General features: G+C 35.8%; 1 protein-coding gene across 1 annotated transcript; it reads right to left on the bottom strand.

The window, feature by feature from the left end:
* Nucleotides 1–1,101: 1,101 nt before the first annotated feature.
* On the bottom strand, nt 1,102–52,995 carry LOC128994979 (decorin-like). Its single transcript, XM_054419841.1, has 6 exons — nt 52,895–52,995; nt 10,567–10,721; nt 5,499–5,642; nt 4,237–4,431; nt 3,524–3,722; nt 1,102–3,025 (listed from the first exon to the last, which is right to left on the bottom strand). The coding sequence occupies exons 1-6, from the start codon at nt 52,911–52,913 to the stop codon at nt 2,772–2,774; spliced, it is 966 nt and encodes a 321-aa protein (XP_054275816.1). The 5' UTR covers nt 52,914–52,995; the 3' UTR covers nt 1,102–2,771.
* Between the last annotated feature and the right edge of the window lie 423 nt (nt 52,996–53,418).

The following is a 53,418-nucleotide window of genomic DNA, read 5'->3' as shown; positions in this document are numbered from 1 at the left end:
AAAAAGTAAACATTTATCAGGATTTAAATTCCTAGTTAATTACTTTCCATTGGCTCATTTTCAAAATTCTATAACATTTTGCCACACAAACGATTTTAAATACTGTATCACACATCTGCGTAAAAATCCTAAGGTTTAACTCCGCTCATATTTTTTTTACCACTGCAGGGGTAAAAACGTATCATGAGTCATATATACAAAAAAGAAAAAAGGAAACAAGAATGTAGGCTGGAAAAGAAATTACTCTTTGTAATGTCATCAGTAAAAGAAAACAAATGTTTATTTTTAACTAATGAATATAAAAACTATATTAAAAATACAAACTTGCAAGGATTCAAAACCAAGACCCTATTTTCTCCTCTTCAGTAAGACAATTTGATACAACTGAACTCTTCAAAATCTAAAGAAAATTCAGCTGTGTAAACTGATTTAAACTGAATTACGGAACTAACCAAATAGAGTCAAACCATTGGTACAGTTATTAAATAATTAAAACACAAGATACTATTTATCACAAGAATAACCCATTTTCTCAAAAATTAGTTTTGAGTTACATAGCTCATTTGTTTTGCTTGAGTGGAATTAAATAATATCCATGATAAAGGAAGAAAGTTTACGATAGTGCTATAACAAATTATATAAACGACTAGTAGCAGAAAACCTCTAAGATTTACTTTGCGACTGTTTAACCAACTGAATTGTACCCAAACCTTTTACAATTATTTACACTAAAGCCGTGTTTACACAAGGCCAGTAGCCATTTTACCTCAGGCAACCTGTCTGCCTACCTACTGGCCTCACGTAAACGCGGCTTTACAGACATTTAATAAACAGCAGGAAAGAGATAGTCTATAAATAGAGAGCTATTCTACAAGAAGTAAATAAATGCACAGCCATTTACCCCACGCAAGGCAAACTATCACATGTTTTTTAAACATACAAACTGCTACCTTGTTCACAACAAGCTCCTGACACGTTCTAAGTTGTTAGTATCCAACATACAAGTGAAACAACGATAAATACAACAATATATATATACACTTACCCATTTATTAATAACAACATTTGTTCGAGGTTATCACCAAGAATAAATAGACTATGACGAGAGAAAAGTTAATTATTATTGTACCAGAACACTACCTAAAATAGATGTAAAAAATAAATGCATTGATTAAGTACAAGGTTGAAAACAGTCTAAACTCAGTAAGTACAGTGGTTTTAATAATAGATGTTAATTTATTTTAAAATTAACAGTATAGAATAAGCAGGGGAATGGGGAATGGAAAATAATGTATTTTTAATGTTATATTTCATCACTTACGATTTCTAAGTGGTCTTATCGACTTGAAAACAATCAATACTTACGTTTCATTATGGTATCAAAGTAAGAATGACTTGATGGTTTCAAATTATTTCAAAATCAATAGTTTGCAAATTTTAAGTAACTGCTTGTGTTGGGAGTTTAACTAAGTTACTTTTATAATAGAAGATTTAAATTTTGCTACATCTCCTACTGGCTCAAGATTGAGCATCTTAGAAAATTGGCAAAATAAATACATTGTAATTTTTATTAAGTTTTACATTTGTTTGGAAGAGTTTTTTTGGAGGAAAAATCACTTGTCTAAGGAATACAATGAAGAAGGAATGGATACACAACTAACTTACCCAAAAAAATAGTTCCAATCAGATTAAAGCACACAGGAAGTAGACAACACAATTACCGTAACTTGATATCCCGCTGCTATCTACAATAATTCTATAATAATCCGTTCTCCTACTCTCTTTTGAAATAAGTCTCCTTGTAGGTGCGAAATATTGAGTTAGTCGTGTTGTGTTGTGAACTTCCAGTGTGCTTTAAACCAGTGGAACTCTTTTCTTGCGTAATTTACTTGTGTACCACATTCCTTCTACTGTATTTGTTTGGAAGAGCAATTTAAATTACTTCTTTAAAATAATTAAGAGATACTTTTACTAGACTAGGGTGGCCACAAACCTCCCTGAAAAAATTCAGGGCTTTCTCAGTTGTGATTTAGGTCTACATTTTACTTGGGGTCTGCAGGTTTATGATATTTTTGAGGTCAGGTTGAGTCATGCCAAGCCGAAGCAGTTGAGCGCGGACAGAAAAGCAAAGAGAAAAGCAAACACAGAAAGCGTTTGCGAAGATGTGAGATAGAATATTTACAATTTTTCCGCGATCGTGGGAGACACGATGATGTCGCTGTGACGCAGATGTATACAATTTTGTAGTCACCTCATAAGATGTTCACGATTTTACCATGACCACTGAAAACTTTCACAATTTTGCCGTGACCACAGACTAAAATCAGGTTTCCCTTCAAAGATATTACAAAACTCTCACATAATTCCCAGTTTTCCCAGAATTCCCAGTCTGTGGCAACCATGTCTGTCAAATACTCTTTATCCTATTCCTTCCATTGTTACAAACTTCAAAACCTTTCATAAGATAGAATGGAAGAAGCAGTAATCTGGAAAACTACCTTCAAACCATTCCAAACAAACTTTTGATACCATACTTGTTCACAAAGAACAACACTCGATGAACTTCCCAACTAAACCTCGAGTAACAAGTAAACCTGCTTATCAAAACCTAAAACTCATCTACAAATTAACACATCTAAAACATTTTGGATGAAATCAGTTATCACTGATATTCAAAGTTTTACTTTGGCATCTCCTTAAAACTTGAAACTCTGGGGATGAGATAAAATCGCTTACGCTAAGAAATGTCGTTGCTGTCGTGGAAAAATAGATCACGTTATCAGCGTGTCCACAGATTTAGCGTTCTTGGTCTTTTCTGATCGTTTCTGGTCCTGTACAGAGTTCTTTTTCCTTCTGCTCTTGCGCCACCAGCACACAACGATGACAAAGGCAGCCACTAGAGCCCCTATCAACACACCTATCAGCAAATAACGAGTGGTTGATGCCGGGGTGGCCACCAGGCAAGTCTTGAATATCTTCATCTCCTCTGTCATATCCACATTGCAAGCCGCAGCGTCTGGGTCGTCTGAAAAATGTGAAACTGTTAACTAAGAATCATTCAAGCTGGTACAGATTGGTACAGTCAAGTGTGAATCTTTTTTTATCATATCAAATCACAAGAGAGTGGGATGATAAGGACACAAAACTGTATTGCAGAATGGTCTTAACAAAACTTAAACTCAAGAAAGCTGTATTTAAAGTACAGAAACCACCAGAGTTTAAATTACTAAATGACTGATCTTAGGCGGGTTTTTATTACTGTGACGAGCAACATGGAACTAAGTCCACCCAACCACTGACATTTCATACCTCAACCCCTCCCTGAGGACTATTTGCGAGGGCAAACCTCGTACTGTTTTCTCCTTCTAGTAATGACCAAAACAGTGCGTGTTTCTGTCATTTCCACCAAAGTGCGGCCCTGGAGAGTTAATAGGTGACTTGTGTTTTTCCTGAGATAATCATAAGCAATCCCCTACTGACTGGAACATTTACGACTACATCACTGTCTAAATGATAGTCTCACCGAGAGCCGTGCAGTTGAAGCCAGGCAGAGCGATGTACCGCTGAGAGGTCCAGGTAAGCAAGCGGTGACATTGGCACTGAGTGGTGACGCCTGGCAGGTGGTACAAGGTAGGCGGCAAGTACAGCTTCTCCAGGCGGCACAGTGGCGCTAGGTCTGCAGGCGTCACTGACTCCAATGGGTTACTGGTCAGGTTCAACTCCTATAGGTCAAGGAAATGCAATAAAATCATATTCAAACTCAGATAAAACTCTATACATTGAATGGCTATCTTTGAAGTAAAATTAAACCATTATTTTGTGTTTAACCAAAGTGGCTTTTTATGTTTTTGAAAGAAAACAGTCCAGACCCTTTTTGTTACTAGGTTTAACATACACGTTTTGATGTTTAGCATCATTAATTGACAGCCCAATAACGAGTGGCGTCTGTGTCCAGAATTGATCTTGTTTGGAATCAAAATCAGCATCCTTCAGATTTAAAGGCTAATCTTAAATTTGCTGGTTCAATTCCAGACTCACCCATTCGTCATCCGGCTATCAAAAAATTATAACAGATGGTTATCGTTAGATTGTAAGACCAGACTTTGGACAGTTTCCTTACTACACTTGGAAATCATAACACTCATTGAATAGCATAACACACAAAACAAAATACAATTTTTGCATAAAACATTGAATAACAGAATCAATTCTATACAAAGTTGAATATGTACTAACCTTGAGGTTGGGCAGGGTCCCGAGGGAAGGGAAATGACGCAGTTCACAGCCGGCCATGTTGAGGTACGCCAGGTTGAAGGCAGCCGTCAGAGATATGTTCTGCAGCACGATGTTGTCTGCCAGGTAAAGCTTGCGTAACGGCAGCGGTAGGTCTGTGGGGAGAGTGTGGACTGCGTTCAGACTCAAGTCTAGCACCTGCGGATCACTGTCATTAGTATACAGTCTTGACGGTTACAGACAATAAACACTTAACTATAATGGGGGATCACAGCACATAGTTTAGGACACTAGGTGTGACAAAAATGTGCTCAACTGTTTTCAGTAAATTAGCAAAATATGTCAGGGTATTTTGGGGGAGAAAGTAGTTGAAAAATTCACACACAAACTCTAACTGGGAAATTAGAGAAAACGTAAAATAGTGAAAAATAAAAGTAAAGAGCCTATAAAAAGCATTTTCAGTTCATTTAGGAGTTACCTCAATTTAGAGGTCTGTGCATGAATGAAATGTACCAAGCACAGCAGAGGATAAGCTTGTAAGGCCGGGGCCACACTTGTAATTTTCAACCAGCGAGACTGTTTTTTCCGTTTTCACGTGCGACGCACGTGAAACAGATTGCACGTGGCCACACTCGTCTTACGAGATAGGTTTTTCGGGCAAACCAGCGAGACTGATAGAGCATGCCACACTGGCAATAAAAATCGTCCGTGTCCGTGATACGCACTCCCCCCCTTCCACGCTCTCTTTACAGGTTAAAACTAGAAACGTCCGTGGAAAAAGTTCAGCGAGATAAGATGAGTGTGTTCACTCCCATAAGCCGCAATGCCCCGCGACTAGTTTTACGTGCAACGCCCGTGGAGTGTTAGTAGAGAATACACGTGCAATTCCGTTTGTCAGTCTCGCTGGTAAAACCAGTGAGACTGACAAACGCGTTCACGGACGTTTTTAGTCTAGTGTGGCCTGCCCCATATACCGTAATGTATCTCTCAAACCCACGGGTAACGCCCGTGGAAAATATTCAGCGAGATAAGATGAGTGTGGCCCCGGCCTAAGGAATAATCTTAATAAGCTTGTACTGCTAAACTTTAGGTAACATGACTGGAGTTGTGTCTTGGTTACCAAATCCATTGGGCTACCAACTCATTCAATAGATCAAAAGCCGTACACCAAGATTGATGATTTTGTCAAATGTTTGTTAGCTGCAATATGGAGTTTATAGGAGGAAAAAAATGTTCTTAAACAATTTAAATCTCAAACTCTTTACCTCAAGGTCTGTAAGTTCACTGAAGGCTCCAGGTTCAATCTTGGTGATGAGGTTGTCCCCGAGGTAGAGAAGTTTCAGAGATGTATAATCCCGCAGACTGGAGTTGGTAATCTTGCGTATCCGATTCTTTGCTGCGTACAAAATCTGGAAAGTGTAAGAATATGTAAGCAATGATTCTTTGAAACTAAAATAATTTTAAAATGTTACAGCTTTGGGAGGCAACGGGGGGGGGGGGGGGGGGGTACGCGGAATCGGCTAACTTTGGAACTTGCTAACCCCATGTTAAACGCCCTATCTTCAAATTTGGTCGATGAGAGGAACTCACTATTGTTCGGTTTCGGAATTGGCTAACTTCGGAACCCGCTAACCCGATCTAGAGCCGGGTTAGCGAATTCCGTCCTCGTACGGAAGTCGCCAACTCGGACCCTCGGCGGAACTCGCTAACTCCCAATCAGAAGCCTCGCGGGCCGTCCAGTGGGAGCCAAGAACAAAGATTTTTAGCCAGTGTTGCCGAAAGTGTAGTACCTATATCGGTACCATAATGTTGTATCCTACGAATAATTAGGATTAAGAGCAACGTAGTCGATAAAATAAATATATTCAGAAGTATGTTTAATATTATTCTTATGATTATTAGGGTAGAAAATGCATTATAGTCTTACCAAAGACTAACCAACACAAGTAAACTTTACATCTCATTGTAAACTTTGAAGCTCGTTGTTTGTGTCTAGTTCATGTCCGGTGACACTGATCGCTAGTGTCGACGAAATTGTTTTTCTATTATTTTATAGTTACTTTATGATTTGTTCTTAAATGTTTGGTTATATATATAACTAGGGGACGTGTTATTAGTTGTGATTAGAACGTTTTATTTGGTTAAACAAGGTTTTAAATGACTGAAAACAATAAACAATTGCAAACAAAACACGGCCTCTAAAGACAGTGCACCGGGCAGATCTAACAATAAGACTGTCTTCAGCTGATCCATAAGGATGAGAAATGTACTACAGTAATATAAGGGGGTATGTTTTATATGTGGGTTTCTTACTTAAAATAGTTGCACATTGGGATGCAAAAAGATAATACTGTATATTTATTTTGTATCTTTTACATGTTATGAAATATCTATTTTCGTAGTCCGCCATTTGTTTCTTTTATTAAAATATATACCATTTTGTGAACTTCTGCAAATAAAATTATTAAGTTCGTAATTTATATACTGGGCTTGTTACCTTGAATCATAAAATTGAATCATAAATCATGATAAAATTTACACGTTAAACGTCGTTACAGAAATACATTGTAGTGGTAATGTATTTTTAAAAAGAGCTATTGAATTTTAATAAATTTTGATCAATACATTATGATTATAAATAGTTATTTGTGCAACTAGTGAGAAAAGTGAGCAATTGACTCACTCAAGAGAAATCCTTACTCGCGAGCCGTAGGCGAGTGAGGAATGGTTTCTCGAGTGAGGCAATCCCACAGTGAGGCATCCGCTTGAGAAACGTTATTAAAAAGTATTTCAATGCTATTTCGAATTAAAATAACTAATAACGTTACTAATGATTTATAAAAATTAATCATGTTTTCCGATCATATCCTTAGGACATCCTTTGGAGATCCGTAGGATATCCCCGTGGGGCATAGTAACTATCAAACTCTACATTTTTACCATTTTATAATAATAACAACAATAATACACCTGCTTACAATAATAATAATAATGCAAATATTTTCTTTTTAATTTAAATTAAAACTTATTTAAGAAAATTTATTGGTTGAAAATTTAAGGGGAAATATTAATTAATCATGTAACAATTATAATCTATATTCTTAATACAGTATCCTCTACAACTCCCAGAAAAACAATTTAACTACTTGATGCCTAAACAGAATCATAGTATCAAAAATATTTAAGTATTGCGACCATTTCAGCTGTCGGCTCCTCTTTAACCGCTTGAAAACTAGTAATATCAACAATCACAAATAGCTCAGGAGGTAAGGTAAGAGTTTCATAAGTCAGAGGTACCCGGTTCAAAACTCGTCTGGGCAAAAATATTTTTGTTTCTATTTTTTCCAAAAATTTGTTTTTATGAGCTATTTAATTAAAATACTTAAGTGGTAAAAGTGCTTTTTGGACGAAATATTTATTATTTAGTGTTTTTGTGTATAATATCCTGGTGGGATATCCCAGGGATCAGGATTTGGGCGGACATAGGGAGTTCCCAGGGAGTTCCCCAGGATATCCCGAGGACATTGCGGGATATACAGAGGATATCCCCCATATCCCACTGGGATATCCCCAGGACATTCCAAGGATATTCTTGTGTTGTGTGGGATAGTACTTTGAACTCGAGTTGCACATTATACTTTTGCTACAGTTACCATAAAACAAATAAATTTGTGAAGAAACATAACCTATTTTTACACAGAAGTGAACTTTTAATATAACATTTAATGTGAAGTGACAAATACAACAGTACAACAGCTGACCAGCTGATTTACAGCCAGTGCTGCCAACGTATTTAGCGCGCATACGACATTGCCTGCATGTTACGCACTCACTATTTCGCGCCTTCACGTTGCAAATCTGGAGTGAGACAAAGTAATTAGAGTGAGACAATGTTAACATTGTCTCACTGATGAGCGAATTGGCCACTTTGCTTTCTCAAATGAGTGAGAGAACATGTACATTGTTAGGTAACTGTAGGAAAAGTGGTAGGCCTAATGTATTCATGGATTGCATTACAAATTTGTCTATGCATAAATGCAACTTGTAAATTTCTGTTATCGAATTAGGCTATTAGTTAGAACTCTGGTCATCCTCTTAATTTTGTTTAATTAATATTAATTGTACGTCTTTCATTAGGCCTACTATTTAAAAGTCTTGAGATTTTATGGTTCTAAATGGACCCAGTCGTTCTTGTTTGTTATCATTTTTATGAATGGTGGCCATAGCTAAAATTACCTGATCTTATCCAAAAACAAAGCTATTGTCTATTGAGTAGCTCAGTACCGGGGAACGGGGAATTGAGCAATGGCTTGGTATAGTTTATTTCGGTTGTGAAAGCAATATAAAGGAAACCCAACACTCAAATCAGGAAAATCCGTCAAGTCGTTGATTAAGAATCGTGAATTAAAATAAACCTGTCACGATTTATTATATGAATATTATATCTTCTCCTATTATTTACTAGTGATGCTTAGGTGTACAATCTAAAAACTGTTTTAAAACATGTAACATTATTACTAAAAAATTCAACACATTTTAGAATTAGGCAACTATTTACTAGCAGGCCTACAATGCTTTGGTTTAAACTAGGAATAGATTTCTAAAGGCCTCTACAGCTATTCTATAAATTGATATGAAACTTAGTCCATGTCATATTTGTACGCGTTGGACGATTCAACGACGAACATATAATTTTAAATCTATGAATTAGTTATGAAAGTTACGATGGTTGATGACTGTATTAATCAATACTTTTGGTTTATTACGACATTACGATTAAATTTGTTTTTCGTGTTTGAGAACTTGCGTGTATTTTAGCTTAATTTCGTAGAGGTTTAATTATTTAGTACCTATTAAACTGAATTTTCAATATTTTTCATATTCCATTATTTTTTTTATACTGATGGCATTTATATTTAAGATCGAAATCATAAACATTTAATTAATTGGCCATTGTACAGTTAAATAAAAAAAACACTTTTAGATGTTTTTTTATTGTCTTTGAATTACTTTGGGCTAGTTATCTGTTAAAAGTAGAATTGATAACAAATAACAATAACATTTACTTTACTGTATCTTCATTGACACTGACATTTTGAAATACGGCAGTGTACGATTATTTCGTAGTACAAGGTTGGCAACGCTCCGTGCAGTGGGCGCGGCCGGGTTAGCGACTTCCAGAGTTAGCAAATTCCGCCGCGAGAGAAAATCGAGTTAGCGGGTTCCGGAGTTAGCCAATTCCTGACTGAGACGGTTAGCCAGTTACAGAGTTAGCCAGTTCCGACACACGACCGAGTAAGCGAGTTCCTGAGTTAGCCAATTCCTACGTCTCCAACGGGGCAAAAAAAGATCAGCCTGGAAATCAGAAGTTAGAAGGGGAAGTGGCTGGACCACACTTTTCGGAAGTCGGATGAGGCAATTGAAAAGAAGGCCTCTGAACGGAATCCCCAAGGGACAAGAAAGCGGGGAAGACCCTGTGACACCTGGAGAAGAAGGCGAGGGAAGCCTTGAGTGTCGGAAAGACCTGGAGTCAGCTGAGGGATCTGGCGCAGGAAGGAGCGACAGGAAATAAGTCAAGTAAGTCAACTAACATAATCCTATAGTCTGATCCAATGATGAGCGATCACAAAATTTCTTTCTCTACATATTGAGATGAAAATTCACATGGTTATGTGGAAAGCTGAGACGATGTAGTGTTCACCTAACAATCAAAAGGGGTTGATTGGATCCTGAAAAAAATCAACAGATTTTTTATGGTTTAAAACTGGACTTAGCTGTCCCACAGAGGAAACATTCAATGGTAGACTTAAGTGGTGTACAGCTCTAGTACTGGTGTCTAGGGCAATGACCTTCCTCCGAACCTCTCGCCATCACGTACTACAACGCTCATCGTGGAGGAAACCCTGTGACCTGTTATAGGAATTTTCCACACAGTTCAGGCTCTTCCCAAGTATATTTCCGCCCCAACATACTGAACAACAGCTGAAAGCGCACAGTTGTCCCATAAGCTTACTTCTCCTACCTTACTTCTCTGTAGCTGTCCCTGATCATTGGGCTTATAAATAGTTCTGGCTCAAGAACCAGCAGATCTTAGCTGGTATCAAACATGTCATCTCATTAAAAACTCATCCTTCCTCTATATTTGCTTTAAAATATGCACCCTAGTGTGTTGGCAATTTAATATAATTTAATCTCCAACATTTCTTGCATATTTTAGAAATTTTATGATACAGTAGTTTAAAAACAATCAAATATTAAAGTTGTCTAATTTATTTTCATAACAGCAATTATATACATACAAAGAAGTGTTGGAGTAAATCAAACGTTATTTACCTCAATGTCTTTATTCAGGTTCTGAGGTATTTCCTCAAAGTTCTGGTTGAAGCAGTTTGCTCCCAGCATCTTGAACTCCCGAGTGTAGGTACATTTGCCGTCCCCGACCACTGCCACTGGGCCTTGCAGTGCTATCACTGCTGCCAACAATACACCTGCAAACAGAAAATACCCTGTCAATTACAGAGTGTAAGTTATGTATAGGCAATTAATTTGGGATGTTGAAGTAGACATAACTCTACAAACACCTGCTTTTGCTAATTTTTTATCCATTTAGAATATAGTTTGAATGACCCACTTTTAGAGTGTGCTAATGAAAAATGATATTTTCCCCTTAATTTTGATGTGTTTTATTGTAAGTTGTACAACTGTCAGTTAGGCTTGGTTAGAGTTAGTAGGTAGTGTAAGTGACAGAGATGTGTATTTGCCATTATCACACTCTGCCGGGGTCTCAATTCTTTGTACATTTTATTTCTAAAACTGGTAGCAACTTAAATAAAGGGATGGAAAATGTAGTTCTACCAACAGTCAAAGACAGAATCAACTGGTAAAGCATAGTGTTAAGGATTTAAAAATAGGTACTCACTTATTTTAAAGTGAAGTATAAGAAAAATTGACATATCATATTGTCAAGAACATGTTTAGATTGAAAACCTAATTGGTAATCGCTAATCGGCAAGTAATTGAATTGATAGAAACCCACAACATTAATACAATCAAATAAACATAACCAAACAACAAATAACACGACCCGATAAACATGTAAAACAAACATGTTTTATTTGTTGAATTGTTTGAAATGTTGCTTTTTGACAGTTTGGTTTAATTGGTTATCAGCTGATTTATTAAAGAAACTTCACTGCATTATGGGATCTTTGAAGGATAAGGCAAAATTAATTATAAGGTTGGATTAGACTGCACACTGCACCTTAAAAATACGAGTCAAAAATTATTTGTTTACTTGATGGCATTTTAAAAATAGCTGGGAAATTCTATTGAACAAATTGTAATAAACCTGACTGATGAACAATTTGGTATTGTGGATTCTTTAGAAGGTAGATACCAAACACTTACAGTAACAGTTACGAAAATACATAATACATCTACAAAAAGTAGTCAATTCTTTAAAAAATAAAGTAGATAAATATCATATTTGATTGAAATTAACAATATTAATATACAGAAATAAGTAAAATTTTATTTAAAATATTTATCAGGTTGCAGGGTTGCAGTCAGGCTAGGATTATACTAGGACGCTAGCGTCCGAGAGGCTGGCGTCCGGGACGCTAGCGTCCCACTTCGAGCCGATAAATTACGTGATTTGTGTTGGGACGCTAGCCTCTCGGACTGCCATTTTATTTCAATGTTTAGTCACTTTTTGTAACATTAAATAGCATTAGGTTTAAGGGGGCAATGTACCCAAAAATACTTTTTCTTTATAAGTGGCCTAAAAAATTTTATTTATTGATTAAAATGTATCCTAGTGTAAAAATAAAAAGAAAATATGGTATGAGCCCCCCCCCCCTTTCTCTTTCGGGCGAAGGGGGGGGGATAAAATAACATACGTTTACGTTTTACAGCATAACTCCTTTTGTATAGCACGTATTCCAATTTTTTAAACTTTGTTTCAAAGCTAATAAATAGCCTTACAAACTGTAGCATGGCTTTTGATATGCTTTTAAAAATAGATATGGGACATTTTATTTTAACTTTTTGACGAAATTCCCTTTATTAAAAAAAATATATATATGTAAGGAATATGGTTAACAATATGTAAATTTCCATGCTACTGTTTGTGCACAATATATTAAAGAACATATGTACAAAATTTGACTTCTCTAGCTAAAAAAATAAAAAAGTTATGCTGTAAAACGTGAAGGAAAACACTAAAAAAGAAATATGCGGGAAATAACAAAAACACTTTGCTTCCAATAGGCGCCTGAAGCAGAAAAACCAGCTGCGGATGCTTATGATATTTAGTCTAAAAAACTATTTTCAATATTAAAAATACAAAAATAATGCTTGAAACTAGTTCTTAAATAGTTAAAGAAAAAAAATTAAAAAAAAAATTTCTAATGAAGTTTTTTGGTTACATTGCTTCCAAAATAGGCGCCTAAAGCAGAAAAGCCAGCTGTGCGCGCTTATGAAATTTAATCCAAAAAACACATTTTGAATATTAAAAAACCAAAACCAATGCTTGATTCTTGTTCCTAAATTATTTAAGAAACAAAAAAATAAATAAAATACTTTTTTTTTATTCAAATTTTTGGGTAAATTGCCCCCTTAACGAGTACCAAGGTTTTATGCTTTAAGGGGGCTAATAAAGAGTGTTTTTTAGTAAAATACTGTATTATTAGCTTAGTATAAAACAAATTGGCCAAGTTTAATCGAAATATATCCATACACAAGCAAATTCCAACACTTAACAACATTTTCTATAAGAATAACATGGCAATTTTAATATACTCTTTTTTTAATTTTCTCCATAACTAATAACAGTACAAAAACACTTAAATATAGGTACTAAATTATTTGTTTTTAAGCTCATTAAAATTATCTAGAGAGAAATTGTGAATTTTTTAGTTTTATGGGTCAAAAATGACAAACCCCCCTTTTTAGAACATAAACCCCGTTTCCAAGGTATGTTCATGCTGGTTCGCGAACTCATTCAAATTTATCCCACCCTTCACCTTAAAACCAATTTTTTTCAAAATAGAACAAAAGTTACTCCAGTTATCGCGTTTACAGACATATATATATATAATATTCAAATCTATACGAACGGATGGTGTTTTTGGCCTCTGGCGACATCAAAATGAAAAAGTAAATCGGTCCCGGGCCTACGTTTTACCATGCCACCTACGGTAATCATTTCGAGCTTTCGGTGGCTTTTTTTAGCATCCGACGCTAGCATCCATAGTATAATCGCCCCCATTTGATTTAATGCCCCGCTAGCGTCCCGGACGCTGGCCTCTCGGACGCCAGCGTCCTAGTATAATCCTAGCCTTATGTGGTGCTCTCAAATTTCATAAAGAAGTAATTGTGCAAAAGCGCCTGCAATACAGTCACTGCTGCTTGCATTACACTAATGTGCGTGAACTGTCTAACCTCTCATTCAGGCGTCGTTGTTCTGAGCAAAATGCCAAGAACTAGTGCTTCCTGTTTCAAAAGTAAATCGGCGTTAATTTATTTCCAGAAATTGTTGTATTTGGAAAGATAATAACTCAAATTAAATGTCATGATTTGATTATCAATAAAAAATATTTCTTGTATTCGTTTTAAAAAGTGCATAGGACTAATTGCTTAAGACTAGTGCTTAATATTTATCTCTGGAAAACCAAGATAAATACATATTTCATACAATAATTAACCTAGTAGTATTTAATGTATTGAAAACATGGAGATTCACCAAAGAGGTAAAGTTGAGTGTGGTTGAAAAGTCTTAGGATCAACTTTAGTCTAGATTAGAAAGGGTGGAGAATTAAAATAAACCAGCATTTTTTTCTCGCACAGACTGAGTTATTGTGGCAGTTGGCAGTGGATGTAAGCTGTAGATAAATGTGAACAAAACATGTGACATGAGATAAGATCGTTCAATAATAGAGAGTGTATCCTTGGGAAACCCATAAGAAGAAAACAGCTTGCGAGAATAAGGTGGACGAGATAAGTGTTTCAATAGTTTGGGCCGAAGAATGGTCCTCGAACCTTAATCGGATTACTATTTAATAATATTAATATTCCAATGACGTATACAATGAGGCAAAGTAAGGTTAATGTTTTCATTGGCATCAACCAGTCCCCCCTCTCCCCGTCAGGTGGTATTGCACCAGACGACATAGACATACCGTGGAAGGCAGAACGTGGTGAGGGCCTGAAACCGGTTTGTTTGGAGGCGGCTCTGTTCAAAATGATTTGTGATTACTCCGGACAATGTAGGGACTATCGTTCGTATAAAAATATCTACCCTATAACAGAAAAGAAGGGAACTATATACTCTGTAAAATAAATACATTCCCTTAAATAAGACGTACAAACGTAATATATTAAGGCTACAAAATTAGTCGTGTATTCAGTTCATCGATGGATTTTATGAGTTCCTAAAAAGTGCACAGATGACTTTGCACAGATGACTTTAAATAGAGTTTGTCTCATGAGCTTACTAGCAGGGCTCCTGTACCCTTTTTTTAAAGTTCCTGATATTTCTGAATCACGTGGTTTATCTTGTAAGAATCTTAAAAGTGAAAGTAAAATCATTGCTATAGTAGATTCTTATAGATAACTTAGATATTCAGTGTGTTTTCATAATGCTACTTGATCGAATGCTGTTAGCCAAACCCTAGAGAGAGTACTGACCAATCCCTAGGGAGAGGGAGGGCCATGAGACAAGATCTATCATACAGAGTCTAAGACTGACTTCACATTTTAAATCACGATTAGATGTCTACTTGCACTATTCCACAAACAGAGGTGTATACTTTCCCAGCTGTGACTATAGCCTGTATGACGGAACCAGTCTTCTGACGCTTCGTCTACCTTGGGACCTGCCGATGGTTTGGCCCGGGACAGTCCCAGGTAGACGATCAGAAGACAGGTTCCGTCATACAGGCTATATGCAAAGTTAATAGTCATAACTATATACAAATGGTAAACATAGACATTAAGTCATCCATAAGTTTTATAGAGATGAGTTATAGGTATGGAACAAACTTTAACCGTTCATCGCTAAAATGATTCCATTTGTGGAGCGGTCATCTACACGTCCACAGATGCATGGCAGCTCAACACTTTGCAGTGTTAGTGTTAACAATGGTGTTATCTCGGTCGGTTTGTTTGGACCAACGGTTTTAGCCGTATCGTGCATCGCATCTTGTTTGTTTGTGTTGGTTGTTTACCTGTTTCTCTGACCAGTAGAAGCAGTGGAGAGCAAACATTCCTGTATCATATTGAGTCTAGCAATAACCGACCTGATGGACGACATGTCGAGAAGGAAGATTTTAAATGTTTTACAGTGGATAGAACCTTTTACTCCATACATCTTGGATAGAACTGTGCATTCCATTCCAAAGTTGCTTGTAGGTAGTCAGTTTTCGAATAAAACGTTCATTTAATTTAGCTACTGACAGAATGTGCTAATAAGCTAATTTCAATAAATTGCTGTAAACAAGCAAAACTAAAAAGTAATCTTATTGCAAACTATAACATATTGTGTATCTTGGAACCTTTGATAGCACAAACAGCTAAAAAATAAATACAATTTGAAAAGTAGCACACTAAGTGAATCATTCAACAGTGATAGGTTAGTTTTGCGACATTTAGTAGTGGTTTACACTTCATTAAACTATCGTAATGAGCTCCACTAAAAGCTAGTCCCATCTTTGTAAAGATTATATCGGTCGACTGCCTTTTTTGTACGCTACAATGTCCTTTACAACTGTCCGAAATCTTGTCCTACAGTCTTGTCACAATCGAACTACTGGATTATAGATTTTGGCCCGCCCTAAGGGACCCGGGCTAGTACAGGTCAAAATGTCGCAATTAACCTAACCCCCATTTAACAAAGCTCTTTTGAATAAAAAAATCTTTAGATGGTTCATATAGTTGAGATTTCTTCTTTAGTGTCCAAAGGTCAATAGTTAATATTTTTAGTTTGATTATCAAGGTGTTTTAACGTTTGTTCAAGGTAGCATCTACTTGAATAAATAAGTCAGTGTCAAACAATGGGAATACGGCAGAAGAGGTAAGTTAGTCGGTGTTAACGCTGTGAAAAATGAATTAGTTCAATTCAAAAGTGTCTATCTGTTGCAATTTTAGTAAATGTATACCAGCCAATTGTAAATGAGTTAATCTTATTCAAGTTCGTGGACTCTAAAATAAACTTGCGTAAAAAGCTTTTGCATCTTCTTATTTTAAATCAAAATCAATTTAACCAGTTTTAGAGGAAAGCATTGGCAATAACAATGGTACAGCTCAATGTCAATGTCAAAGCGATAAACATGTTTGTGTGAAGCACACACTGTAGGAACAGTAGAATTCCATTGATAGTCCAAAATCCTAACTTAGTATTCCTTGACCTTTGCGCCCTACGTCTACATTTAGAAACGGTCCAACCCTCTGTGAGAAGGAAGTTGAAATGTATTCAAACCTATGAATGGACCCTCGCGGTCTACATATGTAGCACATGGCAACTCAGTCACGGATTACATCATCCGAACATATGGACCTGTGTTGGTCGGACTTTGATGACAAATACGTCCAGCTGATCGACAGAGATGGGGTTTGTTCGACAAAAGTTTATAAACTGCCCATATGGAACCGTAATCATAGTTCATGAGTTATTTTAGATCAACAGTTGCACGATATTTCAAATGGTTTGTTTGATTTTCATGACAAATAAGTCCGGCAGATAGACAAAGATGGGTTTGTTGCGTCAAAAGTTTATATTACAATATATTTTCGAAACATAAATATTGCAAATAATTATTTAACCATGATATACAGTAATTGGATTTCATAGTATTTCTAGTTTGTTTTAAGATGACAAATCCGTCCAGGAGGTCAACTATAAGATAGCTTTTCTTGTGTCAAAAACTCATATGCACTACACATATAAAACTCTTAGTTCGTTCTGAAAAAAGGTTTTTGGACCGAGGTTTCATAATTTAGTGATTGTACAATGAAGTAGGTTTCTTTATAAGTGTTTCTAGTCCGAGATTGGAGACAAATGTGTCTAACAGATTGTCAAAGATGGCTTTTGTCCACACAAAACTTATAAACCGTCAATATGGGTCCACTAACATTGTATTGGAAGTAAACATCATTACTCAGATATGTACAAAAGTGATTCTAGTCTGTCAACTATGTATAGGCGGTGAAGCTGTAGACAAGCCAGTCTTTGTTGGGAGTCTTATCTCCCAGCAGTGATTTCTGACTGGTTGGTTTGTCGCACAAACATCTTCGTTATTACTAAAGAAATGTCTCATCAGGCCCGCTTTTAGTTGTTTTGCGTAGTGTGCGATGCTTTTATATTTTATGACTAAAGATTATTTTCACTGTGACGATCGTACACATTGTACAACAGTAATGAGAATCTTTAGCTGTAAACATTTTCATGTTTTCTTGCTGGGCAACGATTCCAAATCACTTTAAAATTCAGAAAGCAATCTCCCAAACCACTGCTCTAAGGGAAAGCCATGTAAATAATATATTATAAGCGGACAGCGTTAATACCTTGCCTTTAAGAGTGGACAGCGATGGTTAAAACGCTTTGTACAGATCCTCAAGATAGAAACTTTAAAAGATTTTCAAAAGTAGAAGGTTCAACGAAAAATTTGATTGATCCTCAAAGTGGTAATGTAAAGCTATTTAGAAAATAATTAAATCGTCTCACTGATCGAAATAAAAGCAAATGTTATGTTTGTTTGTTACTATCAAACCAAAGACAAACCGATCGCAATGAAACTATGGAGTGTTATTCATACAACTTGGATTGTTTCTGCTTTTTACCCATCTTAAAAATATACCTTAAATTATAGATAAAACATACTTAAATACACTGACTTTAAGATCTGATGTGGAGTTTTCGAGGTACATATTTGTTCTATGAGGTAATAAACTCCACGAACTTTAAATTCACATTATTTTGTTGTATTTTGTTTGTCTAGATTTATATAAATTTTAAAATTGTAAACAGCGTACAACTAAATCTGTCTCTGTTTATTCTCTCTTATTTATTCTCTGAAGATCCCATTGACTGAACTAAGTTAAACTTTAAACTACTTTATATTATATAACCACTGGAGTTACTACAGTATAACTGTTTTAAGTAGCTTGAAGCAGCTTCAAAACTAACTTTTCATACACTGTGGTCAGACACTTATGCATGTAAAGCTAATAGTTTAGAAAACATACACTAACTCGATCAATTATAACAATTATTGTTGCCAATACTGAAAATATTTCTGATTACAGTATAAATAATTTTTAATGAGTTTACTATGCCAGAAATATTATAATTTAATTACGAATGATAACATACAAATTTGAAAGATTTTTATGCAGGGTCACTTAAATAACGTCGAGCTTTTAAAAGAAGGCATGCACTATTTACAATACTGTATTACGAATCAATATACGCCTTTGAACCCAATTACAAACCTCATGAACCGTTTTAATACAAATTTGACGTTAAATCATTCATATAACAACGACACAAGTTATAACGAGGTTAGAGCTTTTTAAAAACATTGTAACATGTATTGAAAGTATTCTTTGAGAATAACAAAACCACATATTGTTAGAATCATGAACCCCTATAAAAGCATTATAAAATTAAAACATACAACAATCGGTACCTGATGTACAGCGAACATCCATGATACAAAAAAGTCCACTTCTCACTAGAGTAAAACTATCAGAATGCAGACAGGGTTCAAGGCCATATCGATGTGATAAAATGTGACAGTAAAATATCAAGTAAGACACTGACCTTGATAGTGATACTGAAAATATTATGTAAACAGCTGATGTATTTTGGAAGGAATTTACACATCTTGAACATTAAATGGGTAGGTAATTTAAAGGAAGAGGCGAATTTAGGAGGGGACGCAGCGAAGATGGAGAATTGTTATATGATTATCAAACGCACCTGAAAGTTTCATTAAAATTGCAAGCAAATCTGACAAAATATTTGGTTATGTAAGAACAATACTTTTTCTACGTTTAATTATTGCCTTTGGTCTTTACAACCTTTTTTTCTTTAACACTGAAGTGCAAAATATTTTAGACAGGTGTTCATATACGTTACACGTGTTGTGTAGTATTTTATTTACTATTTATAAGCTAATTTCATTTCCAAATCATAACATTTACAAGGAAAAACAGCAGGATTGCAGGCGAGGTACTGTTAATAGTACGGATCCAACAAAATTGTACAAACAATTCCAATCGTAGAACCTTTTCGTGATTGTGTTAGCCTTTCTCGTTCCCATATGAAATTAGCTAATGGCGAAGTGAGTATGATGTTTAAACCATTGTTGAGGCGAAACGTATAGTTTTACGACTATTTACACACGTCATCATTGCAAATTTTATTGTTGTTATTTCACTAGTGCATTCTTGGTATACTGTATTCCTGTCGTTCGAGAACTACCTCATGCATAATACTTATGTAAATCTTTAAAAGGCCCTCGAAAATTCTTTTTTTATTACGATGATTCAAAAGACAGTATAGTGAGCATTACTGAACACAACAAATCATTACTCAATTCAACACTGAACACTGCAAATTTTTCCATAAAGGAAACCAGTTTTAAAACATACCTTTAAAAACTAGGGCAATCTTCATCGGAAAATAGTCCAAAATGTTAACCGTCTTGCTAGGCTTGTAGTTGGGGAAGTATTCGCTTTACAGCTTAGCCAACTATTCGCTTATTGAATACAAAGAAGGGAACTTTCGCCAAGAAGCTGTGGCACACCTGCTCAGACCCACAACAATGTTAAGCATCTTCTCCATCTTACACATTCACATGTTTAATCAAACATTTTCAGCAGTATGTGTTCGCAATGTGATACACTCAAATATTATTTTTTAATTCCGAGCAATGTTAGGAAATTTTTATCGATTTCAAGACCCGGTATTCGAAAAATGGAACTCAATTATGTGAAACAGATTTATTGAGATGACTAGGAACTAAAAGGAGAGTTTTACTACGTATATTTATCATTCCAGGTAAAGTGGAATTACTAAATTTAAAAAATACTAAATTTTTCTCCTGATAATAGCCTAGTATTTTTCTGTTAGAATAAAAATACAATTCCACAAAATAATACAGACATGAATATTTTCTCCAAAGGAACATCCTGTGCGTAAATACAATGGATTATGTTATTAAAAATCGCAGCGTTCACACAAATGACTAAAACAACAATCTAGTTTGTGCAAACAAGTTTACAACAATTTTGAACGAAAGAATTGTAAAATTTCTGTAAAAATTATGGCCAGTTAAGAACAAAATATTGTACAATTTATCAAAATTTAATTTATAAAATTAGCATCGGTGCTATCCATAATACATTATAACATCATTATAATATGTATATACAAAATCAAAACCCTTTTTCCTATTGTACAGTAAATAATTGTTTACAAACATGCATTCAAATTTTGTTCTGATTAAAACTAAGTTAATGATGCAACTGTGTTGATGGAGCTTTAAAACAAAAACAAAGCTCTCGAAGAAAGAGACCGTCGTAGATTTTAAGTGCTGTGTTTTGATAGGTGCTCCACCCAAGCTGTCAAATAAATGATCGATTAAAATGTCGTCAAGTCACCAGCACTCTTGACTTGATATTTTATACTTCAGAAAAATGGTTACATATTGATAAGAGATTTTATGCACTTACCAACGAATTTCAAGATAAAGAACAATTTCTAGCAATTTTACCATGGATGTAGTTCCCTGATTACTATTACGAATTATTCAACAGGTTCAGCAATATACTAATATTGCATCATCGTCCAATACCAATACAAGCAATTCCATCTAATCAAACTTGATATCAAACTGGTTTTCGACATTATGCAACTCCCCAGCGACGAATGACGAGTAAATCAACAATACGCTAATTTCAGTCCGACTGTGATGCAATCAAAAGATACACATTACATAAGTGTGGCCAAGAAGTTTTCCAAGTTTTAACCTTTTTAGACCGAGGGATTATATTGACTAGTTATGGTTATTTTTATTGTAATACCTCGTACTCTAATACAAAACCTTTACAAAATCATTTTGTAGACGAACATAATCCCAGATATTAAAGTTCATCAAAGAAATTTAATTTCAATATTGTACTACAACGATCTTGTTGCTAATCAATAAACATTGCTCTGTAATCGACCAATAACGTATCACCATAAATAAACACAAACATGAATAACACAGCTGATCAAACAGTTTTAATCAGCTGATTTTCGCTATCTTGCATTGTTGACCGATCGCCCAGTGACAAGTGTATCAATAATGGACAGATTTAAATGCAACGTCCTAACTACGTCATCTAAACATACTCGTAATTTTCGGAGTACAAACACACTGTTTAAAAAATGAGTTTTACAGCATGTACTGAGTAAATTTACTAAAACCCCTTTTAAAAACAAATTGTAGAAAGGTCTGCACCTTTTCACTTTCAATTGAAGTTACAAGCTTAAGAGGTTTCGTATTTACTCAAACGTGCATTAATAGTGAGGCAGGGTGGAAACTTTTGGTGCAAGGAAAGCGTTTTATATTAATGTCGTCATTACCAAAACACTGACTCAAAGGTTGATGTCAACAGCTGTGGAAGACTTAAACATCGTCTTATCTCTGTTTATGAATGTGTCAACCTCAATTACAAGATGTTACATGCCTCAGACGATAAGAATTCTGGGAAATTATTACATGGTTGGCCAACCGGAACTCGACATAGTAATAGTCCTTACACATGGTTTTTCTTGGGTAACAGTATTACAAATGTATATTTATCGATATTTTTACAAGTGAGGATTATTCTTTAGTGACTTGGTCGTCATTAATCATGAAGTTTATATTTCGTTTACGTCGGAAATAACAAAAGTCAACCTAAACTGAAAGAGACTGTAACTAATTAAATTAACTCCACGAATATTTTATGGAAATTTCTAAAACTGTGCGTTTAATCCAATAACCTAATCATGACATCCGAAATGTATCTATTACGTACATGTTTGTGATGATGTGATATAAACAGAACCAGTAACACAACCCATTTGCCACTGTACATTCAGTTAGTGATGTTTTTTACATGAAGTACAAGACCAGGGTTTGTAATCGTTCCCTCACAAACGTAAAAAATAACAATGTCGTTAAAACACCCGCAATAAATTGAAACCCTTTGTACAGCATTCACGATTAACCTACGTTGTTCACAATCAACATTTGCAATAATAATACGTCGTACACCTTAACAAAATATTAAAATAACCAATGCCTTAATCTCGTATCAATTGAAGGGTATTAACATATGCTATTATGAAACTACAAAATTTTTTAAGATCAATGAAGAATTAAATTAAACTATAAACTTTTACATAATTCCTAAACGTCCTACCACTGATCATTTGGAGGTTAACTAAGCGTATAATATTTAACAGCATTATATCCATCAATAATTAGGGTACAATAATTAGGGCATTATATCCACAATACAAACTATTCTAACAAAACTAACATTTCCAAACATCTACCCTAATCAGTTGTTCAAAAGGTTTTGCACACCAGTTCCATATGAAAAGACTTTCAACACCACAAAAATGCCCCAATATTACGATTGCTTCAGAAGCCCCGAAAAGCAGGGATTTGTTCACCCTTTTGTGAAGTTGCTTTCAGCCGGTTAGTCCCCATAATAGATTCGCCGACTGAAACATAACACTTATCCCGTCATGTCACTTGGTAGGGCGTCTCTAGTCCCTAGTCCCCTATGATCGATATTGGTAGCCCACATGCACAATACATCGGCAAACACAATTAAAGCTGCAGAAAATCAACTTGTTACAATATTATAAGTTGCAAAAGGTATTTTTATAGCTCCCGAATCACGAGATACTGACCACTAGATACCACTAGCAAAACGCATAAAATGGCCATTTCTTTGTACATATATTATGGACAGTTCGATATTCAATTCTCCTGTTAAGTTATGGAACAAACCAACCATAATCTGTGGTTGTAAGAAAATAAAGTAGATTAATTAAATTACCAACAGAATGTGCTAATGCCAATTGCTGATTTCTGTTAAATACGCTAATTGTAACCAAAGTAATCTGAAAGTACAAGTTACTGGAAATTTTAGCACTCTAAAGTCACAGTAAAAAAATATTGGAAGGAAATATAGTTTGTAAACTGTAGCAGACTATTTGAGTGGCTCATTTTATTATTCGTCGTAAATCAAATAATTGTTACAGATGATCTATGTATTATCACGGTATTATTATTAGTACGGTATGTCTACTTGAATTTTTTATGACCCCCGAAGGGTCCAGCACGGTGATCACTTTAGTCAAACTCCTCAAACTCCTAAAGTAATGTTACACTTTTATTTTTTCATTACTACTTTATTCATGACACAGGTTAGTTTAGGTTAGGTTTGGTAAGGTAAGGTTAGGTTATGATTATGTATTAACTAAGAAATTTGAACATATAAACACCGCGCGGAGTTGGACATGGGCCGCGAGGGACTCGAAGTGACCACCTCGCGGAGTTGGGATCTTAAGCCCTCCAAAAGTCAATGATAAAAGTTGAATCTTTTGGAATAATCGTCCAGTAAATTGTTGCAGAACTTTACGTCCAACTTTGACAAACAAATAAACCCGACCACAACAGGTCTTAATAAGTTGACCTTGAATGTTCACTTCTAGAATGGCCGTAAGTCTTAACGACCGTAAACCACTAAGATGAGACTTTACCTAGATAAGGAAACCAATTAGAGCTCGCCACGTGCATGTTTACTTCATTGGTGAAAAGTCACAACAAAACATTTAGGCCAAGTATAATTGGCGTTTGGTACCACATACAATTAAACGTAGACCTAAAAAACATCTGCTATAAATTTGTAGAAACACTGATCTTGTCGTTACAAAGCTAAATTTCTCTAATCCAAGTTAGTATGTAACGCTTTACCTGAGCTAAATTCGGAAATCCTACATATAATTAATAGTTCCAACGCAGCTAAACTTAGTAAATCTGGCAATTCTTTCCGTTGGGCCGAAATTGGTAAACATATATACTGTTTTTATCTAACCTGTCATCAGATTAAAATCAGTGCTATTAGATTGGGCTGAAATTGGTAAACATAGTTTAAGAAAAATTGGATTATTATGACGTAAACAGATGACATCTTTTGTCATCTGTTTAAGTTATATAAATATAAGTTATATAAAAAAAATTGTAAATTTCAGCCCAATCTAATAACACTGATTTTATCTGGCGACAGGGTTCTTGTTTCATAATAAACTACATTAATAGTCAATGCTACAAGCTAATATTATTAGTAAATCAGATGATCGCCCGATGCAAATCTAATGGAAATTTCAAGTTACAAGGTACATGTTGTAACTTGTAGTTAGTTATGAAACAGGTCCCAGGTTAACTAGATAAAAGTGAAGTGGGTTTTTGTTAGACGTGCAATATGATGCAATTTGATGTATTGCGCCTACAAAACTTTTACAAATAGTCAACGTATTTTCATGTGTAATCAGGAAATTGTACATGTCAATTCATCAGATGTTTTTCTTATATAATCTAGCCTAACAATGTTATTCTCCCAAAAAAGTGTTAATTGTCAAAACTAACTCAATTATCACGTCGCAATTGAAAAAATAGTCTACATCACAAATATTAGAAGAAAAACTGTACCTATGGATCATAGGGCCTAAACATAAAAAATTGAGATCACTGGTTCAAATGGCTATTCTAATATCCGTAACAGCTGTTTTAGTTGTTTTGACAATTGCATTTAAAAAAATAACAAAACATGTTTACTTTTGGGGCCAGTGACGTCATGTTTTCTATTTATGTTCCATACCGTTTCTGTTCTAATATTCATGGGTTATCAAACAGTCGTATGATCATCGCTTGTCCTCAAGTCATGAATATTTAAAAGAAGATAGGAAGTGACTAATTTGTACTTTGAATATTCAAGTAGTGTCATTGTTAGACAAATTGTTTAGTGGGAACGGGTTGGGGAAATGGAATGTAAAGAAAATTTTAATATTGTTCCTAGGCACATTTCAGTTCCTTTCACCCAATAAACAAATACACTATTGTGCAAAATGGTAGTTTGTTTATGAAATTATATAAAATGAATAAAATTCAACAACCCAAATGTAAATTTTATTTGGTAAAAACTTAGTAATTTGAACTTAACAAGTACGTTTACTCTTTCAGATATTTTATACGACAGAAGCTGGTACTTTTTACAGCAGTTTTATTTGTTAGAGGTTCGATAAAAGTTCTGTTTTATTCCAAACTTAAATACAACTTTAAATATTGATGGACAAAACAGAGAATCCATTTCCGTTCATGTTTCCCAGGTCTGATGTGCAATTCATTCAAACTGTTATGATGCAACTTTTAAGTTATTTCCACGTAAAAAATAGTTAAACCACTACAACTTAAATATACAACGATGGAATACCATACTTCAGCTTATTATCCATAGCCAACGCTGTTAATCAACGAACTCAGATTTTGTTGGAAAATACGAAATCTCGTACAAATATTCGAGAGATGATGCCACATATGATAAGGTATCTCGAGTCTCTTGTTCTCGATCAATTACAATGCAATTAGTAGATAAGCGAGGTGTCACCCAAATTGGCTTAAGATTGGTTTGTTATCAGTGAAGAGCCCTCGTCACCTTCCTATCTTAACACTTATAATTTGATCATCCAACCTGTCTCGTCTTTCATAATAGGTTTGTGGATGCTTAGATGGGATACTAGAACTAGGCTACAATAATCAGTTATATAAACTGGGACTCGACCTTATAATGTTCCTTAAGTAATATACACTATACAGCAGGGACCTTGATAATAAGTCACTCTTTAATTACGAGCGACATTTCCAAATCTCTTTGAATTCATTTTGCCCCTAAATGTTATTGCAAACCTCGATAAGAAGTCAACCTTGATAGCGAGTCTAATTTATCCCCACAAAAAACTTGATATCGAGATTCTACTTTAACGCCAAGGAAGAGACGAAGTTCGCAAGGACCAGTGTTTTGTGAATATTATATTATTGGCTAAGATGATTATCATTAATTTAAGACAGCTACGCACATATAGGTGCGTATTTTAAGCTGAAAATAAAAGCAAGGCGAGGTTAGAATGGAAAATACTATCTGTGTAGCTTTGTTACTGACTAAATTTACCTGTCTCTATAGTCAGGGCCATCTAAAAGCTAACAGTATTACAGATCAGGGGCATCTGAGTCCAGATTTTAACCCCCACAAGCTATTTATTATTTTCGATATCTAACCGGCGACAATTTAATGCTACGCAAACACTTTAACCACTCAGCTATTCCTTTCACCAGAACTATTCCTTAAACACCCAATAATTACTAGTAGCTAGGTCAAGTTGCGAACCATCTAAACAGTGCTTCATTTATATCGGATCGAATCGTAGAATGTTGTGGTGTATTTTTGTATAGCGTGTACTATATAATGCATTGTGAGTACTTTAACCAATACCGGCTACATATCCTGAATGTTAACAGTCTATCTCAGGTTGTTTCCACTATATCCTCAGTGCCGTATCCTTTGTCTGACATTCAGGACGCTGTACGGAGAGGAATGTGGCCCGTGGAGATCACGACGTCCTTGGACCATAAGTGTTATTATTTTCAGCAGCTGAACAGAGTTTTCCCCGGTTTTCCCACACCAACACGTAATCTTATCCCATATTTTTACTTATTATGTTACAATGCTACGATACAGGTTAAACATACAATTAAAGTAACATTAACATTATCTTACAATACATTAGTATCAAATTTTATCAGGGAAAATCGCAATGTTTCCTTGTCTGTGTCCAATAAACCAAATGTAAGCTTTTAAAAATAGTAGGTCCAGCCGCTGCTAAATAAAATTAGAATTTGAAAAATAGACAAATTATGAAATATTAGATATTTTTCTTCTCGCCGGAGATTAAACTATCACCATTGGTTAATAATCTGAAGTGATTAAACAGGATTTTATTTCAAGTAAATATCGAATCAAATACAATAAACCTAGCCTACTTTATTACTTAATACAATGTTATTCTTGAGCTAAATTATGCTAAAAAAGCTAACAAAAACATCGCTCATTCAGGCTTTATAATTGACACTACATCATTGCCATCCTTGGTCATCACTCTTTTGAAATAAAGAAAATTTCTTTAGCCAGAATTAATAAACTTTGTTTTCCTTTTTGAATTCAATGTGAATGTCAACTTATTTGGATTTAAATTACAAAATTGTAATTTTTATTTTAAGCAAACTTTAAATACGCATTTAAATACTGTGTAACTTAACAAAAGTGACCTTAATTTTGAAAACCTTGCCAAACCTGGTTCAAATAAGTAACTGATAATATAATCACTGTAGATTACACTTCCCTTGAAAACCTAAGCCTTTACACACAACTTAGTATTTTAGCATTGACAGTTAAATTGCATAATTTATTTCCACTGTTAAGTGACTTTAAAGCATTTAAAATGACCTTCGGAGAGGCCATTTAAACTTTAAAGACCGTGGTAGTCGTCACTTTCGAACAATGGGAATCTGATAACTAGTGTTACGCAAGTTTACTCACATAGTCTTACACTAAAGACTCGAAATTGGCTATGAATTATTGTTTTTGCAAGTAGATTGTTAAGATGCTTAGTACTGTAACTCATTGCCTAATACACCAGTGTACATTGGTGGCGGATAGTCAATAAATTTCCAACCCATTTAGATCAATCTAGAAATTAAAATGTTAAACTTTCAAAACTTGTAATATTGAAAATTACAGTGAGTTTGTATGTATTGACATTAATATTATTTTAGCAGTATTTAATTCAACTATAAGAACTGTACGTTAGGTTATTTCCGCTAATCTTGCTGCGCTTAAATATGATGCAAACTCGAAGATTATTGCTATTTTGTAATGCCCTCAATGAATTTGGCTAATAGTACAATTTATTTTTAGACCAGAACTAAAAATTTTTCAGTTAAGGTTTCTTACTTATTGATTACAGAGGCCAGTCTGCTTTTAACTCTTGGATAAAATAAGCATGGAAATGTTTGCTGTTTCTTTTATAGTTTTCTTAATCAGTATTCACAAGCGGTCAGCCGTTCTCCAAGGCCAAACACAAGAACTGTCCCAGGCCAAACACAACGTCTGTATACATTTGAAGTTCACGACAAAGAAAAACAATCTTGATCAGATGTCTTAAGTGATACAACGATCACATTGTAAACGCTTTGTAGAGCAGACAGAGAACATGTTGTATATTGGTTAAAAATATAGAGCAATGTTGGTTCAAAATCCTGAGAAATTGCTTTACATTGTTTTGTTTAAAATTTAGAATGATTTGGGATTGACATGACTGTCTGTACAGTGTACATACTATAAATTTAAGACAGGGAAGTTTAAGCCATTGACAAGGAGGGTGTAGTGTAAAGTTTTTTCCATGTTTACCCATGCCAATCATAGGGAAACTCACTGTAACCTATAGAACCTTCTATTTCATCATCACCCCATCAGTTATCATTCAAGACAAACTACAACATCAATAAATATCTCTATGAGAAGCTGATCCAACCATTTTTCCATCAGCGAAAATTGCCTAGAATTGGTCTATATAAGTGGGATGTCTTCTTCAAAATTATAAGCCGATGTTGAATGATTGATGAATCCGAGTTTTGTTATTCTCGGGCAGTCACAAGCTATGAAATATAGTTAAAAGCCAGTCTTATAAAGAAGAGTATATAAAGAAGCCATGTTATGATAGTTTTTAATCATTTAAATCCTATTTTATGCACTAATAAAGACGGTTCTTCATTCTATAGGTAGTGTTTTAAACAATAACACTGCTGTAAACTAACTTCATAACCGAGAATTACAGCATCTCTAATAGACAATTCAACAAAGGTTTTCTGTAGCCTGGGTTTTGTTTTCACAATTACTAAAGAAACAATATAGGGTATTGTGTTTTGGATAGGTAAAAACCTACCGTTTATAAACACTAGGTAGTAAAAGAACTGGACCTATCTTATTTTCAAAATAATAAAAATAGCATGATTCATTTTTAAGTGTTAGTTTTAAAATTTCTGAAAATAACTTCAAAATGTCTTTTAAAACTTCAAAAATTGTCCAAAGACTGACGAAATACAAATTAATGTTGCATAGTTAGTTAGTCAAAATCCAGAGCCAAATGATAATTCAAGTGAGATTACCACGAGACCCAATCCTGATGAAATTTTGATTACTCCAATCATAAAGTTTATTTTCAATCGTCGTTTATTTACACTTAGCGCCAGTTTGGCAGTCAGTGACGTCCATCATCTGTTAGCATAAACAGCATAACACTATCGACTGATTCTGCTCTTCTATCCTATCTCCGAAACGAACAACTGAAAGCGTGTTCAAATGATAGAAAAATTTGGTATAACATACAAATCTGTTGAGATCCTCACTTTATAAACAATTGACACGTTTTACGGGTAGAATGTGCTGCATAATATTTTACCTTACACAGAGCCTAATTTAAAATGGTTTGTTCATTTCATACCTCATAACTATACAGGCTTTTAGCATTGCTCTGCTCTGAGTTAGTTAGCATTGCTCTGCTCTGAGTTAGTTAATTTATCTCGACAAACAATTAGGCTTTTATAAGTTCATTTATGACCACCACAGACTCGTATAGAACTCAATGACAAATAGGTCCATAAGATTATGGGTATTTAATCAAATCGAGGGTGCAGTATCAATCACAGACTGATAAGACAGCGGACGCAGCCTTATCACTTGACTATCACCGCCTCATTGAATACAATGGCTTGGTATCGTCACATACAAATTGGGTTTAGTGCCTATTGTGTCCATTATGCACGGTTTCGTCTTACTTATTGACAATTCAGATGTTAATTTCTGGAAGAGGATTGAATTGAAATGAAAATGCTTCTTTATTGAGGCGAACTTAGGACCTCGTGATCCTTTAACAGTTAAAGCGGCCTACACACTACACGTGCATTGCACGCCGTGCAAGCACGTCGTGTCAAAAACTGACGAAACGTGCAAGTGTGTGGTGAACACCGTGCAAGCACGGCGTGCATTGGCATGGCACGGTGGAAATCAAAACGAGTTTGATTTTTGGCGTGCCGTGCCAAAGCACGCCGTTCTGACGTGCTAGTGTGTAGGCGGTCCCCGTGCCACGTGCTGGTAGTTCAACCACTTTTGACAGGGTTTGACCCTATAATAGTACTTTCTTATTAGTGAATCAACGACATTTTGTCTTGGCCATTTGCAACACAGATTAAATACGCACATAGTGGCGTCCCCATCTTAAACAATTGATAATTATTGATAATTGGCACGACCATCGAGATTATAACACAATGGATCGCGTCCTGTATGTGCTGCGTGACCCGAGACGCAGTCATAGATCTCTATATAATATATCATAGAGCATACATCCTCCACCACAGTATTGTGAACCAAGTGCCCTGCCGGCGTATATCTGTACGGCAGCGAGGTGCAAGGTCTGGACTAACCTAGGCACTTTTAAGGCGGCTTAGTGCTGCTGCCTTGTGTCTATTTTTTAATGATTAATCAATTAATCATGTCCTATGTCCTTAAAACATGTGTGTGTTCTGCATTTCATTTGTACGAACAGACGATGTAATTTAGCACGTTGCAGGCTACACTGAAGATCAAAAATGTGCGTTGTGGGCAAAATGTGCCGTGCAAAGCACGTCGTGCCAATATAAAAAATGGCACGGCGTGCAATGCACGTGTAGTGTGTAGGCCGCTTAACCTCAAGGATTCAATTCTTCTTAATAAGTTTGTCACTGTAACCATCATACACATTATCCATTATAATATGTCTTCCAATGCCGACGATTTAGACAAATTAATGTTTTGTTACGTTAGGATTATACCGCCACTGGTTGAAATACATGTTTTGCATATGTGAGGTTGGCAAAGAACTCGTAACACCGGTTCAATTAATTTAAACAGTTTTTGGTTTAGTAAACAGTTACTACAGTAACTATTGAGACCGTAGCCAACAAAAACAAAGGCATCAAGAAAAGAGGAAAGACGGACACCATAAATAGATCGCCAAGCTACGATGATAGGCTATACATTATATTGCGTTAAAACAAACCTAATAAAATGTTTTCGTCTGCTGGCAGACCATAAAAAATTAAATTTATATTTTGAATAAACGGAAATTGTAAGATTAAAAAAATGCTTCATCTTTCTCCTCCTCTTAAAATTATCTTCCCTTGTTTAGTTCTTAATTAACTTGCTTATAACGAAAGTTTTAAGGATTACTGAACATTTATAAAATAACGTGGAAGTATATGAGCTCGGTGTTTGGCGTCCATTTCAAGAGTTGAAACGCACGTGCGCCAAGTATTCAAGCAATTGTGCACGTTCTGTGAGGTTTATTGTTATGTTTGACACGGTAAATCAAACACGCAGTCAAACACGTTTCATATCGCGTTCGTGATATTTACATCGCGAAAGAATTTCGTGCGTATTTCACGTCCGAGATGTGAATCGAAGTCCGCGATTGCCAAACTAGTGAGAGCTCGAGAGAACTTTATTCGTGTATCAGATTTAGTGCGGGAAATAACACTTTAAAGTACTGTACTTCTTTAAGTATTAAATTACAATTATTGATTAATGACGGAGTCAAAGTTTATATTTTCAACTCCCTGAAAAACAATTATTGACACGTTACCAAGCGAAGCACAAACTTTCACGTTCCCAAAAACTGAGGAACAAGTTGCTTCGACAGATTACATTGTTGCCCAATATATTGTAAGTTTGAGCTACGAAAACAGCTGACAAAAACGACGCTTGGATAACGTCACGTATCCTTTATCTATATCCAGTGATTTTTATTATCAGCCATTCATAGTGCCAAATACTAAGTGAAAAATAAACAATAGACTTTGTATCATGGAACCTGGGCCTAGCTACCCAATGGTCCGAGCCAGGCTTCAGGGTAGGGATACAGGTTCCAACATACACACTATAATAATTTAAATAAGCTCAGATAAATGTGTTATCCGAGTTTTGTTTCCATTATTATGAAAAATTTGTATGATTGCATATCAACTACAAAAAACTGGGAAAATAATAATTAAAGGGTTACTTATTTACTTACAAATTAAATTAAACAACATTTTAATCATATTCAGCACTATTTTGCCGTCGCATATATTTACAAATCTACTACAAAATCAAATATGCTCTATTTAACCGGAAACGTATACACCTTTACGTTTATGCCATCATATGCGTACTTAAAAAAAAAACAGATTTAATTTAGAAATTTAAAATAGAATAGAACGTGGCTCTACTCTTTATGTCAGACTCTTTTTATGTAGAGAGTTTTTAATTTTGGATATGAGCAGGATTTCTGTTTCAAGTATTAGGAATAACATTAATTTTATATTTTCAAAGAACAAATTGATGGTTTATCAAGTCATCAATAACACAAGTCGATACAGTTGCCAGCACAAACGACGCCCACGGCACGTTACAACTTTTCGCGCTATATTGCCCTCCAAATTCCAATAGCGAAGTTCCCGCGCAAAGTTTTGGAAGTTTTTCAATCTGCAGTCGCCTGCGGCTGGGACCGGAAGTGAGTCCGTTATCACGGTGTTTCCGGGTGGCTTCTATGGGCAAACTAAGCTGGCACCCCGTAGAGATAACTGGTGGAAATTTCCACGGGAAGATGAATCTGTTCCACACCAAGAGGACGTCACCGAGCTGTCTGTGTTTTCCTGGTTGGTGGACAGGACCAATCAACATCATAACAGGTTAGAACTATTGAAAGTCGCAAAACCTAACGTTGTCAAAAAACGACATTGATAATCCATCGAATAAGGACTACAGTAGCAATGATGCTGCAGACATGTTGTGGAAGGCGGTATATCCTTTATCATTCGACAGGCTAAATCACGTAAATGTAAAATCATGGTTAAGCATCTTTGGTCGAAAAGAGCGAGGTTAGCAAAGAACTACATTGGATCACTTGACAACATAAACACCCTTATCGACGACGGTGTATGGAGCGTGCTTATAAACACGGTTACCGGTACAGCTTAGCATTTGACCTACACTATAATATTACCTACTTCAAATATTTACCAAAGATGCTGTAACTGTAATTGATTCTCTCCAGCCTTGATACTGACTTGTAAATAAAATAATCCTGAAATGTATAACATTCAGTATCTCAGAGCATCGCCCTTGCTGGGCCATTATTCACGCCACGCTCCGTAGTTCCTCGCAACGGCTTCCTACCCGCCAAGATCGCGACGTTCTGCCGCCAAAACGACCGGCTTCTACCAACGATCACGGAATAAAAATTCATATTTTGTTCAAAACGTGGTAAAAAGCCGTCACAGTAAATTCTTCAGGCCCAAAACAGCAAATATGATTTAATTTAAGAAAAAAAATTATTTTGAGCTTAAGACGTTAAGACGTATTTTACTTTTAAGACGTTTTTGGAACTAGGCTATATAACTACAGTTTATTTAGTTAGCTGCGAGCACGAATTCGACAGAGTTGGCTTGCCCTCGCTAATTTCTAAGAACGCATTGAACAACATTTGCGAAGCAAATTGCACACACGAGTTGGCTGGGGACGAAAAGACAAATCTTCAGCTTCTTTTAAAACCTCGGTGCCTAATTTTCCTCGCTTGGACGTCCGAAGTTTTTTTTTTATTCACTCTACCCGCTCAGTTTGCCAGGGAAATTTGGTCCAGTTTGTGCCCAACTCCAATAACGTCTTCAACTTAGTTTATAAAGGTAAAATCTCAAAACGCTTCAAGGACAAACCGAATTGTGTCGATTTGCACGACGAAAGGCTGGCACAGACAAGTACCAAGTTGCAATTCTGGTCGTCTGGAACCCGATACGTTCCTGGAAACCTTACTTGTTGATTACGTAGGTCACTTCCTTACCAGGAACAGTGACAAGATGGCCGCCGTGCTGACGACGTGGCCATTGAACAGCTGATCGCGATGACGTCATATTGTAATTGCATCCGACACTCCGAGCCATAAAATGCATAGGAAAATAAACGCTGACTTTGCAATATGCATGAAACAAACAAACTATTGTGTTTCTGTTTCCCTCGTACTGTGATAGGTTATGTAAAACGTCACGAACTTGACAGTGCGTGGTTCCTGTGAATGGTTTTGATGTTTTGGCATAGTATCTGATTCCCATGTTGCTGTCGGTTTTAGAGTGAAAATAAAGGTTGTTTAATTGAGGCACGGACAGACTGCGCTGATGTTAATCGCTGATTTCTTTCCATTACAACAAGACGTTTCCAGTCAAACTAAAAAGACAACTAATTGTAAAATATAGCGTTTTTTATTCCCTACCATAGACAAAAATTGTAGACCGACAGCAGTGCTGGGGTTAGCATAAGTTCTGGCGTCCACCGCTTGGAGTGCCGATACGGTGCACGCGCTACTTAACTACACTACCAGGGGTGGACGCCAGAACTTATGCTAACCGGTACACTGCTGTCGGCCTATATTTAATTATATTTGTCTATGATCCTATCAAAACTAGAAGATAAAATAGAATCTTTACAGTGGCTCATTCAACTACGGTAGTTGAACAAATATGTCAACACGTGGTCCCATGTAGATGTCTACTAGAGTACCCAAAAGTCAATTGGTAGTATCATCAAGTTATTTGTATGACAAACTGATACAGCCAAGAAACATTTCGATATAATACTTACAACTTAAAATCGTAATTAGATCATAAACTCAAAATGCAGCAAGAAATCATTACAGGATTTGTTGAAATCTTGGAAGAAACAACTTCGAAATGTCATATAACTTCTTAAATAACCCATCGACCAATACTAATTACTATAATAGGGAGAATAAACAACACAGGTGCACTCCTGAATTGACAATTCCTGAAACTATATGTTAAATTGGTTTCTCGATTTTGAATTACAGTCAAAATTAATAGTACTAGTGCACTCCTAAATTGGCAATTAATTGATGTTAACATAATTACTCAGGCTCTTTAAATTGGTCCCTCGACTGCAAATTTACAAGCGACCAGGCGAACTACTTTACGAACCCAGCCAACGTCATGACTGCACAGCTGTTTATTTCTAGGACAGCCGAGAAAGTCTAACGGCATGACAAGGTTAAATCATACCTGTAGTCAAGTCTATTGTCATTTGAACTTACTTTACTTCTAGAACTAAACCCTGATAAGAGTTTGGCTGATAAATTTAACAAAATCATAACGTTTAATCATTTCGGGAAGATTTCTCTGAAGCCAGTCGTGTTATGAGTGCTTGCATTGAAACCAAATTATGTTTACCAGATAGATTGCCTTGAATACCTCAAATAAAAAAAAACTCTGAAATCGGAATTCGTTCGTTCTTTGGTCATAGCAAATGCTGTTATCACTATTGAAACTATATTTTCTCAGTACTCTACAAATTTACTTGACGTGTTAAACTTAAGTTAAAGTTCATTTAGTCACTTAACTTAACATAACATACGCCGACTCTCAAATAATATTAATCTAGCCCTCTGCGTCAAAAAACAGTAACTAACTATTCTAGTCAGTGTGTACAATGATAGCAAGTGCAAACTACTGGGAAAACAATGACTATTTCCACTTGAGAATAAAAGTTCAATAATGGAATATTGTATCGGCGTTTGATTGAAAATAGCTATCGAGCTGTAGGGACTCCGGGGACCCGATGTGAAACTTTCAATGAACATTTTGTCGTTAAATCAAACATTTTCATTGTTTTAATGCGTCGATAAAAATAGATTGTGATCGTACAAACACAAATAACTACGGTTATTTGAGCTTGAAACGTTAATCGACCTAGAGGGAAATTGTACGTTTCCTAATCAGCTTTATTTAAATATAACGCTTAACGAAATATTTACTTTACAACTCTAGGTATTGCGTTCGCCTAGTGTTTCATCTTTTAACTTGGGAAAATTCCAAAATTCGCATAGATTTTGTTAACTAAATCATCTTATATTACAATCATGTAAAAAAAAATAGAAAATCAAATTTTGACAGTAGAACACTCTGTGAGGTAATTCAATAACATTTCATTTTAGATTTAATTTCAACTGGACAATATAAATGGCATGTCTACTTAAGTAACCATATGGTACTCTGTTATATAGTCGGTTATGTAATCTTTTGTCATATTTGAAAGTTGAAATAAATCTTATCAGAAGAACACAAGTGTCATGGTCCAGTGATCACTATCAGATATTATCAGCGCTGATGATCTGATAATGTGACCTTGGCAGTGGCAGCGGGACCGGACATGTGTATCTGATGGCTGATGGCAGCATAGGCACCAAACAGCTGATGCAACAATGCTGTGTTGACCGTTACAAATAATACGGGTAGCTCGGTTGGGATGGCGGACTTTCCCACATAAAGTGAAGAACGTTTATAATAAAGCACACGTTAGTAATTTGAATCAAAATAAATGTTGAGTTTTGAGAGTTCAATTATCAATTATCAATTATTTAAGATGGGGACGCCACTATGTGCGTATTTTAACCCAAATATGAGTGAAGGATGAGTGAAGGATGAGTGAAGGATGAGTGTAGGATGAGTGTAGGATGTGTGGCGCGATCTTGTAGTCTTGTTAGTGACTAAGGCCGACATATTCCTTAGAAACGGCTGTTAATTAATAGGCCATACAGCTAATGGCAATTAAGGGACCTACAGTTTATTGTGGAATCCGAACCACATTTTCCCTCGTAATTAACGAATTGGTCTAATTATTAGGATAGTACTGCGGATAGTCGTAGTACTCACTAGTGCGGACGTAAATCCACACCAGGGAGCATCGCATCCACAGTGCATCCCTATAAATATCCACAATTCGTGACCTCCTAGTAGTACTGTATGTTCATCTGTGTACGTACGGTTGTAGTCTAGAAAAAGAATTAAATCGCAGGTGGTAGTCACGATCATTCTATCCCAACCGAGGAGGTTATTTAATTATTTGATTGGAAATGGAATTTTCCTCTCCCATCACGTTATTATATCATTTAAACCCTAACTAGCCAGTATGCTTGAAAGCAGTAGGATTCACCCTATTAAGTCGGGGAAGGAGTAAAACTTGCAACCTTGAAATTTTACAACACAAACCTGACTACGAAACAGTTACATAATTTACACCGAAAGAATATAAAACAAAATATAGGAAATCAAGGTCTATTGAAACGTCCACAATTTCACAGTGAAACTGTTTTTGTTATTTTTTATCCTATACTCTAATACGAGCAAGGTTTGCTTGTATGTATGTATGTATGTATGTATGTATGTATGTATGCTTGCACCAAGATCTCGAAAACGGCTCCGACGATTTTCTTCAAATGTTGTAAATAGTTTATTTCTGGCCTAAAAACGAGTTTACTGCAGTTAGAACTGCCAACAAAAATCTAAATACGTAGAAAAATGAAAGTGAAAATCACATTTTTTTAACATTAGTCTTATGGGTTGCTAGGTAACCTTGTTGGCTGAATTAAATATAACAAGGAAAAAGTAAACAAAAAACTTGAAGTTGTAGCATGTGTTCATAATAAGCCAACTACCCACAGTATACTAGCAAATTACAAATACAGTACAAAAGGAAAAACATCATTTAGCAAAGATTATACTGAAGATTACTCGATACATTGTAGTCAAGGGAAGCAGTGAGAAGTCTGGGATCTGTTTATGACGATTAGATAAGGGTATGGGCAATCCTAAAATGCTATTGGAAGGGAGGGAAACAGGTCCGTGACGTAGGAAGTGGTGAAGGAAGTAGTCAAGGTGAGCTGTCTGGAGCGTGGGAACTGTTTATGATGATTGGATTAAGGTATTTGCAATCCAAAAATGCTATGGAAAGGGAAGAAAACAGGTCCGCGACGTAGGAAGTGGTGAAGGAAGTAGTCAAGGCGAGTAGTTCGGAGTGTGGGAACTGTTTATAACGATTAGATTAAGGTATCTATAATCCTAAAATGCTATGGGAAGGAAGGGAAACAGGTCCGTGACGTAGGAAGTGGTGAAGGAAGTAGTCAAGGCGAGTAGTCCGGAGCGTGGGAACTGTTCATGACGATTAGATAAGGGTGTGGGCAATCCTAAAATGCTATGGGAAGGGAGGGAAACAGGTCCGTGACGAAGGAAGGTGTTAAGGAAGTAGTCAAGGCGAGCTGTCCGGAGTGTGGGAACTGTTTATGATGATTGGATAAGGGTATGGGCAATCCTAAAATGCTATGGGAAGGGAGGGAAACAGGTCCGTGACGTAGGAAGTGATGAAGGAAGTAGTAAAGGCGAGCAGTCCGGAGTGTGGGGACTGTTTATTACGATAAGATCAGGGTATCAGCGATCCTAAAATGCTATGGGAAGGGAGGGAAACAGGTCCGCGACGTAGGAAGTGGTGAAGGAAGTAGTCAAGGCGAGTAGTCCGGAGTGTGGGAACTGTTTATGACGATTAGATTAAGGTATCTGCAATTCTAAAATGATATAGGAAGGAAGGAAAACAGGTCCGCGACGTAGGAAGGTGTTAAGGAAGTAGTCAAGGCAAGCTGTCCGGAGTGTGGGAACTGTTTATAACGATTAGATAAAGGTATGGACAATCCTAAAATGCTATGGGAAGGGAGGGAAACAGGTCCGTGACGTAGGAAGTGGTGAAGGAAGTAGTCAAGGCGAGCTGTCTGGAGTGTGGGAACTGTTTATGACGATTAGATTAAGGTTTCTACAATCCTAAAATGCTATGGGAAGGGAGGAAAACAGGTCCGCGACGTAGGAAGTGGCGAAGGAAGTAGTCAAGGTGAGCTGTCTGGAGCGTGGGAACTGTTTATGATGATTGGATTAAGGTATTTGCAATCCAAAAATGCTATGGAAAGGGAGGAAAACAGGTCAATGACGTAGGAAATGGTGAAGGAAGTAGTCAAGGCGAGTAGTCCGGAGTGTGGGAACTGTTTATGACGATTAGATTAAGGTTTCTACAATCCTAAAATGCTATGGGAAGGGAGGAAAACAGGTCCGCGACGTAGGAAGTGGTGAAGGATGTAGTCAAAGGCGAGCTGTCCGGAGTGTGGGAACTGTTTATGACGATTAGATTAAGGTATCTATAATCCTAAAATGCTATGGGAAGGGAGGAAAACAGGTCCGCGACGTAGGAAGTGGCGAAGGAAGTAGTCAAGGCGAGCTGTCCGTAGTGTGGGAACTGTTTATGACGATTAGATTAAGGTATCTGCAATTCTGAAATGCTATGGGAAGGGAGGGAAACAGGTCAATGACGTAGGAAATGGTGTAGGACGTTGGTTAGTCCTGGTAGGACGTAGTAAAGACGAGCTGTCCGGAGTGTGGAAACTGTTAATAACGATTAGATTAAGGTATCTACAATCCTAAAGTGCTATGGAAATGGAGGGAAACAGGTCCATGACGTAGGAAATGGTGTAGGACGTAGTAAAGGCGAGCCGTGTGGAGTTTGGGAATGGATCTATGTGTCTCCAATACAGTACTTAGACTGCTTTCAGAGTGGACTGATGATTTTCCCCGAGCAAAGCTCGGTCCCCAGGTACTGGATTATTAAACGATCACAATTTGATCGCTTCTCCAACATCACGATCACAATGTGAGACACAATCTCGATTGCACAATGGACACAATGGTTCGTTGATCGGTGACCTCCCCCCACCACCAAGAGGAAGAAGAAGGTGCGAGGAGGACAAAGAGTTAAATTCCACTACGCAGCTGATGTGTCAGCGTCTTTACTTCTAGTCCACCGTTGCAGTTCCTTCCATCATGGCGGATATAACATGATCAGGAATTGAACTGGAACGCGTTCAAATATGTTACAATATATACGTTTATTCAATTCTGAGTGCTGCCGTGTAGGAAATGAGAAACGAATTGAGATGTCTTCCGAGAAATTTAGTTTAATAAGCTACGGTTTACGGCTGAAACCTCTTCAAATTTGTATACAAACTTGGTTGTAGTCTACACGTGCTTATACATTCAAACGTGCAAAGCTATCTCTAGTCAGCGACCGAATTTGATAGTTTAAAAAGAAATCGGAATAACAGTTCTTGGGACACAGTATATTCTTAGGCCAGCATTCAAACATAAGTCAAACATAGAAATCTATAGAAATTTATCTGTCTTCTTAAATGTATTATTCTTGTTAGTTTGCTCTCCATCGATTTTTCCCCAACTAATGTACAATACTCAACTAGTTAGTTGTTATGTCACACAGAAATATTGTATTTTACTGTAAAAACGGTACCTATATCCGTTTACTAATAAAAAATAAAGAATATGTTTGTTCTTGGATTTGGACCATTCCTTCAGCTACAAATAACTATTAATTATTTATCATTTTAGTCAGACAGCGGCACAATGTTGGGCATTTTAAGCTGAAAACGAGATGAAAATATGTGCATAACAATGTGTTAAAGCCGTATTCATAGTTAGTGACTTTGTTTTGTTTTAGACTTCAAATAGGCAAAACTACATATTTCTTTATCCATGACCATTAACAAGAAAATTACCTAGAATTGGACCAATTAAATTCAGAATCGTTATAGAATCCAAACAAACATCAGTTTTTGTATAGCTTAACTTTTAACAGCATTGCAACTATACAAACGTATGCTTGAGGTAGTTTATGTTCTGTTGTCATGCCACACTCGATCTTGAAACGTACGTCCCATCGGCGCCATACGTCGATATCGATGTATAAACATGGCTCTAGGAAAATATGGATGTAATTATTAGAAAAACAAAACCTTTAGAACGTAAACTTCACGAGCTATTTAATGGTTAAAGCTAATTATGATAGATTTCACCAATGTTCAGCAAGGATTCAAGCAATTGCTACTCAATACGAAAATAAGTGTGAAACTCATAGTTTACATTTCCGACTATACTGTGTGTAGTGTGTGATCGTGTGTTGGAGCCTGGGGAATATCCATTGGTTAGTCTAATATGGTATATCGTTGGGGGACATGTTCCATGATACAGACTATAGTGAATTGTATTTCTCAGGACTAAGGTCCCTGGCTAAGGTATCCCACCTCCGGTTTGGTAACCCTACACTGTATGTGGTCATGAAGCGTGCACTGGTCAGTCTGGGATACAACAACACTGAACAAACAACTAAACTACAAACTCAAAAGTAGTACTGAATACTGTGTTGACAAGTCAACGTCTACAACTAAAACCCACTTATGCGCCCTTGTTTATGAAGAAAATCTCGATTTTAGAACACATTTTTATTTGACACGTGCTCGCTTTTAATGTTACTGGTAATCGAATTTATGTCCACAACTAAAATCCGTAATTATTATAAATCAGCTAATCAGGAATTATCGTAAATTACGGAAATGTTTTACTACATATTCTTTGTGGTGGGATTCGCGATATTTTCCTAATTGTGACAAATCCTGGTCTTTGGATGACGACCATAAATGAAGACGACCTCCGCTCTATTTCGTGGTTTTGGACGCGATGAAGCAGTCCATTCTCAAAAAAACGTTCAACTCAACTATTACTCCATTACTGCCTGGCGAGTCCTCTACCTTATATAGTCCAGGCGCAGGGGTGGGGCGGTTGGTTTAAAAATGTGATTACAAATACTTTCTCTTCTACAAGGCTATAAAGGCTTCAGAGGACAAAGTCCTAAACAGACACAGTTGTTTCTCAGCCCTCTGACACATCACAACAAAGTCAACAATTCTTTTCCTAATTGTTCGCTTCATTTCCACGGTTAATGGCTGGTCAAGTATACATATCTACTACAATTAAAACCCACCTATTAACCCTTGATTAGCTATGACAGATAGCAAACTACGTAGATGTATTTACATTCTGTTGATTATGGAATGATAAGGACTGGGATATTTTCAATAACGAATGATTGCAATCTTCGATTATTCTGTATTGAATATTATGTTCGTAAAATGAACTTTAGCATAAAACCCACTTCTATTATGAAATACAGTTGTTAGTGGTATCGATATTCAATGACGGTCGTTGACTATTCAATGACAAAGCAGTTTATTCATTGCGGATTCAAAACATAACTAATTAAAACTGTGTAAACTCACCTTATAATATTCATTTAGGCTAGGCCTATTCTATAAATGTTTAAAGTTAATAAGTTAACAAAGATATGGATTACAAAAATTGTTTTATTTGAACAAATGAACAATTAACATGCAATGAGAAAAGGCTTGACGTTACAATAAAAGGATTGACAATGGTGTATGGGGTTGAAATTAAATTGAAATAAAAGATAAATTTGAATAATAACTTGAAGGTTCAAATAATTTAGATGTGATATATCTCAGGGTAGGGTGTCGTGCTGGCTTGAATGCTAATAATTAATAAATTTAATAGTGTCCAAATAGGCCTAATTAAGGTGTTAAACTTATACAATCCCAACAATGAAAAATCTAATTTTGGTGTTGTCCAAAAGGTAAGTCCAATTAGTACAAAATTTAAAAGAGTTTAAAGAAGAGGTTATACTTAATTTTGAAGATAACGATTGAGTTGAGTCCTCTTGAGATTTAGGCTACTGTGATATAACTTGAAACTGGTCTTCTTGATGAATGAATTTGATTTAGGTAAAATTTTGAGTCCTTCTTCTAACAATTTCAACTTCTCAATGGTTTCCTTCTCTCTCAATTTCAATGTTCACATCACTCATTGTTGAACACATGGGATCACTTTCACTGCTTCTTAAATTTTGATTCCTTAAGGACTAATTTTGAAATGATATTATAAGAAATTTTGATGTATTGCAATTCTCTTACATATTTAATAAATAATTAGGTTGTGGGCGTTGTAAAAAAATATAGGCTATGGAATGAATATTATTAATGATTAATTGAACATATTAAAGAAATTATATAAATTAGGAAAATGAATATTAGGACAGTCTCTCTGAGGAGTGATTATTAGGTGTATGAATAGAAGTTAACATTAAAAAAAAAACTTAATACTAAATAATGAATGAAATGAAATGAAATATTACAACTGGATGCGATACAAGGCAAACCTTCACTATAGTGTGTGATTTATAAACATTTCAAGAAAGCAAACCATGCTTATCCATGATAATGGCGGAATGCCATGATTAGTAATTATAATTATCGTCACAAAGTTATCAGAAGTTAAATACGCCTTGTCGACAGAACAAAAATGAGTCATAAATTTACAAAGAAACTCGAGATAATGTCTAATTCCAAATAAAATTTCAAAATTCAGGATTCCTATAAAAATAGGAATACAAAGTCAATGCATAAACATATATTAAGGAATCAACTAAGAATGTTATTAACCATGTTTTAAGTCGTGTTGGAGATCCATTAAAACCCAAATCCCACAGTGAGCAAGAAATTTAAATTTCACAAATAAGAGAAGGTCGCGATGACAAGCGGACCAAAGGTGATTATCGAAATAAAACGGGTCGCGTGCGGTGGAATGGATTTCCCGTCACAGTCCCTACTGTGACTCGCCCAACACCTAGGCTTGGATTCTACCTTTTAATGTTTATGGTGTATAAAATACTGTGTTTAAAACGTTTAAAAGAATAACGTAAGCTCTCGCATTCATCGTGTCCTTTTCCAAAAGGACATAGCTTACGAGAGTTTTAACTTTCTGTAAGTGGGGAAACGGAAAGAAATTTTTATTTTCATTAACGGGCCTAAAATGGTTGGACATTTTCATGATTGGCAAATAAAATAATGACTTCCTAAATGTCGGTCATATGGAAGATGAAACTCAAATATTCTGTAATAGCTTGTAAATGTATAAGTAAAAGTAAACTGGCACAAAAAGGTGTTTCCCAAAATAAACTTTTCTCTTAAAAAAGTATACAGTGGTTTTGACAGCTCTTGTTCACAATTTTTACTACTATTGTCTGAATAAGAAATAAGAATAATTTCTAGTCATTAAGATAACATCGCAAGACGACCTGATGTTTGTATTTTCTTTATTCACATTTCTAAAAAGGTTATTGAATTCAACACACAGTTTATTGAATCGAGTCAAGTTAAACTTCATTGAACTAAAAAAGGGTAATGATGACCTCATGTAAATTCAATAAAGTATATATTCTTATCTTCTGCGCTCTCTTCCCTTTGTGAAACACAGATATTAAATAAAAGCTCACATAAAATAAAATAAGGCTATCAGGAATTTGACACGAACTGTACTTCCTCTCGTTAGCTTGTCAACAAACCATTTTAAACGATGAAAATAACTAAATGTTATGAGGAAAATCAAAAATTACCATCTCTTTTGAGCCATAATTTTACAGCAATTTGTTTGGGGGTTGTACAATTTTGTGTGGAGTTAAAGGTAGGCTACTAATACTAAATTTTAATCAAAATCTTTCGAGCCGTTTTTGTGAAAATACGATTTTTTCCAGTATTTTATGGATTCGGATATTTTCACGGAAACAATGCTAACTTATCTCTATGCGATGTACAGGGGTAGAGAGTAAAATATACGAATACAGCGGGTTTCCCAACTATTCTCGATAAATTTCCCCGACTTGCATTGAAATACTGTAACAACTGTATAGAAAGTATCGAACTAGCCAGTTGGTTCACAGTACAAAGACTTCCTCAATGAACTGCTCAAGTGGTGTAGTGCCACTTGACATGGCTTTTAACACATCGATACAGTTTTGTTCTGGCCTTTTATGTTCTTGAGTTGATCCTGCTGAAAGAAATGGACATTTGTTTTGTTGTTTTTTCCCGGTCTGGACGCGTTTTATGAGAAACAGCAGGAATATCGGAATATCTACATAGTTAATGCTAGACTCTGGGGGCAAATAAACAGTATTTTCACTTACGGTGTAGCCTACAGGTTTAACAATAAAATTTTAATATTTTCAAGAATTGCCTTATGACTAAAGGAGATAAGGGCCCTATATTAAGTTTTAGCTAAATAGCCTATAGTTTGAATTATGTAAAAGTCTTGGTCATATATTTATGATGTGCTTTAAAAACTCATAATTGCGAAGGGTACCGGTACTGTATCGGGATTTAATATTTAATATTCATAATTTCATTTGGCGGGATTTGAACCCGGGACCTCACGGACCGAATTCCCGCGCTCTTAACACTACACCAGCTCGCTCTCCCAACCGACCGTCTGGTAAACGTATAAGACAATGTATAAAATGTGTTAACTACTGTATTGTTTGTTCTCTGCTATTTAACTGAAGAGTAAATTAAAGTACACACTGTAAAACTAATCCTAAAATAGAATAAACAGAGGCAGCCAGCACACTCAAGCAACGGACACGAAACATATCAAAACTAACAGGCCTCATAATCTGCCTCATAATACTCTTTACATAGGAGTAGGGTACTGTACTAGCCTAAATTGATTGTAAATTGCGGTGTACAAAATTAATGTTAACGAAGTTTGTTCGAATAATATTTATTTTACTTTTACCAACCAGTCTACGTTTGGTGAATTAAAAGAGCGTTTTTAAGTTCACTTTTTAATATACAGAGTGTTCAAAAAAGGTGGGGTGATCTACGTACGGTAGTGATTTCTTGAGCCAAAATAAGGAGAAAATCAAGAATGAAACTTTATTTCCCAACCCAAATTGTTTCGTTAACCATATCCACCTTTTTGTATCAGCTAGATCTTCAACATCCAAGTTCGTTGAATAACAATTAAATTACCAGACGCATCAATATTAAAAACAATTCTAGATTACGCTCGATTTAAGACCGGCCACACACATTATGCACACGATTCAGATTTGAGTGTGCGCAAACAGCTGCACTGTCCAAACATCTGGCGGGAGATTCAAGATAGACCTCAACATCTGACTAGGAACAGCTGATTTGAACCCACAGGTAGCAATAGGTGACCCGACGATAGAGACTAAACAAATGAAACCGACAGCCTTCCAAGGAGGGTCGTGTTGAAAGACTACAACAGTCGTAAATTTGGAAACAGTCGCTTTCAAAACTAACAGCTGGTGCGTGCCCAACAGCTGCGATTTTGCAAAATGAAAACCTGACCAAATGTGCAAGAGAATCCTTAGTCCAGTCAATAAAGGGGTTGTAGAGGACATGGAGAGGGGAAAATTTTTTTTCTGCGGGAATGTGTTCGGGGTAGTTAGAAGATAAAAATACCAAAAGTCCCCACCCCTGACCCTGCTGCTTCAGCGGGGGGAGGGGGGGAAAGACCCCATTTTTTAGTTTTTTACTTCTACACTGAAAACCGTGCATCGTACAGAAAAAATTTAAATTATAAAAAGAAAGATGATGAAATTCTCTACAAGAATGGTCATATTCATTTCTTCTGTATATGCATTGGTTTAAAAGATATTCTCAAAATAATATAAAAATTCTTAAATAAATTGATTTTTCACATGTTTTTTGTCAAATAAGTTTATATAATCCATTAGCCTGTTGTTGTTTTACATCAATCAGGATAGAAAACAGGTTTTTGAACACTAACCTATATAATATAATATATCAATCGTATATATTGTGTTAAAAATAGTTTATATAAATTTAAATAAGTTATGTATATTTTGTCATGGAAACAAGTAATTTTGGCATAATTATTACACTAAAAATTTAAAAGATTATGTTTGTAGCTATATTTGTCCAGATTTATTTATAACAATAACCGAAACCAAGACTTAATATTATTGTTCATGGTCTCTCCCTAATCCAATTCTTGTTCATTAGACTCAATATCTGCTATCGATGTGAGAGTGCAGTGTATATATTATTTATCATCCTCATTTATCAGAATTGGCATTCTATTTAAACGGTCCCCTTACTGGCACAACAGCCAACGAGGAACATTTAATGGTCATTTCATTGCATATACATCTTTCATTGCTACAATCTATTTAGTATATTTGCAAAAAACAATCCCAACATTTCTCGTGGGTTAGGTGGTTCATTGGTTAACTGGGAATAGATTACATTTTTTGCGCTCCCAATCCCACATTTCTGAGGGTAGTTGGTTTTCCAAACAGAATTGTCTTTGATTAAATTATACAAATGATGAAATGTCATATATTTCTAAACTGACAGCAATGTTTGAAAATCGACCCACTTTTCCCTGAAACTCAAGACATCATGGCAATAGCATCTGGGGTTGTAGGAGATGAATCCGTTAACTGTTACGATGCTGTATTACGTAGTCTGCGAGTAATTAATCAAATTGTTATCATTTGCAGACAACAAGCTGTCTCGGGAAAGTATGGCTCTCCCTTTGTCCTCTGTGAGTTCAATCATCGATATAAATGATTAAAACGTTGCAGCAAAACCTTTAATTCTGTTTCAAAGGATTGTATAAGTTAAAAAAGTTATCAAGATTTAAAGGGTTGTTAACGATTTGAACTTTGCTCCATTCCCCTTTATTTAATGAGAGTGGTATGAGTAAAGACCAAAAATGCCTGCACCGTTCAAGTTCTTTGGAACCAACCAACAACAGTTTTAACGACTTTTAATTTGGTTATCGATGGGGTATTTTTCACGCACAAGGTTATATGGCAAAGGGGATCTTCAGTGTCTGCGATATGTGATGGATACGTGAGGTACGTTGATACCTATTACCTTGTAAGGTAATGCATTGTCGTTTTTGACGGATATAGCAATTCAGAAAACAGCACGAAGATGGCAGACCAAGAAAGACGCTACAGATTGAAAAAGTCAGTACCGTAGCAGTGGCGGTCCCAGGATTTAATTTCCGGGGGGGCCTCCGGTGGTTAACCCTCCCCCCCCCCCGGAAAAAAATGTGGAATTTAAAGCACAATAACGTATTTTTATATGCATATGAGCTCTAAAATATCTTCAAGCTAATAGTATTTGAGTTAGCTTATAAAATATTTCAGAGAGAATATATACCTCTCCCCCCCAAGGGACCGCCACTGGTCAGTAGATATTCATTTACTATATTATACTTATATTCATCACCGAAATTATAGTAACCAGGAACAGTTAATCCCTTAACCAAGTTTTTTACAAATGTACCAAGGATTATAACAGTGCCAGATGTATAATTTGTGCATGCGAGAAAATGTCCAATAATTGTTCTCTGTTATGCCAGAACCGCTAAGGGAACTTTTTACATGAAATGCCCATTCTGACGAATGAGGAAGATGAAGAATATACAGGCCTACACCGAATTCTCACTTCGATAGCCAAAATTGAGTCTAATCAACAAGAATTGAATGATGGAGATGTCCTAGGTGGTGGTTTTCAGTTCCAGATGGCACCAGTTTTTGGGACAGAAGTCGGACCCTCTCGTCCCAAGTGAGCCAGACCATGAACAATAATATTAAGTCTTGGTTTCGGTTATTGTTATAAATAAACCTGGACAAATATAGCTACAAACATAATCTTTTAAATTTTTAGTGTAATAATTATGCCAAAATTACTTGTTTCCATGACAAAATATACATAACTTATTTAAATTTATATAAACTATTTTTAACACAATATATACGATTGATATATTATATTATATAGGTTAGTGTTCAAAAACCTGTTTTCTATCCTGATTGATGTAAAACAACAACAGGCTAATGGATTATATAAACTTATTTGACAAAAAACGTGTGAAAAATCAATTTATTTAAGAAATTTTATATTATTTTGAAAATATCTTTAAATGAATATGACCATTCTTGTAGAGAATTTCATCATCTTTCTTTTTATAATTTAAATTTTTTCTGTACGATGCACGGTTTTCAGTGTAGAAGTAAAAAACTAAAAAATGGGGTCTTTCCCCCCCTCCCCCCGCTGAAGCAGCAGGGTCAGGGGCGGGGACTTTTGGTATTTTTATCTTCTAACTACCCCGAACACATTCCCGCAGAAAAAAATTTCCCCCTCTCCATGTCCTCTACACCCCCCTTTTGAGCATTTATTGACTGGACTACCTGTAGTACAGTCAAAACTCGGTTTCTTGCCAATAAAACGTGATTGTGACAGATAGTACATATTCTTATAGATTCAATGTAAAGCCAGTGTAAGTATGGAGTTTAAACCCTTTTATAAGGGTGAGGTGGTAATCCTGACCTTAAATACCCCCGCCGCAGCAAACATGCAGACTTAGCGAATTTCCATTTGCCTGATTGGATTTAAACTAAAATGTCTCCTTAAAAATATCACATTTATTCCCTATTTAAACATAATTAGTTTAATGAGTACTTAGGTTTGCTGCAACAGAGAGGGTAAACAGTTTTTTTATGTAGAATATTAAAAGTTACTGTGGTTTAGTAAGAAATTAATGTATTTTCCAACTTTTATCAAAATATGTTCATAAACAAGCAAACTACAACAGTTGACTTATTCTCCATAAGAATAACATGGGAATTTTAAAATTACAATTTTTTTGAATTTTCTCCGTAACAATTAGGCGCATAATAATGCTTCAATATACTGATTTATTTGTTTTTTTTAAGCTCTACAAAATGGTTTAAAAAGAAATTGCGAAATTTTGTGTTTTTAGGGTCAAAAATGGGAAAAACCTATTTTTACCCCATAAAACCCCCCATAAACCCCCGTTCCCATAGTCCGATCATGCTGGTTCGCGAACTCATTCAAGTTTATCCCACCTTACACCTTCAAACCAAATTTTATCAAAATCGGACAAAAATTACTCAAGTTATCGTGCGGATGGACACACACATATATATTTATATATAAATTTGAACGAATGGTGTTTTTGGCCTCTGGGGACATCAAAATGAAAAAGTAAATCGGTCCCGGGCATAGGTCTTACCATGAGACCTACGGTAATAGCTACTTCCCTATAGGGAAATTCGCTAAAAGGTTGGTAGGTACTTTAATCGAATTGCTCCAAATAAATGTCGAGTGGAAGTCCCTACTGCAGGCACTGCCAGATAATGTATAACGTTTACATGACACTACGTTTTATATGCGGTTACGTTTTCGGTGATTTATATGCGCCAGTATCATGCCTGATCTAGCATTGTGTTACTAGGTAAATCATAGATGAAAAAAGAAAATACCAGTTGATTCCAATGTTGATTCGTATGGCAATAAGAGTGATTTGATTGGCTTGAAGCATGGATGCAAAGTTAATTCCAGCTTATTTCTATGTAGCCCCCCGCGTCGCCAGCGATGAACATGTGATCGGAACTAGCTCATTAAAATCCAATAAAAGCAGCTACAGTATGTCGAATGTTTTGTTTAAATGCATAACAATGTTAAACTTAAAAAAAAACATGCTTATTATTGAAAAAAAACTTAATAAGCTTGTTAAGCTAGCCCATGAGCAGCAGCACACAAAATCTTTTTGACAAAACACAAAGTTTTAAATTCTGGCAAAAAATCTTAATATGACGACCCACCAGTACTTAGTAATTTTGATGAATAGGCTATCTAAAAATTTGGAAGTAATTCCTTGATTCCTTCAGTCTGTCATACACAGTACTGTAAAAGAACCAGTAGGCTAGTTTATTTTCCAGACTCAAGCTCACACCAAATCCGCAATCACCACAACTCTTATCATTGTTATCAGGTACGTCTGTTTACAACCAGAGATAGTCATTACCTCGCTAAATGTAGGCTTACGAAGCTTACACAGAACTAACACACACAGTACAAATCAATGTTGTTATTGTCTACACCAACAAGCTAAAATCTACCCAAAGTTAGGTGGTACGAACGAGAAGTATGTGGAAGGATAGTTATCCCACAGACAATATCCTTTGATCACAGGAATTAGTTTGCGTTTGCAGTCATATCTACAGACGACACATTGCCACGAATTTTTGCCTTAACTCTCATTCTGGGATACTAAAGTAAACATCACATAAAATAGATGTCTCCTACAGGGAAGTGTATACCTTATAGTGGAATAGATTACAGAATAGTACCGGAATGTAGGAATATAGTACAGTATGAAAGATTGTAGTCACACTAGCAGAAAAAGCTGGTTCAAAGGAGCGATCGGCAAAAGTGTGCTGCTGCAGAATACATTTACAATTCCAGCACCTAAGGCTGGTTTTATGCACCGCGACAGTCGCGAGTCGCGAGTCGCGCCACGTCTTGCGGCTGACAAAAATGTCACGCGACAGCGACACTTTTTTGTCGCGTAAACTCACATCCGGTGGTGGGGGAATTAAAGAAATCAGTCTGTTCTCAATCCAATGTTGAGTGTTGTGTTTTGATGTAGGAGTGATTATTAAGTTGTTTAAATATAGACCCTGTAGTGTTGTACACTTTAATGACAAAACCCCAGTTATTTAAACAACACATAATTTACTGTTGGAATTGGGTCAACCCTCTTAAAAATGTCATTACATAATATAATGATGTAATTTCTATTACAAATAAAGAGTAAAGAACTCGAATTTATATACTAATTATTAACATTAATCAATATAAATATATGGAGAATATACCACGTGGAGTATGAAAAATACTACTGTCGCGCCGCGACTGTCGCGGTGCATAAACGTGCCCATTTGATCCAATAGAACTTGAACCGCGCGCGACACATTTTTTGAAGCTGCGATTCTAAAACCTGTCGCGGGTATTTAGAGTCGCTCCGCGGCAGTTTGTCGCTGTCGCGGTGCATAAATGCTCCCATTTAACTCAATAGAACTTGAGTCGCGCCGCGACACGCGACTGTCGCGGTGCATAAAACCGGCCTAAAGTCAACCATAAAACCGCAAATCAGTTTATCACTCCATATAATTTCATGCCTGACAAGTAGACCGTATCAGAACCACATGCTGATAACTTGAGGTTTAGGAAGGCTTATCATTGACGAAAATATAGGACAACTATAATAAAAACTTTAGTATTTCGTCAGCAAAGCCACAAGGATAAGATATATATTGATTTTGAATAGCAACCCATTGCAATTAGAAAGTAACAGTATCAATCACTAAATAAAATAGACAATATTTTGAATACTGTAGAATTAAACTACAACTACCACTGCCAGGGAATTTGTTTACGTATGAACTACGTTTACCCTACTTTAGTGTATGCAATTTTGGTAGGTGATAAAAACAACAGGTTTTCAGTCAATAATTCTAGCATATCTAATAACATTTATTATTACTATTACAGAGCTCTTAACTTGTCCTTGCAATAACAATAAAGACATATAATACAAACTATCTTTCAAATCTTTAATGTTGTTTAATCTAATAAATATTGTCACTTAATTTTGCTTTATGCGGAGCGCTCAAAATCATTTGATATTGCGCGTAACTTAACCTATTTATGTTTCAAACAGGTATTTACCTATAACTGTGTGCACTCTTTCGTCATAACCCTTAAAACTGTTAAATTGTCACTTGACGTCATACTAAAGAATGATTAACTTTCAAATAAGCAAAACTGGTTTAACCATTTCCAAGAAGTTCAACATCGCTAGAAGAAACTTTCCTCCTGTCAAATGAAAACCAAACCTCGACAAACTCAAAGTTTTGTACAACGACAAACTAAACCATTGTTACCCTTACATTAGTTGAAAACAAGTGAAACACTTACATGACAAGAGAATATCCATTTTTATATCACATTACGCGAGTACGAAACACTTCACACAACACATCTCACCCCAGCGACAACTGGAACAAAACTGATCTTCATTCTTCTTCTCTCTCGCTCCAAACCCCCCCCCCCCAACACTCCAGTCCAGTCTAGCGTTCCCTCCCCGCTCCCCGCGACACACTCCTTTCCTTCCAGAATGGTTTGCATATCAACGCTACAAACCGGTTATTTCGCCTCAAGGTGTTCAGTCTCAGAGCTAAATCTCTGTTCCGTTCCCAGACCCAGACGTTCCTCTGTCGGACCGCCCGTCCGCTGTTCCTCACTCCATCTGGCAACGTCTGAAAGCTGGAGCCTGGTTGTCACGACTCAAAAGACTTGAAATGGGGCTTCGAAAGGGTTATTTTTACAGTATATAATCATACACTGAACAGCATCTTGTCAGTGAGTTTGGAGAGTCAATACATGTTTTGTAAACTAGCTATCCAGGGGTCAAAATATAGATGTTTGACAGCTACTTTAAA

This window comes from Macrosteles quadrilineatus, unplaced genomic scaffold (assembly GCF_028750875.1).
Source record: "Macrosteles quadrilineatus isolate MER2022 unplaced genomic scaffold, UCM_ALF_1.0 Scaffold_5__1_contigs__length_97177068, whole genome shotgun sequence".
Classification (NCBI taxonomy): Eukaryota; Metazoa; Arthropoda; class Insecta; order Hemiptera; family Cicadellidae; genus Macrosteles; species Macrosteles quadrilineatus.
The sequence above is the reverse complement of the archived record's forward strand: the minus strand, read 5'-3'. Positions and strand labels throughout refer to the sequence as shown.

Bases quoted from the DNA above. Each gene is read 5' to 3' on its own strand.
- LOC128994979 (XM_054419841.1), bottom strand. The intron at 3,723-4,236 runs GTTAGTACATAT...CTTGACCTATAG, and splicing joins GGACCCTGCCCAACCTCAAG to GAGTTGAACCTGACCAGTAA. The intron at 3,026-3,523 runs GTGAGACTATCA...CACATTTTTCAG, and splicing joins CTTCAACTGCACGGCTCTCG to ACGACCCAGACGCTGCGGCT.